Source organism: Petromyzon marinus, chromosome 2 (genome assembly GCF_048934315.1).
Source record: "Petromyzon marinus isolate PM22_M1 ecotype Great Lakes invasive population chromosome 2, UKy_Petmar_22M1.pri1.0, whole genome shotgun sequence".
Taxonomy (NCBI): Eukaryota; Metazoa; Chordata; class Hyperoartia; order Petromyzontiformes; family Petromyzontidae; genus Petromyzon; species Petromyzon marinus.
In genome coordinates this window covers 23,720,992-23,793,080 of record NC_133668.1, presented here as the reverse complement: position 1 = coordinate 23,793,080, position 72,089 = coordinate 23,720,992, and the positions used below count along the sequence as shown (strand labels likewise).

Genomic DNA, 72,089 nt, shown 5'->3' with positions numbered 1-72,089 from the left:
ACATTACATAGCATGTTTTTCATAACATGTCTAATCCATGGATCATACTATTAAACCACTGATTCATTGTAATTGAATACAATGCAGGCACCTATCAGTAAGCAGCAGCACAGCTTTAGTGTCGCAAATGCGACCACATGCTAACCAATACCATTATATATTTTAACATTATTGATTCCGAGAATAAAGCCTTTACATTTTGTTCTAGGCTCCTGCAGATCTTGGTTGTGGGCGGCTGAAGGTAATCCAGATAATGCACTGTGCTACGCTTACATGTCTATGCATCCGACCTTTATCATCCTTCAATGACCAGCATGGTGAAGTATCTTCCAATAATCCTTGTGAGCTGCATGGTGTGGGGTGGCCCTCGTTCAGCAGTGAATTTACACAACGGTTGTGCGTGTTGTTAAGTGCTTAGGCATACTGAATTTAGCAAAATTATCGTAAGAAACAGGCACGGAACATTACTCATGCTTCTGTCTGATCCCCGCAGACCACTCTCCATCACTGGTGACTTTTGTTGTGATGTCATCTTGTGGTACAATGGTCAATGGCCAAAGAAGATGAAATATATAACATTCAGTATTGAAATGACAATGACTTTGAAAGTAAAAAGTGCCATCGGTCTAAAACTTCCTCATGAATTGAAAAACTAATATGGATTGTATTTATGAATAACAATTCTGATTATATAAAACATTACATTGTTTAAAATAGTTTATCTTAGCATATTTTTCATAACATATCTAATTCATGGATCATACTATTAAACCACTGATTCCTTTCATTATTCTAAAAAAATACATTTTAAAGAATAACATTTGTATCATTCCTCATGTTTAGGAAGAACATGATCAATAGCGCAAAATGGTTTACAATATGTCCTTTGAGTCTAAAATATAATCATAAAGAACATGTTTGGTGTGGAATCTGCTCTACATGAATGCACATCTAGTTAGGTGTTGGGGTGCCAATTGCTTTGCAAGTTGTGGGTGTCCGAAGAGATAGAATCTGCATAGCTCACCCCCCACTTTAGAGTTCTAATTCAATCATATTACAATCTACGCAACTACAGACAAATTACTGTAGTAAGCTTAATGTTTCTACACTATTGTCTATTAAAGGTTCCGCCATTAGCATTTTAAACATTTATTTCACAATATTGAAGAGAAAAATAAACGCAGACTAAAAATGTTTCCAGATTTTTTGTCAAAAATGGTGTAGGTTGCCTCAACCATATACGAGGCACAGCCATGAACAGTCACTAACAATGGCTGTACTCCCAATAAGATAAATTATAGTGTAGATTACACATTTAAATGCAAATAATTTTTCAAAGAAAAAGGAGAAGCAGACTGGATCAAGGATGGAACCTTGAGAATCACCGTAGCAAATTATTCTAAGAGGATGAAGACTTGCAGGGAACAGGATGGCAATAGTGGAACCAGGAGAGAAGTGGACAGATTCGCCAACAGTCATGCAGGCATTCAAGAAGGATAATTGGCGTCAAACGTGGCAATGAGATGTATTTCTTTTTCTGTTATGATGGGATTTCTCATCATTTACAGATTTGATTAGTGTGATTCAATAAAACCAGGATGGATAGAGACAGAAGACCATTGACTACTCACAGAAGGGTTTACATTTACAGTACTGGTATCCAAATGCCAGCTAATGATGATTTTGTGCACCAATTATCCATTACGACATGCACCACAAATACTTCCAGACAATTGAGTCGCACTTTATATTGACCTTACCTGCATCGTTATTATTCACATTAATAATTTTAAAATTGTGCTTTGTAATACCAAGAGCTTCAAAGCCTATAATTACATTTGTAATATTAATACATTTGTTAAGGAATATGTCCTGTTCCTTATGGAATATTTAGCCGAATTTGCGTGATAAATCTGTTTTACATCTTTCCCCCTTAAGTCCCATAGATCCCGTACCTTCGATGAGCACGGTTGATTACGTCCAGTGCGAAAGAAGTTCATACACAAATCAGTGGCATCATTCTTGCCAATATAAATGATTATTCCCAGTAGAATATTTTTACAACAAATATGTTTATTCTACCCCGAAAGATCTACCGAAAGACATTTTTATTTCTTTACTCCTGTGGGGGTGTTCTCTTAGACATGATAAAGCATGATGTGTAATTTTGATTTAAAGCTTTCGTGACTGCAGGGATTCATATTCTTGGTTCTTTCGGTAAAGTCACGTAGAAGGGAAACAATAAAATAATAAAAATATAAAACAATAAAATTCTCACGACGTTTCGACTGCAACACAAGCAATCATCACCAGGTGTTTTCAACACAAGCAATCATCATGTGTTTTCACACCTGATGATGATTGCTTGTGTTGCAGTCGAAACGTCATGATAATTGTATTGTTTTATATTTTTATTATTTTATTGTTTCCCTTCTATGTGACTTTACCGAAAGAACCAAGAACATGATGTGTAATGTTTAAATTGCATTCAAGCAAGTTTGCATTCACAAAAAAAGGCCAGATTAGAGTAGTGCAAAATACATTTTGTTTTTAGATGCAGTGAGAAAGTCTTTAACTGGATTAAGTTAAAGTATTACAAAAAGGGAATAAGATACTCTTGCATCAGGTTTCTGTTCTGAATTTGTACTAATTACTATAGTTCAAAATTCCGCATTTGAGGCTCACAATTTACAGAAGTGCTGCCTGTAGAAGTGTATTTAATCTTAAATATGTTGCCTCTATAAATATAGAGGACTATGTATTTGAAGAAATATACATCTAGAATGTATTTGTTTTCATATAAATCCCACGTGTTATTTGACCACTTCATTTGATCCATCCTAATCAACACATTTTGTACTCAATGCGTTGTTCATGTTTCCCTTACAAATGTGGAATTGTTTTTTAAAAGTAATGGAGCATGAGAGGCATGTGTTAGTAATGCTCACCTCAAGACCAACTTCCAGTTTTTATTTACGCATAAACCCCATTCCAGGGAATTCCCTGAATTTACGGGTGAAAAGACAATGACGGAAAATCCTTAATTCCACTGCAGACCATCACAGAGACTTTTCTGAAATGCTACGTTTCATTTATGCTACATTTAAATATGTATGTTGAACTTGTTTGGCACCGGACATAGACAGCCGTGTTAATTGGAGGTGCAGGGGAAGGACAATAAACTAAACACAAAAAGCAGTAGTAGTAGTAATAGGTTTTTACCATTTTATCTGGCACCAAAACTGACACCTTTATACAAGGGATCATGTTTGCAATAACCACAACACAAGCAGTCAAAATGCAAACAAAAAGAGACAACTCTGATAATGGTATGCACTGTCCTTGAAATTGATTGATCCACACCCGAGACGGCTTTTCTAGTCTCTGCTGGTGTTGGACCAGATGACGTCAAAAGGCGTACAAAAAGCAGTTTCAAAGAGATGTGTTTCCAATCTTGATATAAGAGTGCATAGCTCCAGTGACTTCCGAATATCGGAAGAGCGTTCCAGACGGTCGCAGAAGAACATCCAAATGTGCCCTTGCTAGTAATTCCCTGAAATGTTAAGGGGCCTCACTGTTTATTAGCACACACATATCAATGGTGGATCCTACCAAGCTGATGTAGACTTCAGATACTAATGACCAAGCATTTATTACTGCTCTTAAATTCTCAAAAATTGCATAGGTACACTGTTATCCTCTTGTAATCACAATGTTTGTGAAATATTCACCAAAAAATCCATATAAATAGTATCCTCACATTATCTTCACAATGCATAATTTCTGTAATAGAATAAAAAAACGTTTAACGTTACCTCGCACGTTTTACAAAACCCGATTGTTAAAAATACGATATCATCATTTGCCTTTTTGAGCCTTAATAATGGTGGCTTCTAGAATATCCTCAATGTCCCAAATTATGATTTATGGTTAAAAATTCCTCTTGACTTACACTTTAAACTTGCCATTGTTACTTATTTGAAGGTACAATTTTTATCAGAGGGAAATCCCCTAAAAGTAAATACACCACCGCAATCTTATGAACAATCAAGTTTAAATGAGACTTTGTAAACAGCTACTGCTGAGAATTACCCGTGGAACAAAGAACTAAACCCCCGTAGTAATGAGCACACAGCATTATTAGATCATCAGACCATCACACTTTCCACCAGATTATGGCTGGCACTGCTTATGTATTGGGTGGCACACTTTCAGGGTTCACAGCACGTGGTTGCGACTTATGGAAAGAACGCTTTGCTGCTGGCCCGCTATCGCTGCCGTTGTTGGCAAGCGTGCACTGGGTTGCCCCACACACTGGAGCTGTCGAGGGGCGGGCTGGTGGGTTCCGTAAATAGAATGGGCAAGTCACATGGAGGCTGCCCGCCGCCACTTCCTCTTGTTGGGAAATGCCAGGGAGCGGGCAGCCCGATGGATTGAGGGGAAAAGTTGACAAACGCAGTCCGCCCCCCTCTTCCACGTTAAGCGGGCCCTACAGGAGTTCCCGCAACACTGGAAAATCTGTATCAAGGAATTCTGTAAATAGCAGTGGCAGTAAAGCTCATTATTTAGGGGCCGTTGCTTTGACATTTATTTTGTACTTGTATTTCATTTAACTGTGTCCCTTTGAAGATCAGCCTTGAGAGTGTTTTCATAATCATACATGGCTGTATCCAATGAGGCCTAAAAGGCAGCTCCTGGATTACGTTTTTAAACAAGTGTTTGTGTTCATATGATACCCTATGTGTCTTTAAAATACGGGTTTTGACTTGTTTGCCTAAGCGTGTATAATACATCCTTTAAAAAGTTACATGCGAAGATGTTTCAATATACAAATTGACTTTGTTCTAGTCATCTAACCTACAGTATGTGGGTGTGACTTAAGTAAAGATGGTAAAGTTAATGAGGAATGACCCTGGTACTCATGAAGTTATTTTTTTATTCTCCAGTTTCTGCCTCTATATGGCAGACATATCACGTGATCAAAGATGGCGGTAACCTTGCCCAACTGAGCATGAGAAGAACAGTGAGCTGTTATTTTTCTCCTCTGCGGGTATACAGGCTAGTGAAATGTACTGATGAATTAAACTGAAATATGTTGAAAATTATATTATTCATTCAAATGGGTAAAATGGCAGTAGTCAGGAAATGACCATCTTTGTAGTTAGGGGCCGTCCATAAATGACGTCACGCGATTTTTGACGATTTTTGACCCCCCCCCCCACCCCCTCATCACACGGCGTCACAAAAAGTCAGACCCCCCCTCAAATATGACGTGAGAAAGCTCTGCCCCCCCCCAAAAAAAAAACTTGCTTCAAATCGCTTGAAACTATTGTCAATGTAGTGCGTATTTAATGTGGCGCTGCACTCTGATGTTGTAGGATAAAACATTTATTAAAACGTCTATTTAATTAAGTAGAACGTGTTGTCTATATATATTTAAAGTTGCGCATTTTGATGTGACGTCACATTTCTCGTCACACGTCACAAGTGTCTGACCCCCCCCCCCCTAGCTGCGTGACGTCATTTATGGACAGGCCCTCATGACATACGTGGTAGTGCAGTTGATACTTTAACTCCAACCAGCATCACTAATGTTCAGAGGTGTATTTGGATGATAGGCAAGTGTGAATTTTGCACATATTAATGGTTGCAGAAATATTTCTGGATGTAAGCATAAATAAATAGGAATGTTATTTAATAAAGTAGTATTCGTCAGATCAAGATGTGATGGCAATGCGTTTTGTCCTAAAGCAGCCGCGCACACTCATCTGTAAATGTTACAATGATTTATACGGTTGTCGGCATGTTGCAGCTTCACGTTTTGAATCTTTTCAATTGTCTTTACACTCTAAGAGGGCAAAACTCGCTGATCTTTTAATGTGCGGTAGTGCTAGTGCTGCCATATTTGATCACATAATACAACTGCCATCTATTGAGACAATCTCGAAAGAATATTGTGCATCTTCTTGGTTCTTTCGGTAAAGTAACGTAGAAGGTAAATAATAAAATAATGAAAATAAAACATAATAAAATAAAAAAGTGAGAATTGTATTTTATTGTTTTATTTTATTATTTTATTATTTCCCTTCTACGTGACTTTACCGAAACAACCAAGAAGATGAATCCCTGCAGTCACGAAAGCTTTAAATCGAAATATTGTGCATGATTACCAGGATTCATTCACTTTGGAAAGGTAAGGTTAACGATGCAGCTCTGATTACTTGCTCGCACCAATGCTGGTGGAAGGCCCTCCACTTGAAGGAACTCTGCAGACCCTCTTTAGAGGATGTCACGTTGCCTATCCACGGAGGGCTAACGGTTGGGGTGTATCACGTCGAGCTGGTGTTAGACCACTCAGAGACCTGGCTGTTAGGGACGTCAGCTTTTATTTCTACCCGAGCCGACACCGACCACTCCAAGCAGAGGAGTTATACCCTGGGAGCAGGCTACGACAAAGAACATAAAACGAATAAGAATCAACACGAGATCACCCACACACATCCAATAACACCTAATGTCCCTACCGCTTTCCCGAGACTCACACAGAAGCTTTGGGGGAAGGGGGGGATGGTCATTCACCTCCCCTATGCAACTCTGATACACAGCGTGCCCGTGTTCCTCCTCCGGGGTTTCCACCCCTCGCCTGTTAACCCCTCTTCAGACAGTGGGAGATGTCAGCCAAGCAGCCAACCTGGTAACCAGATGGCTACAGACTTCATTCTTGGCCAGTGCCTGGCTGCAGCCAGCTTGGTACCCCGCTCCTGCCGCTCCTGGCATGCTTTTGTGGTCCCAGACGTCCCACTGGCCCTGGTTCAATCCCCAGGTAGGCCGCTGGAAACAGTGAAGATCCCCTGGTCCTCACTCATGTCGCTGCTTGAGGGTGGGAGCTCGCCCAGCCACTGCTGCTGCCGATTCGGACACCTCTTTTATAGTGCTGCTCAGTCTATTGTTTCATCCCTGGGCCAATCACGTGAGAAATCCGTGTATAAATAGTCTGAGATTCTCTACAACTGGTTGGCGTAGTCTCCTCAAAACCTGTTCCCACACTGGTCTGACCATGCTGTGGTGGTTCGTGGCTCCACACAAAGGACCGGGCCCAAAACCACGAGTTTCTTTCTCTCCAGCTTACGGGGAATGTTTCACGCACTACGCCACAGAGGATATTTGGTCTGCTCTTCCATGTTGGCCAGATATACATGTATTGGAAGGGGTTGAAATAACGACTCTTTATCATTACACGTAAAATTGCTGATCTATTAAATGTGATGTACCCATATCAACTGTTGGGTGGACATAGGCCAAGGGATTAAATAAACATTGTCACTGTTTCAACTATTGGACATCTGTGAAAAAGAGCTTCTTAGCTCATCGTATTCTTCCAGTATAAATAATGGTCACTGTCTTGCAGAACACTTTTATTTCACCCGGGTAAGATAATAGCATTTCATCCGTGGCAACCTGCGGTACTCGTAAATGAAAAAGTACACGATTGTGGAAAATCTGGCATTTGAACATATTTTATAATGTTAAATATTGCTCTCATGCTACCTCAAATGTTAATGGAAAGCTGCAACCATCAGACAATTGCATAACATGCTGGAATTCAAAGGGAAAAAATACATATCCATGAATTGAAGGGTGTTAACATGCAATAATTCACATTTTGGGGCTCGCACATACAGGTATAGCATTTTGGAATCATGTTCAAAAGCAATGGTCACACGTTTTAAGTAAATTGAAATAACTTCCAATATTTTGATTTAAAGCTTTCGTGACTGCAGGGATTCATATTCTTGGTTCTTTCAGTAAAGTCACGTAGAAGGAAAGAATAAAATAATAAAAAATAATATTGTTTCCCTTCTACGTGACTTTACCGAAAGAACCAATAATATAACTTCCAATATATTATGTATATCTGTATGGCACCTCGGGCACCATATTCTTTTATATGCTCTACAAATGGAAATATTGTTATGATCATAACATGAACATTGATACGCACAAACTCCATACCACCTCCAAGTAGAACCATGGGGTGAGACAACCAACTTTATCTTGTCTTGCCAGTACCACTGGCTTCATCTTGATATGAGGCCACATTCCAGGAAAGACCTGCTATCACGGACAGGAACGGCCTCCATGGTCTGTGCCTCTTTCCTCCTCAGCACCGTGGGGGACACAGCATATTACCAAATCTTCCGCTTGCCTCGACCAATGTGGACCCAAGGCCCGCAGTGAAGCCAAGAAAGGAAGTGGCTGTCTCTTTCTCTCACTTTCTCACAAAAAAGTGCTAATGCTTGCAATTGAATTTTGCCGTGGAAATGTGTTTTAACTGGCTGCGAGAAACCAATTTTGTTCATATTTGAATATAATTGTAAGATTTCATTAATGAGCAGAATATATCTTAGGTAGCCTTAAAATGCAGTGCTAAAATGTGATACAAGGCCTGTTGACATGAACATATTATTTTTGAAAACGCGATTTGCTCAAATGACTTTAGCACAGAATGTGCTCTTTTCTCCAAAAGTTAGGTCTTTTTTGTAAGTCTGAATTCAGACAATAATTTTTTTTCTCAGATGACTTCTTTGAAAATCTTATGTGCACGCCAATAAGCACAATATGATCATTATAACATATGCGAAGGGCCCTCTTGGCATATTCACAATTTTGTCAGAAATATTTTCACTTATGGAATGTGATAAGCTTTTGGTGGAGCTATACCCTTTCCACACATGGAAAACCTCTGATAATAATGCTTTGCAGTCTTGTATTGTGAAGGATATACTGCACTTTAAAAACATTACATTTACAGACGTCCTTGACAACTGAAAATTCAATAATTTATAAACTGTATTGTAGAAATACACAGTGCTATATGTTCAACATCATCTTCATCAGCAGTAGGAGATGCAGCAACAACTCAATAGCCATAATTTTCATTGTCATTATCTTTGTTGTTTTAGTAGCATAACTGTTTTCACTGTGAAACAAATGTAATCCTTGACCTCACTATCCTCAGTTGGTTTGGTCATGTTATCAACTATTATGATAAAACATGCTTAGGTAAATAATTGCCAATGCAAATGCATTCACATTCATTCGTTGATAACCTCTTTGTGGAAACAGAGTTTTTGCTTTATGCACTATCTTATAGATATTTTCCTATTTTATAGTCACCCAAAAATTTCCATTGACACATCACATGCAGTGTTCCATGATTTAATGTTTTCCACATCTGACATTCAATTTGGCTGGTCCCCTGAAAATTGTTATATTGAAATTTAATGTGCTAAACTGCATTAAAAAAATGGGCTGAGTAAATTATTTGGCACAAATATAATATTGCTTTATCTATTGCAACATAACGTACGTTTGTACTATGAAATTATAACAACACCATATGCTTGGGAATTATATCGCAATAACTTGTCAAGACAACGCTACCTGAATCACGGTTGCCCCACAAACGTATTGAAAATCAAACTTTCAGTTTCGTGGAAATTTATTTTCAGGCGCTTGATAACTGTTAGACTCTCTCGACCTGGTTTCATCAATCATGAAATGTCTATTTATCTTCAGGAAATCAACAATGTGTAGATATAAAACCTTCGTAACTGCAAATAGTATTGAATTAAAATAACAAACTCAAGGTCATTGTTGTCTATAAACGAATAATCAGAAACATTACATTTGTAGAGGAGAGAAATACGTGGTGTGCACAGTTAAGCGGGTGCAACGGAGGGCAAACAGGTGTGCGCGTTGCAACATGAGGTTTGCACCGACAAACCGACAGTAGTTAAGGGGAGAAGTGGGTGCAACTGAGGACGAACAGATGTGCGTGTTACAACATTAGGTGAGCACAGACAAACCGCCAGTAGTTAAGCAGGTGCAACTGAGGTCAAACAGGTGCTACGCTGTGACCGGAGGTTGGCGCCTAGGAGATGGGAGATGGGAGGTGATGATAAGGGATTAATCGGACAACTAGCGCCGGCCTGGCAGCAGCTTAAGTGGAAGCGCGTGAGGACTCGGGATGAGCAGGGGGATATAAGCGGGAGTGTGTGTTGTTGTATATACCGGGCATTGAAAATGTAATGAAAATAATAAAAAATAAATGAAATTTGAAAATTTCCGTAATTATTCGAAGTTATGTTAATCGATGTACTTATGCGCATAGATTATGCTAATGTATATGTAGTCTTATTAATTTATGCAAATGTGTGTAATTATGGTAATGTACGCAGTTATGATAATTATGCTCAACCTCGTTGTCGAGGGTAGTATTATCAATCGGGAAAAGACAATTAATTGTATGAAGTTATGCAGGTGTGATGTAAGTATGCTAGATTAAGCTCGGCTTCGTTGTCTAGGGTTATATTACCAATTGGTATAATACAATTATTCTCGCTTTAACATTTACTGATTATGTCTTAGTGTGTTTATATCAGGTCCCCAAATTCAAATCTCACTGCAGGATACAGTTCTTATAAGTAAGATTATTATGCATGAACTTAGGAAGGCACCACTCAGACACTTCTGTGTTATATTCTTGGTTCTTTCGGTAAAGTCACGTAGAAGGGAAAAAAATAAAAATAATAAAAATATAAAACAATTTAAATTTCTAAACAAACCTTAACACTTTAATATGCGAACTCTTATGCTTGGAATTGTCAACACAGTACTCCTGGAGATGTTCCCCTCATTGATCCATACGTTTAACCCTCAATGGTCGCATTTGTTAACTGGGTAACAGTACAATCGATTATTCCTCAGAGTACGCGAGCATACACGACGAGAGGAAAAGTTCTTAAAATTCATGCAACAATATTCATACGAAGGGCAATACAGAAACATGTCCCGAAGGCAAGAGTAGTTATCAATTAATTAATTGGTAAGATGCAATTAAAAAGAAAAAAAAAGAACGACTAAAATACTTCTAAATGACCGTATCCACGTAACTCAATGGGCAGCAATGTTCTTCACGATCAGTTGATATTTAATGCACCACCTTGGAATGGCAACCCTTCTTGAAACACAAAGATAACTTTTTGGAACAATCTTATTTGTCCCGATATGCGTGTTGTTTGTCTTCTTTGCCACTTGTTCAATACTTTGCGTAAAGCAGACCCCGGGCGATGCATCGTGAGGGTGTGAGTGTGGGGGAGGGTCGTACAAACGCCTTCGTTCTCTCTCTCTTGCTCGGGGGCGGCCACAGTATCGGTCCACAGCTGGCTGGAAAAGTCGGCACGACGCTCGCCGTCGGTGATCCGTCGTCAGATAGCGCCCGCAGCTCGTCCGCTGGCTGCAGTTCCTCACCCTTGTCTTGGTTCCCAGCCGGTGCCGGTCGGTGTGAGTGTGGGTCGAACCCACGGCGCGCTCGCTGGCGCTGACACCCTCGCTCACGGGAGGCTGGTCAGGCTCATTCCCCTGCTGGATGAGCCGAGTCGGCACAACGCTTGTCCGCTGGCAGCTGTCACGCTTGCTTGGTGGCGCTGGTGGCGCTGCTGCGCGCTCTCTATTGCTCCGTCTCTCTCTCTCTCTGGTGGTGCTCGCTTGCACGTACAGCTCGTTCGCTGGTGGCAGACACCCTTGCTCGGTGGAGCTGGTTCTCCGTGATGCTGGCTTGGTCGATGCTTGGCACTTTCTGCCCTTTCTCCAGGTTGATTGCTTGTCGTCGCTCGGCACTCTCTCATTTCTCTTGCTCTCTCCTTGATCGTGCAGCTGCCAGCTTCACACGGGACACCCGCCCTTACTTCAGGGCTGAGCTTTGTCGTTGCTCAACTTTCGTGCTCTTCACCCTTCTTCCAGGAGGGCTCTTGCTGTGAGCTGCTCGTCGCTGGCTGGATCACTCACTCTCAAAACTTGAAAATTGTATTTGCACACCTTTTACACAACTCTGATAGCTTAGTACGATACAGCTTATCGCAATCCTCGATTCTGCAAGCGACTCAAAACATCATGGATGAATGTAGAATAAACTTTCAGCGATACTCTGTCGGTCCATGCCGAACTCAGCACCTAACATCACCTCGCCCCTCTTCTCTGTGAGACACAGCACCCATTGCTAATGTCTCGAGGCCATGCCCCGGAGCTGGCTTGCTGTCCTCTTCCGAGCTGCTGTGTCGAGCTGTCCCTTGCCGAGCTTAAAATTGCGTGTCGTGTTGCTGTTTTTATCTGAAAATGTTTCCCCTCTGTGTGTCTCTTGCGAGAAAAAAAACAGATGCTTACTCTGTCATGCTCTCCCCCCGCGGCCGCACCTGATTGCCCCCCGCCTCTTCCCTTGGTGATGTTTGCACTCCCAACCCCTCTCTTCGTGGTATCTGCTAAGGGAGGGGACGCACCTTCCATACGTATTTATGGCTACCATGTGTTTGTGTCAAATTGTTGGAAGACAAAGGTGGCCGGGGAGGCTCTGATTTCATGGAATACATTTATCTGGTCTTGTGTGTTTGACCTATTTTCTTGTACCTCTAATGAGTTACCCCAGGTCTAATCTCTTGTGATTATTATTTGGTTTATGTTTAACCAAGATTTGTAATGTACCATTAGATGTTACCTCTGGTATTTCACGGGTTTATTACTTTTTGCTCCCTGTCTGCATCCAGGGATCCGTGCTTTTTATTCTCGAGGTTAGAGATATAGCTTAGTTTGGACTAAGTTTTCGTGATTGCAGGAACTCATGTACTTTGGTTGTCTTGGTAAAGTCACATAGATAGAAAGATACAATAAGAAATACTATAAGGAATACTGCAGTCTATAATGTCGACTTATTCTTACAGCCAAGATTCAACTTTTTCCATACAAAACAAAATATATATCAGTTATAATGTCCGTTTACCCTGTGCTCTGTGTCCGTGCCTGTCATTCTGGATATTTGTTTGTGAACTGTCCAAAGCACCAAGCAAGTCATGGCATGCGGTCCTTTGGCAATCTGGAGATTTTGCAGATCGTCGTTAACCTCCCTTTGCCCCGGAGTTTATTATTTAATGGCCTTTTACGACCTCCAGATGGGTTTGAGGGTATTTATTTATTATATCGATTATAAAGAAAATGGCAGAATTAGTTTCAATATGAATGTTTTTGGGAAAAAGGCCTATATATACAACACTGTGAGCGAGGGTTGTTGTTGCCGGGTCCCAAGAGTGACGACATCTCGCCGCTGCCGCTCCAGCCATCAATGGGACCTCAACTCTCACGCCGTCGCCGGGCAAGTGTTGGTTGAACCCCCCGCCTGGGACAGGGACTGAGGGAGCATAGGTGAGGGCAGTGGTGGAGATGCGAAGTTGCTGTGTGCAGAGTCGCTGAGTACGGCGCTGCTGTGTGTAGAGTCGCTGAGTGTGAAGATGTTGAGTGCGAAGATGCTAGGTGCAGAGTCGCTTTGTGCAGAGTAACTGAGTGTGGAGACGCTGTGTGCAGAGTCCCTGAGCGCGAAGACCCTGTGTGCGGAGTCGCTGAGAGCAGAGCTGCTGAGTGCAGGATAAGTGAGGTGCAGAATAGATAAGAGCGGGGAGAAGTAAAGTAAATGTGACCATACAGATGGTTATAGGAGTGCCTATAACTGGCGCAAAAACAAAGTGTAAGCAGGTGACTTGTTACAACATGTCGGTGTAAGTAATTTTTGAAGACACTACACATTTGTAATTGGCCAATTTTTCATTTCTTTGCATGTTGTGTTCATTGCCACGAATGTCATATGAATAAGACTATGATCATTGATTTCTTCACGTGGCCAATTGATGTTGAGATATAGATGCTAAAAATACGAATTAACTATGCAAGAGAATATGACTAATTGGGTCTAAGTCAAGAACATAGCACTGTCATAATTATTGTGACACGTTGCGGTACATGCATGCATTCCACATTTGGTTGGTACAGTTTTCCTGTTTTTGTACTGTTCGCCTGAAGTGTCAGAGGCCAGGGGGTTTGCAGACCATCTGTTCTTTTCTATTCTTCCTCCTCTATCCTCGCCCTCTGGTGCCTCTTTACCACTCACCCCACCCCACTTCACAAATCGGGTTTCTGTCATTTGAGACGCATGTACTAGGACCCCCACAAATAAAGCCTAATTTACGGATATATTGTGGAAGGGTGAAAAAAATAAGCATCACGCCACTGTAGAAGTGTGGCATATATCAGGCGAACAAACATGAGCTATGTTCATGGAATTTCAAATTATTTCTAAAATATGTATGATCCCCTGATTGTGAGATTATTTTGGTTGTTCTTCCCACGCTCCTCCGAATTATCATGCTTGGCTACGTACGGTGCGAAAGAAGTTCAACATACATACAGATATCTAAAATAAATACATTTCTATGATTGCATTCCAAAACAGCCACCACTCTCCATTAAAAAATGCTGTAATGGCCTGTTGTGAGGTATAAGGTTCAAATTACAGGTATGAACTTTACTATTTAAGATATTAGATTTATTTTGCTTTCCTTCACACTCTCCTGGAAATTATTGCATACTTTTACAAAAATAAATTGCAATCGCTCATGTGTTATGCTAAATTAAAACAAATAATTTTACCAGGTAGGGGATACTGTGCTATATAGCTATTTTTCAGACATGACCTGGCCACAAATGAAGTGCGTTATCACATGGAAATTTATAGCAGCCAAATACTCTAAACTCATGTTTCTAAATGTGGAGGGAAAAACAAAAGGATAGGGACAAAAATCCACGTAACCACGGGCAGAATGCGCAAACTCCAAATATCCAGGCGTCAGGATCAGGATCGAACCCACGACCTCTTGTATACCAGGTGAGGCAGTTAACCATAATCTTCAGGGCTCATGAGTTAGACAATATAGACATTTTTTTAAGCTGGTAGAACCCGGTGAGCTCTGAATATGTTTCACAGGTGTCCGGCCCAACCTGGGGTCGACAATGGTAAAAATAACCATAGAAGTTTACAGATTCAATTGCAGAGTGAAATAAATTACTAAAATACGTTTAAAAAAAAATGTATACATGGTGTGTAGCTTTGTAATGATCCACATTGTGTGCAAACATGTGTTGAGTACATGTCACAAATCCTGCTCATCCTAGGGTTAATAAGTACATACATTATTAACCTTTTAATTACCTGTGATATGCACATATATGCTACAATTATTAATTTAAATGCAGATTCAAAAATGCTAGCCATTATGTACTATCACATTAATTTTTTTACTTTTGAACTACAGTATATTGACAATTTTAGTTGCGTTAAAATATAAATGAATTAACACAATATTTTCCAAATACCCAACTATTTTAACATCAACCTTAGTTCATCTGTTTGCCATTGACCATCAACAATGAAGTTCCAAATTTTACCACCAAAAGAAAGATTACTCCAGTTGGCACTCCCATTTTATATATTTAAGAAACCCAGTACAATAGAAGAAAATAAAATGATATGGACGTGTGGTGATCGTGCCTTTCTTATAGCGCTAGGCTATCACAAAGACGCTGTCTTTAACATATGTTTATAGCCTGCAGTGGTTTCATGGGCGATGTTCCTCCGTGGTTTTACCCAATTAAGTCCTTCGTGAATCATTTTCAAATTTCGCCCGTAACACCGGCACACATTTTTCAAATGATATTTTGGTGAATATGACTGCAGTATTAACCGGGGCGGCCGCTTGACACGAACCGTGAAGCAATAGGTATGGGACAATCGCATTTTCATTGCAATACACATTGCTGTCATAAAACATAAATCACAAACGTGTCGAGGTACTTTTATTGACGTTTTAACTGTCCGTTGAATGTTATGTAATATATATTATATATTTTCTCCTTAAATAAAATTATTTAAGTTCTATATCACAATTGCCACATCTGGTAACAAAACAAAGAGCGTGTTACTTGCATATCATCAGAATGGTATTACAGGGTACGATGACGAGTATGTGTCCTCATAAGAACAATTCCTGGTTATGAAAAGTTGCAGAGTTTGTCTGCTTAGCAAAAAATTGCATTTAAATTAAGCTTAACTATCACCTTACACCCAATCACAATCCTGCTAATTTCCATGCCCATTTTCCATCTCACCAGCAACAAGTTGACAAGCAGGTTCTGACTTGATTTGGAACTTTCGTGACTGCAGGAATTACTCTTTGGTTCTTTTGGTAAAGACACGTAGAAAGAAAAATAAATTAAATAATAGCATGCGACGTTTCGATTGCAACACAAGCAATCATAATCATTAGGTACAAATTAAAGAGAAAAAAAAACTAGTAAACTTAGAAATATAATGCAATACAACACAGAGAGTCGGCTAACATAACAGTCAACACCCTACCTGGTTGATTACGTTCTTCCAAAGATTGCTAAATTTGAGAGAGACAAAACACAGACTCTCTCAAAATATCACACTTAACTTCTAATTTAGCAATCTTTGGAAGAACGTAATCAACCAGGCTATGCGTTAATTGTGTGTTGACCGACTCTATGTGTTGCATTGCATTACATTTCCAAATTTTACGAAGTTTGTTTAATTGTGTTCTCTCTCTCTGTGTGTCCTCGTGTTGTCACTCTAGTATTTCCTGCAGTCACGAAAGCTCTAAATCTCTCATTGACATGCTAATTTCTCTATCCCTCCCTCTCTCTCTGGCTCAACGCCTCACACCAGCAGGGCTGCGGACAGTCTTCCACCTCTTGCAGGCCCACCAGCCCAAGTGGAAGACTGCAGCTGAGATCGCCAACACTGCAGGGCTCCGCTCCGTGCTCCCTGGGGAGAAGCTGCTGCGGGACGTCGCTCCATGCCATGAAGGAGCTGCGCCTGAAGCTGGAGGCACCGGGGGAGTTGTGCTTCTCCTGCGTGGAGCCCCCCGGCCACAGCGACTCTGGCAAGCTACTGAAGCTCCGAGGCTGCAGGAACATGCCCCTGAAGAGCGCCCCAAACACAGCGCTCTACACGTGCTGCGTAAAAGCGCTGCATTCCCGGGACCTGGCCGACCTACCGGGCACAAAATGGAGAGACCATTTCTCTCCCCTCATTGCGGCCGCCCCTCAGTGGAAACAAATGTTCAAGTCTCCCGTAGCCAAACGCTGCGGTGAACTCCAGTGGAGGTCGTCACACTGCACGTTGCCATCGACCGTGTGGCTCAGTCGAATCTCGCCAGGGGTTACAGACTTGTGCATTTCCTGCGGTGCCAGGGAGGATCTGCCCCACGAGTACTTACACTGCCAGCGGCCCAAACCAATGTTCCGCCTTTTGGAGGACATCTTCAGGAAACTGGGGGTACCCTTCTACAACAGCAGCTTCGTATATGGGGTGCCTTACCTGGCTAACAAACGCCATGACCTCGCCAACTTCGCCTGTGCTCAGGCGAAGATGGCGGTGTACAGAACGAGAAAAATATGCTGGAAGGTGACACTGACGGCTGCTCTGTCGTGCTTCCAGTGTTCAGAGACCTGTTTAAGGCGCGGCTCCGGCTGGAGCACGCATACCACACACATGCCAGTGATGTGCGCGTCTTCTTCGAACACTGGGGAGCCGTAAAAGCCCTCTGTACCAGCGTGGGCGGCACCCTCATGTTCACCTTCTGAAGCGCTCGCTCGTCAACGTGGCGTGCGCGATGACCACCACAACCACGTGACTTTTCTTTCGTGTTGTGCGCGGTGCTTTTTAGCGCCACAGCGCGTGGATTTGTAGCGTTTATTTTCATTTGTTTTCTGGTGACTGTGTATTTCATATCGAAATCGCCTCCAGTGCTTTTGCTGCTGGCGGCAATAAAAGTTGTTTAAAAGTCAAAAGTCTATTTAATACCTCGACACAGAGGCGTTGTTTCTCTGTATGCCTATGTGTGTGTCTCTCTGTGTGTGTCTCTAGTCTGGCAAAACAACCCCCTACCTCCTCGAGGTGCCGGACGGGCAACTCTGTCGTGGACAGTGCTGTGGGGGAAGGTCCAATTTTGATTGGCTCCTCCCCTCATGGCATATGTGTCCACCACAGGGGCTAAACGGGGGCTCTGGACGGGTGCGAGGGGCTGGTAACCCCTCCACCTTCAATCAATTACCACTAAACCACGAGTTAAACTGAAATATGTAACTAATAAGCTTGTGCCGGAGGCCCCGGGGAGCTAGGCGTCTATGACGTCTCCTGGCCAAACCCCAATTGGCGGAGCCAGGAGATTGAATATCTACCCTCGGGGCTCCTCCAGAAACAACGAAAAGCCACTACGGGTGGCCACGTGGAATGTTCGAACGCTGCGCGGAGGAGAGGCTGCCACTCCTCTGTCGGGAGCTGGACCGGTACCGCCTGGATCTATGTGGCATTCAGGAAATCCGGTGGACCGGCTCTGGCTCCTGCCACCATGAGGGGTGGACAGTCCTCTACTCGGGGCAGCAGACTGCCAAACAACAGGGTGTGGCTCTTCTTTTGAACAAAAGAATTAAGGGGGCGTGGGAGCGTGGCGGTGAGGTGTGGGAAGCTGTAAGCCCCAGGCTACTTTGGGCTCGCCTTCCCATCAACCGGAGGTGAGGAATGGTGGTCGTGGTTACTTATGCCCCCACCGAAGATGAACATCCGTGGAGGGATGCAGGCAAAGCCGATGAGTCAGATGCCTTCTATGACCTCCTGTCACAGGTGCTGGCTAAAGTGGCCCCTCGGGATAGAGTCATCAAGTTGGGTGACTTCAATGCCCGAGTTGGTCATGATACTGGCACCTGGTCTGGAGTGATTGGAGTGCATGGGCCAGATCAGCTTAACAACAACGGTAGGAGGCTGCTAGATTTTTGTGCAGCCCATGGGCTTGTAATTACCAACACGCTGTTCCGGCATCGGCGCATCCACACAACATCATAGATGCATGCCGGGTCCAAGCAAGAACATCTGCTGGACTACATAGTGACGGACCAGCGGATGCGAGCCCATGTCCTTGACACCAGGACCTACCGTGGAGCTGATCTGCCCTCTGGCCATCGACTAGTCATCTGTAAGATGCGCCTGCCATTCTTCCACTCCGGTGGTGGGTGTACACCCAGGACCCCATTCCAACCTAAAGTGGCCTGGTCTCAGTTATCTGATGAAAGTTGCAAGCGAGAATTTCATCATCGCTTGCAGCTGGGATTGGCATCGTCCCCGACTCCGCCTGATGTCGAGGGTAAATGGGCGAGGTTTAGGACTGTGACTCATGCAGCTGGAATGGCTGCTTTGGGTACGCGGTCCAGACCTCCCCAGAGACCCTGACTGACAGAGGAGGTGTTCAGGATGGTTGAGAAAAAGCGACAGGCCCACTGTCATCGGCTACAGAATCCCACGTCAGAGAATGAGGAGGCTTACCGCAGCCTTCGCTCAGAGGTTCGGAGAGCCGTGAGGCGCTGCAATGATGGGTGGTGGTCGCGGGTTGCTGAGGAGATGGAGTCTGCCTCAGTGGCCCGTGATCACAAATCTCTATTTAACTCCATCAAAAAAGTAACCTGCAGCGCCACACCGATTACCATCATTAGGAGAAAAAACGGTGATCCAATCTCCGACCCCCAGGAACAGGTTTGCAGATTTGCTGAGCATTTCTGTGAGGTCCTGGGGGAGGGAAAATCCTTCAGCCAGGAAAATATTGTGGCACAAAGTGAGGATGACCCTACTGAGGCTGCGGTGCCTTAAATATTGGAAGAAGTCACCCCCTGTGAGTGGCTGGCTGAGGTGCCATCTGTTGAGGAAGTACTGAAGGCGATCCGGAGTCTGAGACCAGGAAAGGCAGCGGGCAGAGATGATCTCCCAAGCGAAATGCTGAAGGAGGGTGGCGTTTGTGCACAGACAGCCCTATATGACATCATAACAACGGTCTGGACCACTGGATGGGTTCCGCAGGATTGGAAGGATGCCCTGGTGGTCCCCCTTTTTAAGAAGGGGGATCGCACAGACTGTAACAACTACAGGGGCATCTCACTCCTCAGTGTGCCGGGAAAGGTCCTGGCAAGGATTATTCAGCATCGCCTTGCCAGGCACGCTGAGGAGAGGCTTGCGGAGCCCCAATGCGGTTTCAGGAAAGGGCGGTCCTGCACAAATGCCATATTTTCTGTCCGTCTGCTACAGCAGAGGTGTAGGGAATTCCAACAAGACCTACATCTTTGTTTTATTGACCTGGTCAAGGCCTATGATACCATCAGTAGGCCTGGGCTCTGGGTTGTTCTTCGTGCTTTTGGAGTACATGACCCTCTGCTCACGATCATTAAGGACCTTCATGATGGTGAGCGGGCCCGGGCAAAACTACGTGGCCGGGAGTCAGAGCCATTCCCTGTACACCTTGAGGTGTGACAGGGATGTCCTCTGGCTCCCACATTATTTAACATCTATTTTGACCACGTAGTTCGTGAAGCCTTCAATAGCTGTACCGGGGGAATCTCCATATTGTACAGATATAATGGGAGGCTGATCGATGCCCGGGTGCGGTCAAGGGATGGCTCCCTATTGCTCAACCACGTTATGTATGCTGATGATTTGGTAATAGCTGCTCATTCAGAGGAGGAGTTGGAGACGCTGCTGCTGAGACTGGAGCGTGCCACTAAGAGGTGGGGCCTTACCATCAGCCCCACCAAAACTAAGCACCTGCCTGGGTATTTTGTACCATCGGACACTCCACCCCCACAACTCCCAATCGGTGATGGGGCAGTTGTGGAGAGAGTGGAGAGTTTCCCATACCTGGGCAGTGTGCTTATGACTGGCTCCAGTTTAACAGCAGAGGTCTCACTCCGAATCAGTCGAGCGGCAATATCTTTTCATCGCTTGCGTAATGCTGTGTGGAAGCTACCTGGTCTGTCGCTCCGCACTAAGCTTCAGGTCTTCTCGGCCACGGTCATTCCCTCCTTTCTCTACGCTTGCGAAACGTGGACCCTCCTAATGGAACATCTTCGCCGGTTAGAAACATTTAGGCTGGCATGCCTACGATCCATCCTGGGTTTAACCAGACTGGATTGTGTGAGGCGCTCACAAATCCTTGAAAGAACTGGGCAAGGTCCCATCGGTGAGCTCCTCCGGCGGGGAAGGCTGCGATGGCTGGGTCATGTAGCCCGCATGCCCAGCCACCGCATGCCGAAACAGCTTTTGTTCGGCCGGATTGAGGGGGCTAAGCGGGCGCGGCACGGGCTAGAGAAGAGATGGAGTGATGTGGTACAGGAGGACGTGGAGCTGAGTGGACTTGCCGATGACTGGTACCAGCGGTGTCAAGATCGGCCTCTGTGGAGGAGGCTCGTGAAGGACGCTACTGGGCAGTTGGAGGCAGTCGCCCTCCAACAACAACGGAGGGCGGAGGAGCGACGCTCAGAACGAGCGGAGCGCCGGGTGGCCAAATCACAGCAGGTTGGCACAGTAGGGGGCACAGGTGGTGCATCAGCCAGTCATCTCGGTCATCTCAGTCAGTCGACCCGTGGCACCTGGGTCTGCCCCGTGACCTCCTGCCAGCGGGCGTTCGACACTTCACGCGGCCTCAGGGTGCACATAGCCTGGCACAAACGTCGTGGTGACGTCACCGCCACTTAGTGGCGAATGGCGGTTGTTGTTGTCTCTGTGTTATCTCTCTCTGCTTATGTGTCTGTCTGTGTGCCTCCGTGTCTGTGTTTTGTCTCTCTCTCAAATTTATCAATCTTTCGAAGAACGTAATCAACCAGGTAGGGGTACGCTATTATTTAATCTATTTTTCTTTTTACGTGACTTTACCGAAATAACCAAAGAGTAAGCAGGTTTTGCTGTACAATAGAAGCTGACGATCCCCCCACCCCACTTTAAAAGGATTTGTCCACGATAAATGTGTATTCTACAGTAATTCGATTTTTTTCGCAACACCTGCTAGTGACACCGCTATAATATGAAAATAATTACACCACGTGTTTTGTTTGATTTTTTTTATGGTGTGGTTGATATGGTCCCAATCACCAATAGTGCGTTTGGTGATTACGCCATTCTAATAGCGCAAGGCTTTCTGGATGGAAGGGCTCTTTCACAGTCTGCGGTAGTATTTGCAATTGGGGGTGATGACTGTTACGTGTTCTCCAAAACCGAGCAATATACACACTTTTCCACTAAACGCAAGAACAAAAAAAATATTGAATTAAATCATGTTGCCTTGTTGGGAGTCAAATGACACACCCAAACGTTCTGTGAAAACCAGTGTTATCGCTGTTTCAACAATTAAACTGTGGACATGTTTAATCCTCTGGGCACGCTGTTGTGTATGCATAAGAATATCTCTCCTTATTTACAAAATACAACCGTTAAGGCCATGGTGAATACGTCACAGGGCTGCCTCGTACATTCGAGGCAGTCTGATGCTTTTTCCAAGCCGAGCGAAAATTATAGATTAACTCGCCGTACTACCCGGCTTTGCTCGGGGCTTGGATTTACCACGCCCGGCCGCCTTTGTTTCCCCAGTGGCGACGTTGACACATCACAGCATTTACGCGTTTGAAGCTTAGTCGACCTAGGGGAGGCCCAGGATCGGTTAAAATAATCGTCACCGGTGGTGGCTGTGAGCGGGAATCGAACTCAGGTCGCCGGGTTCGTAGCGCGGTGCGCTAACCGCTACACTACAATGCGTTACGCTTCCACATGCGAGGGTCACGTCACAAATTTGACGTCACAGCGCTCACTTGCCGTGCAAAAAATATATGCATTATTGAGCTCCCCTCCCCCACATGGCAAATTTCAAGTTTGTTGCATGTCGGGAAGTACGCTAAACATTTTGAACAGACACACATTCACTACTTTGCCTTTTATTTATATGGAGATATACTGTATTCAAGCTGCTTAATAACATTAATTTCAAACATTTTATAGTGTGTCAATCAGATAGCTCACCTTAGTTAAATATAGTTTCAGTTTATTTTATTTGTTAAAGTAAATGTTCAAGATCACATTTGAGTTTGTTTGGTTTGTTACACGGATTATCCCATTTACAGTGAGGGAAAAAAGTATTTGATCCCCTGCTGATTTTGTACGTTTGCCCACTGACAAAGAAATTATTAGTCCATAATTTTAATGGTAGGTTTATTTGAACAGTGAGAGACAGAATAACAACAACAAAAATCCAGAAAAACGCATTTCAAAAATGTTATAAATTGATATGCATTTTAATGAGGGAAATAAGTAATTGACCCCTCTGCAAAACATGACTTAGTACTTGGTGGCAAAACCCTTGTTGGCAATCACAGAGGTCAGACGTTTCTTGTAGTTGGCCACCAGGTTTGCACACATCTCAGGAGGGATTTTGTCCCACTCCTCTTTGCAGATCTTCTCCAAGTCATTAAGGTTTCGAGGGTGACGTTTGGTAACTCGAACCTTCAGCTCCCTCCACAGATTTTCTATTGGATTAAGGTCTGGAGACTGGCTAGGCCACTCCAGGACCTTGATGTGCTTCTTCTTGAGTCACTCCTTTGTTGCCTTGGCCGTGTGTTTTGGGTCATTTTCATGCTGGAATACCCATCCACGACCCATTTTCAATGCCCTGGCTGAGGGAAGGAGGTTCACACCCAATATTTCACGGTACATGGCCCCGTCCATCGTCCCTTTGATGCGGTGAAGTTGTCCTGTCCCCTTAGCAGAAAAACACCCCCAAAGCATAATGTTTCCACCTCCATGTTTGACGGTGGGGATGGTGCTCTTGGGGTCATAGGCAGCATTCCTCCTCCTCCTCCAAACACAGCGAGTTGAGTTGATGCCAAAGAGCTACATTTTGGTCTCATCTGACCACAACACTTTCACCCAGTTGTCCTCTGAATCATTCAGATGTTCATTGGCAACTTGAGATGGGCATGTATATGTGCTTTCTTGAGCAGGGGGACCTTGCGGGCGCTGCAGGATTTCAGTCCTTCACGGCGTAGTGTGTTATCAATTGTTTTCTTGGTGACTATGGTCCCAGCTGCCTTGAGACCATTGACAAGATCCTCCCGTGTAGTTCTGGGCTGATTCCTCACCGTTCTCATGATCATTGCAACTCCACGAGGTGAGATCTTGCATGGAGCCTCAGGCCGAGGGAGATTGACAGTTCTTTTGTGTTTCTTCCATTTGCGAATAATCGCACCAACTGTTGTCACCTTCTCACCAAGCTGCTTGGCAATGGTCTTGTAGCCCATTCCAGCCTTGTGTAGGTCTACAATCTTGTCCCTGACATCCTTGGAGAGCTCTTTGGTCTTGGCCATGGTGGAGAGTTTGGAATCTGATTAATTGATTGCTTCTGTGGACAGGTGTCTTTTATACAGGTAACAAGCTGAGATTAGGAGCACTTCCTTTAAGAGTGTGCTCCTAATCTCAGCTCGTTACCTGTATAAAAGACACCTGGAAGCCAGAAATTTTCTGATTGAGAGGGGTTCAAATACTTATTTCCCTCATTAAAATGCAAATCAATTTATAACATTTTTGACATGCGTTTTTCTGCAGGAATTCATATTCTTGGACCGAAAGATCCAAGAATATGAATTCCTGCAGTCACGAAAGCTTTAAGTCAAGATTTAAAGACTAAAACATCAATCTTGTAGAGAACGAGAAGAGAGGTCCTTGAGGAATATTTCACAACTAACAAATGAGGTATTTAACGGTCATTAGTGAAACAAATGGGTGAATATAAAAAAAAACTGTGCAAATACAACATGACAGCAAGAGGTGCCAGAAATCGTTCGGTATAGTTCCACGTGATTCTCAATATCTTGTCTAACAGTGACGTAAACACACGCAGCAAAAAAAAAGACAAACCATGTGGGAGCAAGAGATACCATTCGAAAAGTTAGCTACATGTGCTAGTAAGCTCTGCGTTTTGGTTTTAATAGGGGATATGAGCGGCAAAGGTATTCCAGAAGCGCAGAGCAACGATATGGTAAATACTTTTTACCAAACAAGGTTTCGGCAAATTATTTTTTGTAGTCGGAATAACGGCAGGGAGTTGTAGGAACTAAATGGTCCTTTAGGTTATTGTCAGATTTGTTTAAGATCACTTTTAGGATGAAGACAGCCCAACCGCTGGTCTCTTCGGATGTTCATGGGTGGGGGGTGGGGGGTACATTTCAGTGAATGTCCAGAGTGCAATGTTCAGGTTGCAATGATGACTTCTTCAGGGGGCGTCAAGGGTCAAACGGAGAGTGGGAGTGGTGTCATGGAATGAGACGTTTAAGGTAGATTTAGAAGCTAAATTAGAAGACTAAGTTAACACATTTTAATGATGTGTTAATTTATTACACAGAATAAAAAAATACTTGCTAATGTACGTACATGACAATTCATGAAGTGTAAATATAAAATGATTACTTTTGAATGGTATTGCAATGAACTTGAGATGATTATGATACAATTCTCACCTGTAATACGTATAATTGACCAATAATACAAAATGAAATGGATAGAGCTTCACGTGTTAACACATGTAATATAAAGTGTTGAATTAAACCTGCTCTAGCTTCTAATTACGTTCATAATAAAGGTTTTTGGGTTAGATCGCGTTATTTATAAATTACGTGTTGCTATATTGTATTTACCTCTAGGGACCTGTCATTATGAATGATACAGAACATATAAACTTTAAAATAAACACCTCAGTGAAAAAATGTCGTCACCTATTTCATCATGGAAAGCTTAATCATGCAAAACCAGTGACTGCAAATAACGGTGTTGCATGGTGCATACAAACATACTGTTAAATTAAGTTAATAATGTAAAATGGGAGGTTAATATTAAAGATATAATATTGTGCTTATGAGTTATCAATGTATTGTGATGAAGCCATTTTTGGTCTTCGATTTCCATATAAGGTAAGCCAATAACGCATTAAACTCAATAATTTGATAAATTGTGACTAAATTTTGATTTAAAGCTTTCGTGACTGCAGGGATTCATATTCTTGGTTCAAAGTCACGTAGAAGGGAAACAATAACATAATAAAAAAATACAAATATAAAACAATAAAATTATTACGACGTTACGACTGCAACACAAGCAATCATCATCAGGTGTGAAAACCACAACAAGAAAATTTGAAAAAAATGGCGTTTTTTTAACGTTAGCACCACGGATAGCGATTTGACAGTTTGTTCAGATGAACGAGTCCATCTAAGTTGTGACTGTTAATACAAACGTCATATATAAAACACAGTTAGATGAATATTGTTGTATCTATATATACAATACACATTTTAATAAGAGTATGAGGTGATTTTTTTCATGTTCGTGTACAAAAAATGAAATGTATTAAAATATTGAAGACATCATTGCAATCGAATGGAAACATGATAACAACAAAAAGGTCGATGATTGGAAATTACCCCTTGGGAGGAAAGTTGGGAACCTTAACTCACAATACAATCTTAAAATTAGTGGAGGGATTTTCATACAGATCTCTTGCAATGCAATGCACGTAGTTCAAGAATCAGACTGCCTCTGAGATGAAGAGGAGGACGTTGCAGATGTCATACAAGAAGTGAACTCTGCCCCTTACAGTGTAAAAAAGGGGCAAAGTTCCCAGACCAGATATAACTGTGGATATGATCGAGGAGGCTCGACCAACTGCTGGAACAATACGAACGTGTTGGTTCGTGAAATGTTTGAATGGAGAGATGTACCGCAGCCACCGCTTGATGCCTCAATAAACCCGTTATTCAATATGCCATGATAAAACCGACTTGAAGACTAACTAACGTATTATCCGTGTGTATAAATTATTTCTAAAAGTTTCGATTTAAAGCTTTCGTGACTGCAAGGATTCATCTTCTTTGGTTCTTTCGGTAAAGTCACGTAGAATGAGAACAAAATAATACATTGATAAAATAAAATAACACAATAAAATTCTCACGACGCTTCGGCCACAACACAAGCGGCCTTCATCAGGTAAAGGGACGAGACTGTCTGGAGGACAGCGCTAGAGCGAACAAAGCCACGCTCAGATCGCGACCTTTAAGCTGTGTGAGAAGAAACAAAGCGCCTTGACAAAGGAATTAGCATAGAATTTAGCATTGAAATAGCTGAGTCATTAGCTTGTGACTGGTCACAGAAATGTCTATGTTAAAGTCAAAGCATACACATCCACAGAGGCACCCCTTGACAAAGGAATTAGCATAGAATTTAGCATTGAAATAGCTGAGTGATTAGCTTGTGACTGGTCACAGAAATGGCTATGTTAAAGTCAAAGCCTACACATCTGAGCTATTCACAGTAACTGGGTATACACTACACTATATAATGAATACTATATAGTAAACCAATAAAAAAACTAAAATATAAATTACCTCAATGTTATCAATAAACTCTATATATTCTCCAATCAGCTAAGCTACCAACAATACGTCGTTATATATCACAATGCTATATGGCGAAAAAATGGGTGGATTCTTACCCTCAACTTTAGCACCACGAATAGCTACGAGCCCCGTTCAGACGGATGAGTTCATCCGTTCATGCACATCTTGTTTCCAATGGAAAACATATTGCAGTAACCTGTGAGTTGGAAACATGTTGGAAACATGCCATTGGCGTAAAATAAAATATTTTCGCTCCGGATGACGCTGCAAAGTATTATCTGTATTTTAATTTAGTGTGCTGATCTTAAAGGTGCATTTAAAAATTTGATACTCCGACTGATGCTTCTATTGTTGTGGAGTAACTCATGCAGCCAGCTATGGCTCTAGGATTTTGGTGTTACATGTTATTTATGTAGTTTATTGTAAAAAAATCGGTCACAGTCCCTATGATCACTGTTACGTTGCAATTATGGCTTTATTTTTTGGTGATTTCGAAAACGTTTTTTGGTTTGGACATGTTTGTTTTGTTGTAGTACGGAGTTAGACTGATGGCCTTAATCTAAGTTTTCTTGTGGTTGTTGTTTGACTTGCATTCCCACTGGGATTTTTTGCCCACAGCATTGGTGTACGGTGCTTTTTTCAGGAATATTTTGCCATTTTTTCATGGATTTTCTGTTTGCACAGTCACATAGTCACTTTAAGATGTTTTCTTATACTCTTTAGTTCTATTCGGTAAAGTCACGTAGGTAAAAAATAAAACAAAAATCACGACGTTTCGGTCACAACACAAGCGGCCTTCATCAGGTAAAGGGACCAGGCTGTCTCGAGGACAGCGCTGGAGTGAAACACAGCCACGCTCAGACGGCGACCTTTAAGCTGTGTGCGAGGAAACAAGGTGCCTTGACAAAGGAATTAGCATAAAAAATAGCATTTGATTGGCCGACTTAGCATGATGAACGGTGTAGAGGTGGTGTACATGCGGGTGCACATGCCGGTTGGCGCAGGGGGGGAGGGGGAGCTTACCCATTGATGGTGTGAAAAGGGAATCCTTAAGAGCTGTGAAAGTTTGGGGTACCACTACTTGAAAAAATATACTGTACCATTGAAAATTAGTTTAATGTTTGGTTCGATTTAGAGCATCTTTCCAATGGTTGCTTAATTTGAAACCATCTTCTCGGTTGAAATTGTATCTGTGTTTGTAGATCTGAATTGCCTCGTGAACAAATCTCTGATAAAAACCCGTGGGTTTGCAAAGAACCTTGGTATCGGAGAAAATTATATCGTGATCACCCACAGCGTTGTAACAGTGATCAGCCACGGCAGAAGAATTCGTTCTGCCGTGTTTCAAATCTGATTTGTGCTCGCGAATTCGGTCAGAGACATGTCGTTATGGTTGCACCCGATTCAAGAGCCGAATGGCTCACAGGGCTATACCAAAATAAAAAAATAAAACTAAACTGTGTCCCTATGATCACTGTTATGTTGCAATTATGGCTTTATTTTTCGGTGATTTCGAAAACGTTTTTTGGTTTGGACATGTTTGTTTTGTTGTAGTACGGAGTTAGACTGACGGCCTTAATCTAAGTTTTCTTATTCTTAGCTCTTTCGGTAAAGTCACGTTGAAGGGAAACAATAAAATAATATATTTTATTATTTTATTGTTTCCCTTCAATAATATATATTTTATTATTTTATTGTTTCCCTTCAACGTGACTTTACCGAAAGAGCTAAGAATATGAATTACTGCAGTCACGAAAGCTTTAAATCAAAATCTAAGTTTTCTTGTGGTTGTTGTTGTTTGACTTGCATCCCACTGGGATTTTTTGCACACAGCGTTGGTGTACGGTGCTTTTTTCAGGAATATTTTGCTGTTTTTTTCATGGATTTTCTGTTTGCACAGTCACATAGTCACTTTAAGATGTTTTCTTATTTTTTTGTTTTATTGTTTGTTGTGGTTGCACCCGATTCAAGAGCCGAATGGCTCACAGGGCTATACCAAAACAAATAAACTTAAACTGTACCTACATCAACATGTCCAGTTACCATCATTCTTTTAAGTAACCAAATCGAAGTACCGTATATATGACACGTAATTACAAAATACCGCACAACAAATAACTTGTTAGACACATGTTCCAAAATAATTCAATTGTAAACATTTATTTCATTCAATTCATATAGCAACAATATTGGACTCCGAGACAAGTGTTTCCCAAACTGCACGTTTATCAATAAATGTGTCTTAAACGCTCGTGCGTACACACGTGGCTCCCAGGCATCAGATGCACAGCGATAACTCGCCGCCACCACAGCCAGCAGCAGAAAGCTACGGAAGCAGCAACTTCCTTTAACAACCCCCCCCCCCTTAATTTCCTTTTGGAGCATGAATCAAACACCCTTAAAGGACAAGCAGAAATCTGCGTGTATATATATTTTTGTTCCCCATTCAGTGTGTATACAACGGCCTCTCGTATCAAATCTTGTTAAATGAAGATATTTCTGCAGCTTCCGATCGACGGACTCAAATATTAACGGGAGTGAAATCCTATGCAATCTTGCTGCATATAACAGCGAGACGATGTGAACTCCAGACCTTTTCAAACAATGTAGAGCCTATAACTAGTTTCTAGGTCATCCCCATTGAGGCTACTTCAACATTCACTTGTGTAAATATGAATTTGAAAGCACAGGGCACTTGAGACTTTACCACCATTTGTCGGAGCAGAGCATTCTGAAGCAAACATTGCTCTCACACAGTTGATGCACATATTGCTAGAGAACTGCTTTATTCCTGTTTATCGTGATAGTGGTCACCCTTTCACATGAACCATTATGGCAAATCTCCTACACAGATTACATGTAGTCTTAAATATGTAGCTAAAGTTCATTTAAACAGGAAGCCTGCATTTAGTTCATAGAACAGTTTTTTTATATGTAGGGTAAAGCCCCGGAAGATACGTTCATGTTTTTTTATGCGTCACATGATTGTTATTGATCCTTTAAACATAAACTATTAAACTTATTCCAATCATGTTAAAATGAATATTTTTCATGGTCTGATGAAACGTTGTTAATTTTATCTCCTGCTCTAAGAACTGATATATCCAATGTTGCAAGTTTGTTTTATCTAGATATCAATGGTCGTGTGGTAGTTTTTATTTATTTTTTATTAATAATTATTTTCCTATGAATCGTTCCTGTATCTGCAATATCGGCAGACCAACGCAACAAACTGCATATGTGGAACCCTGAAAACGTCATGCAAACATATACTTTTAATGTCCTAGCTTTGAACTGCCTAATCGTTAGTTTACAGACATTGGTTAGGTACAGTGGAAGAAAGTGTGAACGGTGGTTACGCTTTTGGTTTGGCATAGGCATTTGAAGTTATTGAGAAATTGAGGGCTTGGTCTTGGCTATGGTTAAGGGGCAGCTTGTGCTTTATATCAAAATCAGTCATGAATACCGGATGTGCTGCATACAATACACGAAACCACATTTTAGACCACCTTGTAAGAGGCAGCAACACGCTTAAAACGACAGAAGAATTTTGATACAGAAGTGTACATTTCATATGCATTGGCTACAATCTTAGGTTTAACAATAATAATTGTACCAGGGAATTAATGGATGGTCTTTTAGTGATGCCAATGAGAGTTCGCTCATAAGAGAGAAAACAACACATTTGTAAAATTTGGTTACAATTAGGCAAGTCAAAAACTTTAGTAAAAATGTTAGCCCCTAATAACATATCAATACTGAATATGGATATGATGAATAAAGCCAATGTGCATATTCCATGGCTTTATGAAAATACACCTCAGTTTTCATGCTTTATATGTCAACCTGATTCTCATTCTAACTCATAAGTATTTTTTTTATACACACACCAGCATGCCAGTCTTGATAAATGGTCATCACAAGAGGTTTTCAAAACATTAGTTTCACTGTATACATATATAAATACGTACATCCATGTACCTCACTATATATAGTCGTATCATTGCTATACGCTTTGGTTATTTCGTGACTTTACCGAAAGAACCAAAGAGTATGAATTCCTGCAGTCACGAAAACTTCAAATCCAGATAGGATTATTACTGTATTGTATATATACATTTAAATTCGAACAGTTCTGAGCAAGTTATTTAACAAAAAGTTCACTGGTAAAGCAAACTTTATTCCTGTGTTGTCAGCCATAACCAGTTTAAATTATCTCAAAGAAAATGCATGCAACATTGACATCGATAATGGAACACATTTATATTTGGGTCTTTCGGTAAAGCCATGTCGATAGAACAAATAATAACAAGTAATACAATTATTTTATTATTTGCTCTCTCTCTACGTGGCTTTACAGAAAGACCCAAATAATATGAATTCCTGCAGTCACGAAAGCTTTAAGTCAAGATGGAACACATTTACAAAAGTGATAATACAACCGAACAATGAGGACCAAAATATCGCATCTGAGTTCCATGTTCTAACATCAAAAGTATGGAAACAATACAAAGTCATGCAATTACATATTAATGCTCAAACAAAAGCAGTTTCAGAAACCTTAAAAATAGAACAGGCTGTGAAATATAAATGGATCAATGATGGCTCTCTTACTGTTAGGTATCCAGAAAGAAAACGAAATAACTGTCCATTAAATGCAACCCCTATGAATTAATATAATAGTTTAATATGTACACTTAATAAAATTCCTGTTTTAAAATTATGATTACGTGCTATTTTACATTGACAGTTATGCTTATGTGACAAGCAGTGTTATGATCAAATTTGCATGAGAACCGCATACAATATGTTTAACATTACTTTAAAAGGTATGTTTTACCTCGATCCTCATTGCATCGAGAAGAAGATGGGTGTCAAAGATATGATGCAAAATGATCCATAACCACTGTGAAAAGAGTCTTGCGTTGCAACAACCATTGGTCTAATACAAAGGTAATGTACACATTTCCCTACTCATTCACCAGCTGGCTACATAGAGACACACACCTCAAAGGTGGGAAGCACTGCAGGCGTGCACATACAGTATAACCATTCTTGTGCAAAATAATTTGTGCATTGAAAAAAAAAAAGCTTTTTTTCTTCTTCTATAAAACAGAATGCTCCCCTCGCACAATGTGAGAAGAAAACTCATAGCGGTCCTGGCTGTGATAGCCACACATATTACACTCAAATGGGTCTCGAAAGCCGTGACATCCCATGTGAATTGTGTACATGACGTGGTCAAGGAAAAGCACACGGCAGTGCTGACACTTGTAGGCCCGGATTTTCTCCCCGTCACTGTTGACTACGCTGAATGTGTCTTGATCCGCCAGCCCATTTAGCACCCTTCCATCATCCAGGGGCTTTCCGTCTTCACTGCCCTTCTCATCGTCCATTGCCTCCTTGAAGTCTGTTTTGCTGGCTTCCTCCGCGCCCCTCTCACGCGATGCCAACGAGTAGTCTGTCGGGTGTCCTGTCGAGTTGTGTTCCTCTGGAATGCTCTCGGCGTCTGCGCTGTCCTCCAAGCTGTGGCTCGGCGAAGTGGCACGGTCTGGCGCCGGACGTTTTTCTCTGACCTGGAGGCTAGGTGGGCGACCTGCACCCGCATAGCTGTTGAGAGCTCTATCATTGGCGGGGTTCATGTCTGCTGTGGGAAGTGTGTAGAAGTTGGGGTAGACCCCACTGACAGCGTGGGGCAGGTCTGACACCGCACCCACCGGAGGCTGCACAAAGGGGCGCAGGGTCTTGGCGCCGAGGTAAGAAATGGCGTTGTTGATGGCTTGGTCCATGACGCGCGTTTGTATCAGCAGCGAGTCCTTGTCAAAGGCGGCGCTCATGTCGTACTGCAGGTGTGGCATCGAAAGAGGAAGCTGTCTGTCACCTGAAGGTTGGGTCGCAGGTATAGAGAATAATGAGCAAGAGGTTCTTGTGGTTTTCTCTGAGACAATCTAAGGCTCGTAGCAGAGGCATTGCACATGTGAGGGTTCATAGGCGACACAATGCTTTGCCCAGTGCATTCTGTGCACAGTCAATTTAAATGTCGAACTGTCACACTCTGAATTTTATAATTCTACATTTGTTGTAACGTGCAATATAAACCCATTAAAAAAGGTTATACGATGAACGTGAGTAAATAAGCAGGCTTATCACTATAGAGTCATGTCAGTAATACAGCCACTAACACTGGGGTTTCAGCAACATGTGTTTGAAGTGTGCTTTTTGATGCTCGGCAAATTAGGAAATATCACTAACGTATCATCACGCAGAATAAAATGCAACTAAATCATCGATGTAAAAACAGTGGTAAAGCACTTACAAATAATTGTGTTTCAGCTCCTGTGGCTATCATGCAAAAAGAACAAATTGCGCTATTTTTCATATAATTTACACTACAGCGGCACGAACATGATGATTCTTACCGATAAATTTCTGTGGCACGCTGCTCTTTCTCTTGGCAACATTGTACGCCAGCTGGTTTAACAGCACTGACCTGTCCAGGTTCTTATCAGTTGTATACACTGGCTCTTTGATTTCTCCACCGCCTGAGAGAGCTACATGAAAGAAAAAAAAATTAGTATACAGGCATAGCTATATACAATACTGGAGGCATACTTTTCAGCTTAAAATTACTTTCATGTTTAAAATAGATAAGCAGACAATATGTCTCCTTCATATGTCTCTCCACATAATATTCTGTGTGCAACACATGAACCCTACAGCCTTCTGGCAGGGCATAATTTCAGCAGCATTGATTCAGTATTAGCAAACTCTGTTTTTTTATATTCACGGGTCTCACCAGTCAGACTTCCTCAATCAATATTGGCGAACTGTTAGATGTTATAGGCAAGATATGGGTCCTAGTTGGACACAATATTCTATAATACATAAAACACAATCATTATCATCTTTGTTAATATGCATAACAAAATAAATAACAACTGCCATTCACTCAGTGGTGACATCATCACGACGCTTATGCCATGCCAGGTGCACTTTGAGGTCACGTGAAGTATTGAAGACCCACTGGCAGGAGGTCATTGAACAGACCCAGGTGTCGTGGATTGACTGACTGAGATGACTTTCAGATGCAACAACTGTGCTCTCCACTATGCCAGCTTTCTGGGTTTTAGCCGCCTGGCACTCTGCTCATTGTTATGAGCGCCGCTCCTCTGCCCTCCGTTGTTACTGTAGGGCGACTGCCTCCGACTCCCCAATAGCATTATTCACGAATCTCTTTCACAGAGGCCAATCTTGACAATGCTAGTACCAGTTATCGGCAAGTCCAACCAACTCCACATCAGTCAATCTCTTCACTTGCCAGTGCCACGCCTGTTTAGCCCCATCTATTTGGCCTAACAGAGGCTGCGTGGGCATGTGGTGGCTGGACATGGGGACTACATGACTCAGCCAAAGCAGCCTTGCTTGCCGGAGGAGCTTTGTAATGGGACTGTGTCCAGATCTTTCAAGGATCTGTGAGTTCCTCACACAATCCAGTCTGGTTAAACTCTGGATGTTTCAAACCAGCGCATAGAAGGGAGAGCATAACTATGGTTGAGAACCCCGGAGTTTCGTATGGAGTGATAGACCATGTAGCTTCCACACAGCGTTATCGTAGGTGATGAAAATATAATGCCGCTTGACTGATTCGGAGTGAGACATTGGTTGCCAAATATATAAGTAGACAATGTTTCCTTCGTATATCTGTCTCTCCAAGCAAGGCCGTAGCCATGGAGTCAACATTGGGGGGGACCAAATCTTCCAGGGGGTCTGGGCCCCCCCCCCCAGAAAAAAAATCTAAATTTTAAAACTCATTTCCTGCCATTTCCTGCCTAAAATATAAAAAAATTCACTAACACATAGGATGGACTTTTTATTTATTTTTTACAATAATGTCTAATAGTGTATTGTATTACATTGCTCTGTTTTTTTCTTTTTTACCTTTTCTTGTTTCATTGTATGTAATGGCAAAGATTAGGGATTAATAAAATACAACCATAACCACAATCATATAAAGAGAAATCTATTTTATAGCAATATATTGGGGGGGACATTTTGAGCATATTTGAATATTGGGAGGGATGTGTCCCCCCAAATATATATTATAATTATGGCCTTGTCTCCAAGTAAAACATATTATTTTTAATGAGTGCATAACTTCAGCAGCAATTACTCTGTCTACAGCTGAGATCCAGAAAGCCATGTTAGAACCACGGCACAAATGCTGCATGACACAACTAGACTACCGGCTTCCATCATTCACGAAATAAATGGGCAGTGCTAAACTAGATCCACACAAACCACGGAAGGTGCGGATACCTAATAGACTCGTAGAATATTAAAGACTCTCTCCTGTGTGCGACTCCAGCTGCGAACTCCAAACCACAGACCATGTAACTTTTCACTGCCCAAAACATAAACTTAAATGCAGTATCCTGTGTCTGAAATTAAGGAACTCTCCAGCAAAGCAACTGAATGGCTAAATCACTTCTAACTGAATCTCTAAAAGTTGATCTTCATAGGCCATACTACATAAGACAGTAGCTCTAGAGAAGCTCTTCTAAGTAGGCATCTGCCTATTTGTCCACCACGCTGGGCAGACGCGGAAAGGGATGGGAGTGCCCACACTTTACCCCACCACACGTGACCTGCTGATCGACCAACTATGATTGTACCCTATTGTTCTGCTGTGTGGACAGAGGTGAGGGTTAAATAAATATGGCCATTGGTTCATCCTCCGCGGGGGGGAGATTGAATCGAGTCGGTACACTGTGCTTTGCAAGTTCAGTGCGCTGACCACGATACCATGGCAGCATGTTAAAGGTAGAATGTCTTAAGTCACATTGTAGATGTAATTTCTCTCCTTTTGTCACAGCAGCTTTTGGCTCTGGAATTTCACGCTGGATTTAACGTGGGCAAATTACTTTGCCAAGTTAGTGATATGACCTGAAATTACAAGGCACATGTAATGTACACAAAAGATTACTGCTCATGTGCATAATAACACTCAACTTACTTATTTTCACGTGCATTGATCTCATTACATATATTTAAACTATAGGGTTTTATTCCATATTCACGTATTGCCAAAAGTACGCAATAACAGTTTTACAGTCGCCTCTGGAAACAGCTAAGGACTTTAATTATTCTTCATTGTATTCATAGTTACATTTTAAATCAAATTTCCATATTATATATGACTTGCAGATACAGTGAAAGGTGCAACATATTGTCACATGGAAAAATAATTTGTAATTAGCAATTTTACAAAGATATGCAGTGTTTCATAAATTAACTCAGATTTACATATGAACTGTTTGCAGCCACCAAGCTTCTGATGTGCAGCATCGCGTCAAAATTCTTGAATTGACAGTAGCTCCACGCAGCAAGCAACAATGTGTGAAACGTTGGGTTCAGCCATTCTCGTGGCCATTAGTTTACAGGATTCAGGGGCGCCGGATGAAGGTGTGTGCATAGTCCACCAATTACTATGAAATAGAGTGCGTGTAATAATTCATTATACTTATTTTATTTTAGTGAGAGTCTGATCAGATGGATTACCTTCTCAAGTAAAAAAGCAGGGTCATCATATTTGCAGCAGAGTATAAATAATTATGCAAGTTTTATAATTCAGGTTGATTTCAGCTACGGGGCACCAGCACACAATAGCGTAATATTGAAAATAATGTTTAACACGTAGGCTTTCGCGACCAATATCATCCATGATAGAGGTTTTTAAATAAATAAAAAACCCTCTAATATTGATGAAAATAATGTCATAAAGAATTTACGGTCAGTTAAATCAAAATAACCTTCATATGTTTCATTTCAAAAGCTTACAACTTAATTTTTTTCTTATGTATTATGGTAAGTATATATTTGGTTTTATACTGGAAAATATTTAGAGGGGTTAAAAGTGAAATTGTATTTGGCCAAGATATGGTATACAATGTGATGTGTTTTCATTACGAATTTTAATATAATAAAAACACTTTAAACGGTTAAAAAAGCTGACGCTGTTTTCTGTTTGCAGGTTCTTTATTGCGAGTATGTATGTTGAATTTCTTTCGCACCGTATGTAGCCAACCATGCCATTTGGAGATGCGGGGGAAGGACAACAAACTTAACACAAAAAGCAGTTACAAAAAAATGAGTTTTAAATCTAGATTGAAAAGTGCATAGCTCTAGTAGCTTCCTAATATCGGAAGGTAAGAGCGTTCCAGATGGGTGCAGAAGCACATCTGAAAGCGCGCGATGCAGTGACCGTCTTTGTTCGATGGCTGGTGATTTATGCTCCTTGACGAGATCAGCAAGGTATTGGGGTTTAATTGTGGCAATCGCAAGCACGAGTCACTAAGTTAGTGCCTGTTTTATTTTTACTGCTTTTCTGTTTCTTTAAAAATTAAGAGGTGGATGTATAAAAAAAGTCAGATTTTCAGATAACCATCTTTATAAACATTAACTTTATGAGTAAGGGGATGTCTTCAGCTGAGGATTTGGTATACAGGCTTAACTATTTAAATAAGGACTCAAGAATACATGTGAACATCTATGTTATCAGAAAAGCTGCAGGTGCCTGGAGACTCACAAACACAAAGTGTCCATGTGTGACATTTAATTATTTTTCCACTATTCTTTTCGATCGCATTATGTAGAGGAAGACAGCATTTGTTTTATATATTTACGCATTATTGTGAGGACAATGCATTGTGCCTACTGACACAGTCTCATCGTAAATAACAATAATTTACAGTAAAACTAAGCACATAAGTAGCACTATAATTCACATCTGAGCCAGTCATGGACCTCCACCAGATGAATAATCTAAAATGGGTGACTTACATCGCACGTGAACACGAGTAATTGTGAGAGAAGATGGCTGGAAAATCGTATTACTTTCCTATCCCTCCACACAGACCCGCGTGTCAAAACAGGAGCTTACTCCTTGGTTCTTTCGGTAAAGTCACGTAGGTATAACATAAAATAAATTAAATCACGACGTTTCGGGCGCAACACAAGCGTCTGTCATCACAGGAGCTTACTAACTGAATTATCATCAAGAGTGTAATGATGAAAACAACAAAGTGAATCATTGTTTATATGTGTGTATACATATAGGTAGTGGTGAATTTTTGCCCAGATTAGCAGGAACAAGGTGCATATGAGATGAGAGAACATCACCCCAATACTTCAATCCCTCGACTGGCTTCGAAACCAATATCAGATAGATTTCCAGATAGCAAAAAGTCATAGACTTGGCCTTTGCCTACCTCTCCCCTCTCATCTCACTCTACTCCTCTACACATTATCTCTGCTCCCACAGTCAAGGCTTTCTGTTGGAGCCCTCAGTCAACCATCAACTCAGTGGGATGTTGCCCATTCCTTCTCTGCCATTCTCACCATCTGCAACTCCCTTCCCCAGTCAGCCGTGCCACCAACTCCCTGCCCCTATTCAAAACCTTATTTTCTTTGCCGTCTCCCTATGTCTCTTTCTCTCTGTGAAATAAATATGTATGCCCAATGTTCTTTGGAGTATCTTTAAATGTGGTTTCATTCAGAAGATATGTACAATACACGCACATTGTATTGTATGGGAGGAAAGAAAGGTATGCTGTTTTTTCACATTAACAAACTGCCATTAAGGCGAGATATCTAACTGAATTAATAGTGGAAAAAATCCTCTACTTGGGGAACATTTGTGACTAAGGCTATGCGTTTATATTTACCAGGGCACTGGATTGTGTGATGGTGTGTGGTATTTCTATGTGTGCATAGAATAGTGCTTTGGTACAATTTCACGTGGTGCATATGTATTTTGCATCAGACTGTGTGGGTGTATATGTAGGTGTATTCATGAAAGATTCCCATTGTCTGAAATTGCATTGGTATTTTCAGTCGGGAATTTCCGACAATGTACAGTTTGTGAAATGCTGAAGAGCATGGTTGATGTTTTAGAGGCACATTAATGTTTATTACATTTTATTGCATATTTTAAACAAGCTTCTGTCAATATTCTATTGTCAGCATATAGTATAAAATAGTGCCAGCCAAAGCTTAAGATTGCATGCTCATGACCTAGGCCAAATTATAAGATTAGGATTTAGTGGATATATTAACAAGAGCATTAACTAATTAAACATCGTTTAAACTCTGTTGCCAATAGTTTGTGAAATACATGCAGAGTAAAATCAACAATGTCGTGACTAATTATATACAAACACAGCATTAAAGAACGATACTCATCAAGGGCACTAATTTAAAAATGCTGTATTCACTGCTTAATAGTGAAGAGTGGATTGATAGATATTAAGATGATGAATAATAAACATTAACCTAAACAAGACATGTACGAAATGTTTTGCATATGTTTATAATGCAACAGTCCTCGTTTTTAATCTGTAAATAATGAGAAAACACATAACATAAATAAACAGGAAATATTAGTCTCTCTGTCTCCCTGCTGTCAGTCGGTCATGTTTTCTCAAATTTATTTTGATAGTGACCTTAGACAAGAGGACCACAATGCAGTTCTTCAGGAACTGATATTGGATTTTGCACAATGCACAAAAGCTGAGTGCATATTGAACACAAGTTTTCCTGTATGTTTAAGCTGAGTGCTAGTTTCTCTTGCAATGCAGGTGCATGAATGACAGATCATTCAATTATCCATAGGTTTTATTTTATCCATGTCCCTTGCAACCACGATGTCCAGTGATGACCCTGCACAGTTCCCTGTCAGTAATTAGCAATTATTGGGGGGGGGGGGTCACCTTCTCTACCTTGTCTACCATGGCAATTACAACCGAGAGAAGGATGTGGCTCTTCTTCCTCTCGTGCAAATGAATGTGTGCCGTGTATACATGCGCGAACGAGCGTGACAGCCCATGCCTGGGAAGTGGCCGGCCTGCAGGCCCTGTAGGTACGAGTGGCAGCGCTCCTTGTGCTCCTCCAGTGAGCTCCTCTGCTTGTAGCTCCGCCCACAGTAGCAGCACTTGTGTGGCTTCCCAACTGTGGTATGCACACGTACGGCACACACAATCGATACATAAGCTTTGGGGTTTTTTTATGGGCAGTTTAACCAGTAAACACTCATGTCTCTATTACCTTGGAATGCAAGCTGGCCAGACGTCTTGGAAGTAGTAAGCGTATTGTATCCTCACCTTACTACATGCGACCTGCAGATGGACTGTGATGCACTTATTTATACTTCTGGGTGGACAGAGGCATTTTATAAACTTGCTCAATGTTTCATCTGACACAATGACAGATTGAACAGGCAAACTGTGGATTGCACCAGCAACCTCTCGATTGCAAGTCCAGGCTGCTAACCATTACTACATTACAATGTACCCTTTGCAAACAACACGCCCCTGGACAAATGGTACTCACAGTGAAGAACATACGTGTCTCCACAACTGAAACTATTCTATAATGCAACAGGATAATAATGCAACATTGTAGGGCAGCATGAGAAATAAATGCGTATCGCAATAATTCGTACACAGGGGAAGCTTTATTGTCCAAATCAACAAGAAATTCGATACCTTAATATTTTTGCAATTTAATTCTTATTAAAGGCTGACCTAAATAACATTGAACTGTCGTAACTGAATTTGGAGGAGTGCTATGTTAATTGGGTAATAAAAGTACTGCATATGTTTCCTATCTCTTCATATATACGCAAAATAAAATCACATTCAACGCAACATTTTAAGATGTTGATATACGTATGTTAAACACAATGTTAATTATACACCTTTGAGAGTTTAAAATCGTTAGTGTTCCCAAAAAAATGTGGTGTTAGAAATTTTCAAAGAGTCTCACAAAAGTGGGCCATGGTCATATTAGTCCATCCATGTCGACAGTGCAACGTGACATTCACATGCTCAATTCTGCAAACTTAGCATTCTTAAGAGTCGGTTAAAATGCTTGAGGCTTAAATGTCAAATAAATCTTTCAAACTCCACAAGGAATATGAACATGTGACACATGCCAGAAATGACACGGTTAACAAGCACAAGCTTTTTTTTTTAAGGTCGTTCACGGTGGGTTTGGAGAACAGGAGGGCAGACGTCCAATTCGATTGGTACACAGTACCGTTAAATAGTTCTGAAATTTAGCCGATGCTATGGTTACTGTGATACGTCATCACCATCATCAACAGACATGTTCTATCCACTGCTGGGTAGGGAGAGAAAAAACATGGATGTGTTCTTAACTTATTTTTGGCAGGGTGGGGGGGGATGTCTCATAGTGAAGGGATATTTTAGTTTATTTTACTGATTGTGATCTTGAACTACAAGACCGATGTGCTAAGGAGTGAATAGTTGGAGTGCGATATATGTCTACGTACAGTATATTACCCCATCAGATGAACATTTCTGGTAAAATAGTAATAAAGAAAGCACGTTCTCTGTAGGTAGATGAAACAATACATATGCAAAACATTTGTATGTATTTCCAATGCTCGTCCATTGAACATATGATATATCTCGCAGGACAGACCATATATTTTGTTTTACGCTATTCTATAGGACCAAAACATTTAAATATTACAAATGTGAATGTTGTTCCGTTCTAGTCATTCAACGTTGTCAAATCAGCTTCTCGTACTCATATTGTTGTTAGTGTTGGAAAAGAGTCATAGTTTTGTTGAATAAGCAATTGTATAAAAAACTCACTTGATTTTTGGGGAGTAGTGTTCTTTTTAAAGAGGCATTGAAAGCATAACATAATTAAGGGTTGTCTAAAACAAACACATTGCATATTTATGAAACCCAATCAATTCCTTCTTCTCGTGATAACAAATAATAGAGCAACATTATTCCATTGTCCAATTTTAAGTGCGCACAATTGCGCTTCCGAGTATAATCACTCAAATGTAATTATTTTCACGCATTTTGACACGTGGAATATTGCTGTAGCACAAGGTTTACAGGTAAAAAATGGTGATGAAGTGAATATTGTGTGAATATACACACAAGGAGAAAAGGTAAAGGCACAGCCCCGCAATTGGCTTGTTTACACCGCGACTAGTGGAAGGGCATCCACTAAAGAGAGCTCTTAGATGGTGTTTGGCCGACTCAACCATTGCTGGCCATACATCTTGCAAAAGAAGTGGGTGTACCCATTATTTCCCCCACCGTACGTGACTTTCCAATTGACTGTGGTGAATCCATTTAGCTACTGCTCGGTGGGCAGTGTGCGGGGATTTAAGATAACTTGCCCATTGTTTCAACTGCTGCGCCCAGAGATCAAACTGGTGACCTCTGCATTGCACGTCCAGTGTGTTAACTGTTACACCACGGCAGAATCGCCGGCAAATGTTCCCAGTGGAGGTACAAAGTCCTTGCATGTGAGTATACAATGCATGGTATATTTAAAAAACTCATCAGAAATAAGCCAATTATAAGTCTTCCAGCAGCTATGTTTCAGAGGGATATATCATATAATTTTTTTTTATTTGCTGAAACATTTTATATTTGTTATTTGAGCTTTGGTAGAGGACTGCAATGGTTTATGCATGCAGATTTAACATGTTCTTGTTATCAGGTGGCATGGTTTGATGGTTTTCTGCAGTAGTCCTGAGCAGATGTCGTGGAATGTGAACCATAACACCAATAAAAATTGCCTCAATGGCAAGTGTGCGAAACAGTAGCCTACACACGGTATATATGCATATATTATATCTAAGCAGTGTTAAATATATGGTTGAGCACATCTCGCACTTTTTTTTTACTTTGAATAGAACACTTTATTGGAACTGCAAACTTGTTTAAAGATGGGGGGGGGGGGGAAATAAAACTTGATCTATTAAGTGTGATAGCATAGAACATTTAATTATTTTCGTGTTATACTGGTAGTGAGATGCAAAGAAGAAATATTATTTGTTTATTATCAATGATTGCTCTGTCTATAAGCCTACACCAATTACATTTATATATTGATTCTGGTAGTGACATCCACAAAGATAAAATCACGTAATTTAAATGATTTAAAACAAGGATTCCCCGGCCCATACCACGATGAGCCAATTAACCAAATCTAAATTAAGGTAATTGAACACAGTGCAATAACACACAAAGTGGCACTTACATTTCAGATTTACTTCATTTTCTTTAATTCTCATTTTTGTACTCTTTGGTTTTATTCGGTAAAGTCACGTAGATAAAATAAAACAATAAAAGAAAATAATTAAATCACGACGTTTCGGAGGCAACACAAGCTTCCGTCTTCAGGTGGAAAAGTCAACGCAGAATATCTGTGTTAGGAGCCTAACACAGAATATGTGTTAGGAGCCTAACACAGATATTCTGTGTTGACTGCGTTGACTTTTCCACCTGAATACGGAAGCTTGTGTTGCCTCCAAAACGTCGTGATTTAATTATTTTCTTTTATTTTCTTTTATTTTATCTACGTGACTTTACCGAATAAAACCAAAGAGTATGAATCCTTGCAGTCACGAAAGCTTCAAATCTCTCATTTTTGTATTATTTAAAAACATTTTTTTACACAATTTTAAAAAATGTGCACTCTTCCACTTATTTGTTGAAGATAACTATATTTTTTTACATTAAAATTTGTATTTGGAAAAGGCCAAATTTAAAGGCACAAATCTTACACTCACTATTGAGCACCCAGCTCACCACTAAGAAAAGCGCGCGCGCGCGCATACGCACACACCCTTAACAGCATCGGAGAAAGAAGGGTGCGTACACACACACACACCCAATTAACAGCACAAGAAAAATAAAGATGCTCACAAACACACACCCTTAATTTCACCAGAGAGAGAAGGGTGCGCGCACATCCATACACACCTTTAATAGCAACGAAGAAGGGGAAACACAAGCATGGTTATACAATTAGAGGTGATCGGAGCCAATGAAGAGGTCCATGCATTGTACCACAGCCAAGGATTGTGGGGTTACCCAAACAACCCTGAAGATAGCAACAAAAAACTTAGCAGAACTTTCCGAAACTTTATAAACATATTTGGGTAAAATATGCAACCAACCACACTCATCAAATCCAGTATTGCAAGCTCCTGTGTTCTTAATTTTAAGCTTCCATCCTGACATGCATGACATTATTTTGTTGTTTTCGAAACTTTTGTTTATATTCTAATTGTCTTATTACAGGAGATTTCAATTTAACTTAACAATGACCGGTGGAGTGGTCGCACAGTGCTTAGCTCACTGTGCTTTTAACCTGGTGAAGATGTGGCCAACATTAGTGGTCAGTGACAACCTGAGTGTAAAGTACTTCATCGAGCAGTGGATTGGCTTAAGGCTTTAAATAATTTGGATTATTAAAACAAAACAATTACTATATTGTTATTATCAAGGTGGTGATGCAAGGCACTGCACTGTGTAGAGAAACTTAGAGTTTGATTTCCTTATATGGCTAACATGAGTGGTTATTGATATCTGAACCGATCTTGCGTCTCACCCTTTGACAACCCACATTGACCAGTATGAAGTATGCTAACTATGAGTCCATCGGCCTGAGTTTGATTCCCTTACATGGCTAACATCAGTGGTGATTGATATCTGAATCGATCTTGGGTCTACCCCTTCGACAACCCACATTAACCAGTGTGGCGAAATATGGTTAAATAAATTCCATTAATCATGGTATGGAGTGGCCTTTATCCAGAAGTGGCTTCATAAATTGCTCTAAATGTGTGGTTAGGAAAATTCCTGTTTATATCCATCAATAAAACATAAACTTGGTTAAAATCATGTACATTTGTTATCACAAGTGGTCATAGAAGAGTGCTGTATGGAGCATCTTTTTGTATTAACATTCTCTCGTGTTTCTTTTCAAAATCTTAATCTGCCCCCTAACTTTGAATTCCATTAAATTGTTAAGTAACTCATTATACTCTACCGTCGCATTAATTATATCTATTTCTGTATCTTGTCCTCAGTATTCCCCACCATGAATGCAATATTCCCTCCCATTCCCATTTAATAAGAACCCGCCAAGACCTTTCTTACATGATAAATGGCTCCTGCATTGACTACAATTACGAGCGGAGTATCGTATTCCAGAGGACTACTTCAGAAAATAATAACCTTCTAAACCCCCAATTCCATTGTTCCCCTGCAAAATATATAATCACGAACGGCAATTGAGCTGCTTGTATTTAACTCCTGCATACTAGAAGTAGCGAGTAACGTTGCCTTCAGTCGTACATGCATGTGTATGCTTGGCTGTGTGGGGATTGGGAACGAACACAGCGACCCAAGTTCAATTCCCGCTCACGGACAACACCAGTGACGATAATCTGAACCAGTTCTGGGCCTCCCCTAAGGTGATTCAGCCTCAAATTAGTACCCTGGTGTGGTGTATAAACATCGCCACTATGGAGACAAAGCCTGCCAGGCGTGTTACTAGCCACCCACCCTCTCATGTGCCTTGTTGGCCTTCATAGATGCTCGCTAACAGCACTTGCTCCAACAGTCTGTTAAAGGATATATTGGGGGTATTTGTCTTTGTATGCTTGGGTGTGCATATGTGTATATGTATGTTGAACTTGTTTTGCACCGTACATAGCCAAATGTGCGAATTGGAGGTGTTGGAATGGTTGCCATTGATGGCGTGTACGACATTTTTTTAGTTGTATCTTTGTGCGTCAAAGGACAATAAGGGTTTGATTAAAATTTTGGAGTAGGTTTCTTTTTTTCTCATGTTTGGTGAAAACACGTCAATGTGCTTTGTCACTATGTGAATCTGGGCCAAAGTTTTTACAATTATAATTATTTATAATCAAAAGCCACATGTTTGTGCTGTTTGGTGTCAATTGCTGTTGTGTTGCTGCCTGCAGGTTCACGGTGCCTCCTGGTTTTGGTATTTGCCATTTAGAATCGTACAATATAATGGAAATGCATACAAAGCTGCATTTAATTCAGTTTAACACGTAGGCTTTCGCGACCAATATCATCCATGATAGGGGGTTTTTGGGTTACATCGTGTAAATATATAAATGTGTCGTTAAAACCCGCCACCACCCGACACAGCCAACTAGTAAGGGTTGTCATGTAAACAGAACATGCCAATTCGTCACTAGTACAGCACACCGGTGTGTTGGGTGATGGCGGGTTTTAACGACACATTTATATATTTATGCGATCTAACCCAAACAAAAATTATATTATGGATGCATTTAATGAAATTACAAATACTAAGCAATATTGATGCCAGCAAGCGATACAACAAATACCAATTGGTGATTATTAGAGCAGCGAAAGCTGCTGTGTCCATTGGGAAAACTAACTTTAAAAAACGTATATTTAACACATATATATAACTTGGAGCACTATGTTTGATACATATCTAGATTTTGTTTTATGAAGTGCCCAAATGATCTGCTGCAGATCATACATAGGTTAGGAATAAATACTATAAAATAACCTTCAGAACAACATGAGAAGACGTGTTTTTTCTGAATACATGACCACATTTACATTTTTTAAGGCGGAAATATTATAAAATATGAATGTATAATGTAATGAGATATACAGTATAATCAATGTACATATCACTGAAGAGGAATGTAAATTAAAGATATCTGTTAGAGACACAACGGGAAAAAAATGCAGTGGTGTACACATACAAAGGGCAGTTATTTCTGGCAAACTGGGCAAAAATAAATAAATAAAACTATTTACAGGCAGGTGAGAGGTGGTTGGAGTGCTTTTGAAACACGGATCTTTATGAAAATTAATATACCAATGTGCCTAAACAAGAGGGATTTTAATCAGTGTATTTGACCTGCAATGACATAAAAAGTCTCTAAAAAAACATGAAGAAGCACATGCCTAGAACTACACTGAGACAGGAATATTAGGACATGGATTAGAGAACATATGCAATTTTAAGACATGAAGTTGACTTTGAAGCGGATTTGCGTGTGATACGTTGCTATGAAGGATGACGGTCGGTGTTCGAGACGGACAACAGAGTTTCAGTCAAGTGAGGGGATATGTCTGAGAGCACGTCCGGACAGAAGGATGATATCAACTCGTGTGCAGGAACTAGACTGTTCTAAAAGCAGAACCATAATAGATAGTGACATCTTGAGGTGGCCTTCATCCAAAAGTAAATAGAACATGGCTGATGATGATTGCTGAATATAAACACATAATGATATACATTTGAATACATACAAATAAAAAAGACTTGCACTATTACACATAGCCACTCACTTTCATTGACAAATGCATGATTACAAACACACAGTGAGTAGTAGGGGGTTCCTGGGAGCAATGGCACCAGTGTTTGGGCATGGCTTCCATGTGCCTGCCCTTGGCTACCCTTCTACCGACAGTCACTGTGAGCGAGCACAGCTGAAATTTTGTCTGGCAATCTTCATGAAACAGTGGTGCACCACTGCAAACGTTGTCAATGTGATAACTGAATATAATAGGTTCAACTAACATTGCGCCCATTCAAACATCCACCAGACCTGTTCAGAGATTTAACATATTAACATTATAATGATACCAATACACACACACACAAAATACCAGGATTTATAGAATCAGGACGAAGTGTCAAATATTATACCAATTGTAAATTGAATGCAAATGCAAAATTGACAAAGTTCAAGAAAATGAGCCTCTAGGCTAGTCCTTTATTTCCTCCCAATTGGCTAAATATTTAGTAATTAATTGTCTTACAGGGTTGCCTAAGACTCGTATGTCATGCAAGCTTCTAACAGCGAACAGGAGCGATAATCTTTCGTGCACGAGACACGTCGGCGCTGCCATCGGGGGCTAGCGCCGTCCGCCTGCGACTCGATGACGTGTTGTGTAAAACGCATCGGCGCTGTCGTTGGGTCCAGCGCCGTGCGCTCCCGCCGCTGGTTCTGGGGGTTGGGTGGTGGTGTGTGTGTGTATGTGTGTGACGCGCGTGCCTGAGTGGGTGCGGAGGTGACCGGTGAGGGCATCCCTCCGCCGGCATGCATAGCTGCACAGGTGGCACTTGTAAGGCTTCTCTCCCGTGTGCAGCTTGACGTGGCGCAGTAGGTTGCCCTTCTGGGTGAACGACGCTCCGCACTGGTTGCAGTGAAAAGGCCGCTCGCCTGGAGCCGCAGGAAAAACAAAGCAGTGGCGGGCATAGGTAACGCAGTGGAAAGCAATGATTTCGGATTGGCCAACCGAACAGAGCCTCTTTTATTTATACACCAATTAGTTTATCTCAAGCAAAAAAAAACCCGGCATCATTGCAATAACTGGATATTGCACTTCGGTCTTCCGTCCTTCATTTTGCCTCGATAATTGGTGAACGTTTAATAGATTAACACGAGTTTACAAAGCACACGCTTACGTTTCTACATTTCGGATATAACATAATATTACATGAGGACAATTCCACCAGTTTAATACGTAAGTATGCGTGTAAATTAACTTCATAGTTCACGTACATATTTCTCTTTTGTTACACAGTATAACTTTTCCGTAAATACAGTATATCCGCAGTATCTTCTAGCTATGCACTTTGCGCGAGTTGTAATTTGCAGTGTGTATCATACTTACAAGATAAAATAACCTCTTGGATTTTCCAACGTATTTAGCTTGCAAGTTTGACTAATGTAAGACATTATTAGCATTTAATCTACGAGTCAAGCACACGTTTATTTGTTTAATCGGTTGAGAAGTCAAGAGATCAGGATAGTCTCATTTGCAAGAAAGGCCTGGGTCACCAAAATAACTAAAGCAAAACAAAAAAAGTACAGCAATGAAAAATCAAAGCAAAAAAACAACCACGTGACATGATAATTAGACAATATTGCACGCAAATAAATTAACGTTAAACAATCAATTCCCTGTAGTTGAAGTTGGCTCAGCCAGATGTATTATTCAAATGTTACTGTGGTTTAAATGAGCTCTATCAGTAGATGCTGGTACATAAACCTTTCAAAAACAAAGACGTTTGTATCATCTGATTGGAATCATTACATATGCTGGCTTCCTAAAAGTTGATCTCCCCTGTTTTGGCGCAAAGTGGAAGCAAAGTGCTCCTGAAGCCATATCAATAATGTCTCTAAATGAAGAGATGTGTGGCCAGAATGTCACACAATTACGTCCTACAACAGCGTTTGCACCCCACGTGCACATGCGCAAGAGAACGTGCCATTCACGTGCAACAGAGAGCTACATCGCCCAAATCATTCATAACAAATGGTATGTTTTGTGTTCCAGTATTATAGGTTTAGAAAGTACATTTAACATTGATGAAATAACCACTATTTAAGCTACAGTGTTATGTTCACATACATGTTTACATACATTGGTTAAGCTAGATAAGCCATTGTATGCAAACCATTATTGTAGACTTAGCTTCTAACCTTTACAGATATCAACGACAGTGTAGACAAAATGAAATGCTGTGTTTCCGTCGTGGTAATATACATAAGTGCCGTGTCGTCTATAGGGGAGCACAGGGGTATACTATACTTAAGCAGCATTACACCGAAAAATGATTGAACATTACACCGCCACACCACGTGCCATATTGAGGATCATTATGATACATCACCGCCTACAATTTATCATTAATGAATCTTGGTAGCCAGCGCCGTTGCGGGTGACTTACCTGTGTGGCTGCGTTTGTGCACCATGAGGACGTTGGGTCCGATGCAGACCATGCCGCAGATGTCGCACTTCAACTTCCCATTGGGCAGTCGGATCCCCCCAGAGCAGGACATCTCCTCGTCTCTGGCGCAATCGTCCATCTCCGTCGGCGTGCCGAGTGGGCTTCCACCGCGAGCCATCGGCACGGTGGGGAACTCCTCGAAGGGGCTCTCGTCGTCACCGATGCCCACGGAGCCAAGCAAGCCGGGGCAGTCGGCTGGCAGCACACCGCCACCATCGCCTTCCGCCTTGACGGGGCTGGCTGCGGCAGGCAGAGCGCAAACACATGAGCCCTCCTCTCTCAGCTTTGGTTCCCTGAACTTTGTTGCGTGGTTTACATTTTCTTTCGAATGAGAGGTGCGTGTGCTTAAGACCAGAAACCCAAAAAACCTTCATCAACAATATTGGTTGTGAAAGCCTATGTGTAAAACATCATTACGTGCATATTAATTCCTGCCGATGTGGCTGAGGTTTGATGTTGAAGTTATCGTTTGGGCATTACGGTGTAAATAAATATTTCACACAAGTTGTGAAAATTATATTTTTTAGTTAATACGTAGCACTGGTTTGAATTTAATTGGCTTCATTGAGTGATAGTGATGCAAACTTAAAGCAGAAATGTTGTTGCGAAAGTAAGGTTTACACCAGAATATATCACCGTGAGAGTAAGGACAAAATATTAAGTTAAATACAAAAAACAATCTTCATAATCGGTGTGTTGTTTGTGGGTGTATGTGAATAATCTTAGTTTGATATTGCACGTCCCATGAAAAATGTAACATCATAATTGTAAAAAAAAATGTATAAAATAGGTATTGTTCCAAAAAGTGCACAAAATGTCTGTATTTATTGCGTATATAATAACACTTGCGACTACTGATGCCAAGTTCAGTCATTCCTCATTACACTTGTGATAAAAATTGAAAGTGAAATAAATCATATTTACATAAATGAGGCTTTTCATTTTTATAGAAACGTAAACAAGATAGTGTGCCAATAGAACTGTTGAATTGTATTCCAATGCACACTGCAACATTAGTTTTTAATTATAATTTTAACTTATCTTGGAATCTCTGAAGAATATTATTTATCACCCTGCCAGTAATAAATCGTACAAGTTATTCGTAGTAATTGTGTAGAAGGTATTAGACATCATAAATATGCAAGTGATAATTGTGTACACTATAGAGTACTCAGCTATAATTGGATGTACTATAACTATGATGAAGGTATATTCTATGGTTCTTTCGGTAAAGTCACGTAGATAGGAAAGAAAATGGATTAAAAAAAAAAATATCATGACTTTTCAATCGCAACACAAGAGGTCGTCATCAGGAACAGGGCTTTTCAATGATTGCTGAGTTTAAAACCGTCGTCTCGGTTGAAATTTGTATCTGTAAATATGTATTCCTGACATGTAATATCTCGGCGTCTACAAACTAAGCTGTATCTGCGGCAGCAGTTACATTGGGGAAACCAAACGACATGTCTCAGACCGTGTTCGTGAACAAAAGGCAGATCTGAAACACGGCAGGACCAATACTTCTGCCATGGCTGATCATTACTTGAATGCGGCCGGCTCACATGAAATTAATTTCTCTAAGATGATGGTACTTTGCAAGCCGACTGGCTATCAACAAACATTCGTTCACGAAGCCATCCATATATACAGACACAGACACAATTTCAACCGAGACGACGGTTTTAAACTCAGCAATCATTGTAAAGCCCTGTTCCTGATGACGACCGCTTGTGTCGCGATCGAAACGTCATATTTTAAAAAATGTATTCCCTTTATTTTATTATTATTATTTTATTTCCCTATCTACGTGACTTTACCGAAAGAACCATAGGAGCATATGTAAGGTTAATATATTAAATTATATTTAACATTACATTTTAAAGAGCCGAAAATCACATATTAAGGTTGTATTTTGGTATTTTACACCTTCTCTCCTCCAATTAGTGAGCTCAGTCACATAGAAATTAACAACTGTAAAGCATTAAAATAATGCCAGCGCTTCCATGGGTCAAGCACTCTAAACACCAGTTAATCACTCTCAAGTACAATAACATTTCATTCAACTGATAACAACTGACAGCTCAAATGTTAAAATCAATTCAAGCTACCCTTTTTCCATTTTGCCTGGAAATAAATGTATACATTTAGAACACTCAACACAATTGAACATATGGATATTTAATGCACATTGAAACGAGGTGTTTAGAGGGGAAAAGAATCACTTTTATAACTTTTTTTCGTAGTCTATACACACACGTACATACAAAACGTTGAAAATACTGAATTCAACTGCGAACGGCTATTCACACTTCGGAGCAAAGGGCCCCGATGACATTGGGTGTGACGGGCAATGTACAAGAGTGTAAAATGTGATTGAACCAGTTTTGCACCTTCACATTGGTCTTACCTTCGGATGTACTGTAAAATTCCTTAAATTACTGCATATCATATTTCAATGTAGTGAGCTAATGATCAAACTGGCTTGTTTGCTTCTGTCATGTTCCACTGAGCTGGGCAGATACATCTAGAAAATGTGGCGGATGAGGTGAATTTTAAGTTCTGATACAATACTGTAATGATGTTTTGTTAAATTGTTTATATAGACCACTGTAAAGCACCCACACCCCGACATTCCAGTGCTGTGCTCTGCCGTAAATGAAAATTCACAAGGTTAACTTTTTTTACATTATAACTTACCAGCAAAGAACATACAGTATGCCTAACACAATTGAAGTGTAATTGTTACCTTTTCAAAAACCGAAAGCACCGCAACACCACTTGTTAACGCTGCCTTATGCTAAAACAGAACATGTCGGAAAGTAATCGTTTTTGGGAGGCCCTTCTTAAGCGCAATAGAATGACCCTTGCCAGTAATTTTTTTTATCTGTTATGTACTTTGTTACAAGGCAGTCTTCATGATGATAGTTGTGATGTGGGTTTCGTTTGTTTCGTGTGCACTAATGGTAATGCAGATTTGTCTTTTTTACATTTTCCTTTAACAGTGGCTTATGCAACGAGATAAACAAATATACAACACTAAAACATATCACACTCACTCAGTGTTAGGCTATATTAATCATGCGGCCGTCTGGAACACTCTTCCTTCTGATATTAGGAAGCCACTGGAGCTATGCACTTTTAAATCTAGATTTGAAAACTAATTTCTTTTAAACTGCTTTTTTGTGTTTAGTTTGTTGTTCTTTCCCCGCACCCGCACCTCCGATTAGCACCGTTGGCTACGTATGGTGTGAAAGAACTTCAACAGACATACGTTTTCAACAAAATTTAAAGTTGTAATTTGTGCATAGATTTAATGCAGTCCAGTACTATGTTTTCAAAATGTTTTCACTGCCTCATATTTACTGTACTATATAGAGAATTTACACACAAAAGAAAAACTGCAACAATGTCTTAAATGACAGCATACATGTTATTATGAGTGACACTAACGTAAACATTTTCTGGTAAATTTACATAAAAATCGAGTCCATTCAAATTGACATGAAGCCTTAGTATGGTACAGAAAACATATCAGGCAAGAAGTGCTGCAGGACATTTGACATTCCCACATAACTCAATATTGAGGCAGCCTTCTAAGGTCACTCATACAAACACATGAAAAAATACCTTCAAACATATTTGTGATGCACTCAGTTTACGAAGCTATCTTTTTTCATACAAATGCAAACCAAAAATGTATGCTGCTAAGGAATCTGAAAAATATTTACATATCTATCTATATGAATAAAAACCTTCACCTATATGTCTCAAAAACCTATAGGATACTTCCCGACAAGGTAGAAAGCTAACATTTGGTAATTAGGTAGCTTTAATGACGAAAATCTGAAAATCCGAGTTACATTTAAAAGCCCCAAAATCTCAATTTTAAATGCCCCATAAACATGTTTGTGCGTGTCATTCAGACCGTTCATTTGGTAGAGCGTTAAACAGCATATAAAATGTAAGCAAGAACCATTGTTCTATCTATTGTTTTTGAGATATTTCGAATTGGAGTGGTTTTGAACGAAAAAAATATGCATTTTACGGTGTTCAAATCTGAATAATTCGAAAATGGTAATAGATAGGAGCTTCCCCTCTTAAGAATATTAAGTTCATACATTTTTATCTTTTTAATTAAAAAAGAACAGAATCTTTAAATCGAGCGGTTTCCGATGAGTCTGTCTTTAAATATAAGAAGTTGAATCAAGTCGTCAACAATTAATTTTTTTTGGATTAGTTGTTAGTGTCTGATCGTAGATACAAATTGAAAAAAATCATATTAGGTTAATTATTTTATTTATGGAAAATCTTTGCCTGGCGAAGAAAGACTTTATGAACTAGTAGGACTAAAATATGCTGTATCTGAGTACAACGATGTAAAAAAACAGGTAATTTCAGACAATGCCACAATCAAATGATTTGAATTGTACCAGATGCTCCCAGGAGGTTGACACTCTCAAAATATGATTTTTTACAAGCATCCAAAGTCCTACATTTTCACCTAATTAGTATGTTTTATAAGTGCAGTAATTATGTTTGGTCTGTCAATGTAATTTAAATGGACGATAACAGAGACACTTAACCTGACACATTGTGTGACATATCTAGTCCCTTTGAATGTTTTTTTCACGAATTTTAACACCATTAATTTAATGCAATGTGTGTTATGGTCATTAGCCTCACTTTGATATTCTAAGAAAAACTATTTTTAATTAAGATAAACAGTAACAAAATAACTGTTCATAACTTTTTCAAAATAAGTGCACTTCCAAATTCCGAATAGAACTCGGAAGTAACAAAATGCCAGCACATTTACAATCCTATGAAATAAGATAGCATTATTCTACAACATATTGTAATGCCATTATTAAGACGACATGCATATCTCACAAAATGGCGAGACATTAACGTACGGTATTTGTTTTTCATAATTGCTCAATTTCCCTCCAAATGCAAACCGCCAATGGCCAGCTTCTGAATATCCCACTAAAAAAGCTTCCCACACAGTAAGCTCGCGCACACACACACACTTTTGCCACGACATTTACCAAGAAGAGTCGGTGACTCACGTGGGACTCCCTGAAACGTACCGGTCACAGCTGCCCCCGGGGGCTGCCCCCCTCACCCAAGCGATTGGGCACAGGGCCTCTTGGCGGCGGTGCCGGCGTGCGTCAGACCACATGGCAGGCGGCTACGGCGTGGAGGCTTGAGCCTTCTTAAAGCAAATGTTTACGAGTTTCAGTCCTGAGGAGCTATGTTACTTACTGATATTGCATACTACTGCCACCGTTGCTGCTGCACTACTACCGGTGCAGACCATTGGGAAAGTAACCGTGAGAGTTTTGAATATCGTTTCCTGAAGCGTGCACTTGATTGTGACAGCGCTATGAGGAAACATAACAAACACAACTTATATTTTCCGATCGTCAACACAAGTTAAAAGGCAGCTATGTGTTAAAAATATGTTAGCATTAATGCATTTCGGAGCATCATTAAGGTGTGCAGAAAATATCAAAGTTATGTTATCATACAAAACACCAATAAAAAAAACAGCTAAGTAAAGACAAATTATTTCCGTATTGGTATGAGCCTTTGCCATATCAATACTGTACTTACAAAAACCACCAAGTATTTATATTATTTCTTATAACCAATGTTATGATGACAGTTCAGTACTAACGTAAAACATGATGAATTGTACTTTTCCTGAGCACAATTATATTAAACATGTACCGTATGTTTGGACATAGGTCAAAACGACCTGAAAAACATCAAAAAATGCTATTTGACATACTGCGTTCCTTTAATATACGTTCAGCGATCTTTCTCACTTCACTCATGTTACCGCCATGGGACACTTAAACGTCCCATTATAACCATTTCTTAGAACCATACACCATATCCCACTCCATTCAAAGAGACATGCAATATTTGTACAGTCTCATCTGAACGTATAACTATGAATTTAACGTAATTCGTTACCTTCGTTCGACATCAATTCAAATGTAGATTTCTCACTTTAAAATAAATCCTTCTTTTGACTGTAATGCACTTCAACAGATGAAAAGAAAACAGCTCAGCAGTTGATACCTGTTAGTGTTATGCAGCATGGCAGTTTTAACATACCTTCTCAAAATCTGGATGTCAAATAAAACTTGTCAAGTTGGTCAAATTCAAGCCTTCTAAGATGACACGTGAAATAGATCACACACATTGTCTTGCGGTCTAGTGATGCCTAAATCGTGTTTTCATTTTACACTTTAGCTAGCCCTTAGGAAAAGTACATTGAATTATTCTCGAATCTGAGGTTGTGTTGGCACTGAGTAACAAATCACTCCCATCTAAAGCTCTAAACTCACCTGAGTTGCGCATATGGTCAAGGGAGCCCTCTGCGTCCATCTCCATCCAGGGTTCTGCAAGAAATCCCCAGGTAAACAGCATCACTCTTAGGCGTGGGGGCCAGACTGCGTGGGGTAGCGGGCTGGCTGGGATCTCTATCTGCACGGAACCACTGTGTGCGTCTCTTGCATGTTCCTAACACACCACCCGCCTGCCATTGAGCTGACAGCCAAGCATTCACAGGAAGCGCGCAGTCATTTCCAGAAATTTAATTACCGCCACGGGTATGCAAAGTTTAAAACGCTTTGTAAAAATCTTGCCGCCATAATGACCGCGCGAAGGCAAACAAAGGGCGAGAAAAATTAAATGGAAAATTAAATGGCCCCGGGGTCGCCGTGTAAAATTAAAATTATGCCATTTCGCTCGCTCCTTAATCTGCAGTTATGTAGCGTGTAATTTCCAGAACAAGCAGGCGAGAGGCGAGGAGTCAGCCGCCTGCCAGTTGTACAATCAGCGGGGCCCGAATGAAGCTAGGCGCAACAGAGGGCCCATCGCCTCAATTTACATCGTTCACCATTAACTCCTGTCATTGTCTGCCAGCAGGAATGTCAGAGATACAGCCCGGCAGAACGAGGCTTCAGAAAAAAAAGCAATTTATTACATATGCAACTCGCCCCAGCATTAAACCCTGCCTGCTGAACCGCATTTGCACTTTGGACCTGGCTGCAAAAAAATCTTGTAGCTCATAATCGGGCAACAGTAATGGGGAAATTTTTTTTTTAATATTTAAACTAAATTTAGTTTTTATCATTTGCAACATGTTGAAGACTTTATAATATTCAGATACTGATTCAACTTTACCCACTGTCACAGCTTGGCAAGCAAGTTTTAACCACACTGTAGAAGCAATGTATGTTTAGGCACATTGCGATACTATTGAAATATTCTGTTACACATTTTTTTAATAACACCATGGTGTTATTGAGTTATTTTAAACTTTTTTTCACGACTTTAATCTGTATTTTTTTTACTAAAAATACAAATGGCCAATTGGCCATTAGTAAAATATACATGAAAAATATGTTATATTAGTTTGGGAGTAGTGGCATAGTGGCTAGTGCCTTACACTATGAACCCGGTTCACCTCGGTTCGATTTCAAACAAAAATAAAATTGGAAGCGAGTGATGTCTCAACCCGGTCCTGGGCACCATCCCCTCCCCCCAATGTTCACCAACCTGCACTGATCAGTTGGGTGCAGTATGGTCAAACAACCACATGACTGACAAGGGCATAGGGGAGGCCTTCATCTAGCAGTGGATTGACACGGAGGACAATACATTCTGAAAAATATTATGTAAGTATTGAAGTGTATGGCGCTTTCATGTGCTTCCTTTCAGTCATCAGCTACGCCTAAAACAGTGAAACAATAGTTAAATATAGCACTATGTTAATTCACCATAGTTTATCAAGTGGGTGCAATTAGTAAAAAGGTAGGTTACATTTTTCCGACAATACTCGTGAGTGTCAAATGACGGTGCTTCGTAATTTCTGAAATAATGGCCAATGCGTTTAGTTTTTACTTCTTGCTTTCACTTCTTTAGCCATGGAAACAACGAGACGAATACTCGTGTTGATGTAGGCACCTAATCGAGCCACTTTTCACGTGCAAATGTTTTTCAAAAAGGTCACACGAGAAAATTAAATGCGCATATTTTAGGAGAGAGAGAAAGAAAATACATGTAGCTACCTTTTGAAATTTAATTAACTCACATTTGACGGGGGGAGGGCGGGAGGGAAAAGTCTATGTATGTACAACAAAGACACTGCTGTAATCCCTTTTTTTTGCCACGAAAAAAAAATTCGTGCATTTGCGTTCTATTTGCCTTACAACCCCGGAAGCAAGTAACCCGACCATTGTTTTCCTATTTTGCTCCCCCCGTGTCTTATTTGCATTAATTTATACCCATCGACGCATCTCAGTTGCATAATAAACCACCTTGCTATCTACACTACCACGGTTTCTTTGGGGGGGGGGGCGATTTAGTTGTCCCACAGCCCCCTTTCATTTCACGTAATCTCTATTGACGGGGCACTCACTCACAAAAGCTACAGCACCATCAAAGAAAACAAATTATCACACTCCGCCACTGGGGACGTGGGTTTGAAGAGCTTAACAAAATATTCTCGAGAAAACAATGCGTTTTTGCAAAATATGAGCAATTACTCGCGTAAACGTATGCACAGTGCAACTAGCCCCCAAATCAAGACATTATTCCATTAAATTGCAATTCGTAATTATTATTCAGCGTTTTCTAAGCGTTGACCATTTTGTCAAGTTAAGTTTGGCCCATGCTCTCGAGGTATTTGGGCATTGTAATCCGGTATAATACGGCGAGAAGAACTGGAGACACGTTAAACGCAGCGCATTATTTGTCCAAACCACCACGATTGTTTTCCGATAACGCAACCTTCACTTACCCACAAGAATACCGCACATAGAAGTAACGCAAACCACACGGGACCATGTATATTTAATCGATCACAATTGTTTAGCTATTTCGGGAGGACAAACAAAGTCGAGGTTATTTTTGTCGCTCCCAAGTGATGGGGGGGGGGGGGATGGGGGCCCCGATATGCTGAGCAGCACCGCCACGAAGCCAAGTGGCGTTACACATGGCTCCATTCACTTTTGTAAGTTCTTTGGAAAGAGCGTGTAAGCAGGGAATGTGCATTAATTCGCAGTGAAAGCGTTTCTCGTTAACAGTTTGTGCAGCTTTGCGAAACACGTGCGCGTGCGCCTTTTGACGTTACTGTGGCTTTAGCGGAACACATTTTGACGATTCCTTTTCGAATAGAGGGTCAGTCCTCTACTTACGATGGAGATGCGTTACGACGACCCCGTCGTAAGTCAAAAAAATATCGTAAGTCGAAGATGGCCCTAGCCTACCCAGGAGTCTTAAAGAACGGTGATAATTTAGCAAAACAGAGCAATTTACAGTACCGTACTGTATCAACTATATACTGTATGTATTTATTAATTACAATACTGTATTGCACAGTAAAATGTAAAGTAATAAAAAAAAACAAGGTAAATCCTTAGCCTACCTATATGAACTGCAATTTAATATAACGTTTTTTTTCAAGAAACAATCCGATCTGCTATAAAACAAAAAAAACAACGTACAGTATCGCACCTCGTACGCTGCTGCGTTTGCCTGCCGCGCGAAATTTTTAATATTTTTCAATTTTTGTCGTATCGTAAGATCGAAATATCGTAAGTCGGACCGTCGTAAGTCGGGGACTGTCTGTATTCAGCACTACGCTGGCGTATTTACGGCAGTACACTTGTTGCAGTCCAGCCGACACAAGTTGTCATATGCCTGAAGACTACTACACGGTACTGTGTATGCTCTCCAATAATTGTACCCTTAGTAAATATACAATATGACCGCAACCACTGTTAGAGTACATTGCACTTATTTGTGCATTTAAACGTGTACAGAATGTGACACGCAGTGCATTGAAGGATAATGTAAAGCAACTTTATATTCGCCATATCTGACATTTCTACCTAACTTCCAAGCATACGGTGTATTGTGTATATATGTGCGTACGGTATTGCGCATACCGTACATCTTACACGGAGCTGCCCATGTGTACACACTGCAGGGCAGCATATTGTGCGTGTTAACACTAACCAGTACGTGTACATTTTTTTTTACACTACGCATGCACGAACGCACTTGGTAATTCGGGCCAGGAATCTCAATGCAGGATCCTCTTCGCTAAAAGTCTTTAACAAACAAAAAAACAACAACGACAACAATCTTCCACGAGTCACTACAACAACAGCGTGAAGGAGTCGTCTGCTTTGAGGACTCCACATCAACAGCGTTACACCATGCAATGCCGTATGACCCCCCTTCCCCCTTCCTCCTCCTCCTCCCTGCTACGTCGCAATCGTTAGGAGCCGTAGCGCAGGGCCTTGTCTACCTGTGCTGCACCACCTCTCTCCGGCGCTCACCTGTACGCGTTTGGGGGGGGGAGGGGGTGCGAAGGGCGTATCGAAGTGTGGCACCAGGCGATTGCCTTCTTAGTGTAGAACACCTGCGACTTTGGGGAGGAGGGGGCGGTCAGAGGTGGGGACAGCTGGAGGGCTTAATAGACGCCAGGTGTCACGGGGACCCCCGGTTAGTCCACCTGCATTGCCACGAAAACCACTACCACCTCCCCCACCACCCCCCACATCGGTGCAGCGCTCGACGCCGGGAAGACGTTCTCATCTTTAACTCCCCGCCGGTCCCGTAGACGCTTGGCCAGTGTTCACGCGTTAAGTCGCATCCGTGCCGCGCCTCGCCCCCACGCTTAGCAAAGTACATCGTAACCAAATGCCTCCACGACAATACACGGCACAGGGCCACGCGCGCAGACGGGAGCGGTGGTGAGAGTGTGTGTTGTGTTGTACTCACACAACAACAGCGTGTGCCGAGAGGTCGCGGTGGATCTCCCGGAGTGTCTGGCAGGCCGCGTCACAGGCTACATGTTTGGCACGCATGGCCTGACGGCAGCAGCCATAGCAGCAGGAGCTGCAGGCGGAGTTTGCGAGCGGAACGACCGATCCCTGATCCCCAGGAGTAGCGACTCAGCCCCTAGGGCAGCCCCCGGCGCCCGCAGGGCGGCCCCAACCCCCCCCAGCCACGTGGGGCGGGACGATTTCGAATTCCCCCTTCCACGGGGTTTGCCCTTTTAGAGGAAACCACACGGAAAAAAAATGTTAATCGCTATCGAAACTATTTTGCCGTTATGACGCATGCATTGACAGGGTGTAGTGTTGCGAACAGTAAACTGCAGTTTTGTTTTATATAGATTTGTTCTTAATATCGAGCCGGAATTCTCAATGAAAGGAGTGAGAAAGATCGGTTGCTGAAGCTACTGCACGAAACTTACTGTAAGATCTCCGGACCGTTTCAGCGACACGGGTCACTCATTTATACTGAAACAATTGTATTAAGACTGCCACTGGATTTTAACTGAAATGTTAAATTAAGCTAACGTTTCGGGCAAGTACAATTTGATTAGATGTCAAAAAATGTGGGATGAGGACCTTGATTTGTCGTGTGCACTGGTTCCGTTTTAGTTTTAAGTCCAAAATCGTGCTTTAATTGTGTGTTTCCTCTATCGTAACGAGTCGCCTTTTTGGTCAAATATTGATCTTTTTATAAACGTTTTCTAAAACTGTTACCCATTCTCCACAAAGACCCAAATGAGCATTATTGTAGGAGTGTCTATTATCTGTAAAGTGTTGGGCTAGCTTTATGGAGTAAGGATATTTAGTAGCCGTATGTTTCCAAGGACTGCACGTTAATGCATGGTTACTTTAATCACTGTGCCTTTTACCCCCAGTAACAGCTCATAAGGTATTTTTTTACTTCGAATAAAGTTAAAGGTGTACCGCAGCTGACCTGCACTTGTTCTATAATTGATATCTTGACTTATGCGCCCTCTACTGGACTTGTCCACCCTAAACTAAAAACTAAACTTTTTATTTTATTTTACCAGGTAAGGCCAACTGACATATAAAGCTCTTTTTAGAAGCAACCTGGCCACAAATGATAGCCCAATGAAGTGGTTTATCATGTGGCAATATATTGCAGCCAAATACGCTAAACGCACGTTGATTCTAAATTGGAGGGAAAAACAGCAGCCGTCAGGGTCGGGATCGAACCCACGACTCTCTGTATACCAAGAGAGATAATTCACATCTTGCCACCGCGGTGCCTGAACAACGACTAAATCTGACTCCTTTGCGTTGCTGCATTGGCACTCGACCGTGACCCATCTTAAATGTGCCCATGGTGATGCGGCGGTATTCGTGTATGCATTTCAACATAACATCACATCCCAGTATAGAACAATAAAGGCTGGGTTTGCTATACTAATATACATACTGAGCGCCATGGGCAATCAACTGCTGGATGATGGTCTTAATCCAACGCCTTGTCGATCAGTGCTTCACAGCGCGGGTGAGTGCGGGTTGCCGGGTGAATAGTACCAGTGCGTGAATCACTGTCCCACCGCTCCTCCTCGGGGCTTGATGTAATGAGGCTTAACTACCGTGTGCATTCAATGTTAGCGTCATGTACCCCGCACTCGGCCTTGTGCTCCCACGTGGATATGGGGGTTTTGAGGAGGGGGAGTTGGTGGTGATGTATTTGTGTTTTCCAGCCCCGGGAGTTGCAGACTACGAGATTTACCCATGAGATGCTCTTTAACTGGCGGCGAGTAGCTGCCACGGGCAGTGTGTCACCACTTGGAACGCTTTCAAAGGAGTGACTTCCTGGGGTAACCCAGTGTATGAATTTTAAATAAACTTACGGGAAATATATGGTATGGCATTTCTTAACATCTATATATAATACATATATAGATGTTATAGAAATGCCCCGTATTTGCATAACAATTGACGTCGCATATCTGGTAAAGTAGATTCCTCCCACTTAAACCATCAATTAGACCTCAACACATTCGTCAATAGCACTGCCACAAAAAGGATATACGTCGGTCGGCATGGTATTCTCGAGGTTAAAAGAAAGTAAGACCCCCCCCCCACACACCGTGTGTCTCGTGTCAAGTCACAAATCTGGTCACACACACAATGGATTATTATTAGACGCCCACCCAACATTTCAACCTTATGGTGGGACCCCGGGGTCCCATAAGCCCCCGGCTCGCGCATAAACATATTGATATGTAAACAAAAACTTTGCTCTTTTTCACCAATGGGTTTGAAGGATGGTGACATGGGTTGTCTTGTTAAACTATGCCTTTATAACTGAAAACTACTTACCTGCAGTACCTCTATTTAAATACGCTGTCGAACAAAAATCTTAACACCCCTCTGTCAATCGTGTTTCTCAGTGTGGATTTGTGACCACACTTTGTAAAACAGTACATAAAATAGTACGCGTTTTCAACGCGCTGTTCATATTGTAACAAGCGTTTATACCAATGTTACTCTACAGAGTAGTGGGTCTGCCGCTCCTCTTATCCGCATTAATACGAGCGGTATGTGGGGACTATGGCTTAACCGCAAAAAACCCTATCTGCACAGATGCATATGGACAAGAGAAGTACTATCAAACAGGTAATAGGATTGTCATCGATTGAGCCTGGCTGCAGACATTCGTAGGTCACAAATAATAATGAAGGTAAGAGAGCAGTTTCACTGTATTATTCATATCGTTATGACAAATAAAGGACTTAAGTCGTGGAGGCAGTTTGAGCAGCTTTGGATAAGACTTGTGATCCTGCCCATACCCGAGCGTGGAGTGCATTCGCTTGTTCAGCGCTTCTGCGCATTCGTCCTCACTGCTGCGCTTGGACGACAATGACAACAGAATGATCTGTGCCAGGTGGGTCGCGGCGTTTACGTGTGCGGTGGGACGGAGTCGGCAAAATAATTCATTAATCACGATTTTGACTTCCGTTTATTCGGGACACCAGGGTCCCGCCATAAGGTTAATTTGCTGTAAAATACAGGGGGCGGGGAAAGGGAGTATAGTGTATCTTATAATCCAAATAATACTGTAATTGGCAACTTTTGTGGAAATGGTCCTTCATTGCACTACTGCTATGAATTTCCCAAAAAGTGCCTGTTATTATTACATATGCAGTAATGTTTTATCTTTCCCCTGAAGGCAAAGTTATTGATGAATGTGTTGCGTTTTTTTAATTTGTGCGTATGCACCACTGCTTACCGAGAACTATCACGTTTGGGTTTTTAAATATCAGTGTTGGACAAAAAGGATTTACCCGTTTTGTAACAGGTTTACATTTTGATTTAAAGCTTTCGTGACTGCAGGGATTAATATTCTTGGTTCTTTCGGTAAAGTCACGTAGAAGGGAAACAATACAATAATACAAATATAAAACATCATCAGGTGTGGTTTTCACCTGACAACACAAGCAATCATCATCAGGTGTGGTTTTCACCTGATGATGATTGCTTGTGTTGCAGTCGAAACGTCGTGAGAATTGTATTGTTTTATATTTTTATTATTTTATTGTTTCCCTTCTACGTGACTTTACCGAAAGAACCAAGAATAGGTTTACATTTGTTGTTATCATTATTAAAGCACTCCGTTCATCATATGAACACCTTTATTATATGTGTAGTGTTCGATTTCACTCGGACAACTTCTGTCTTTCTCCGAACACCGCTCTATTTACAACTCTCAGCATGTCCTCCACATTCCACAGTATCCACGTCACCACGGCTCGCTCGCCGTGCTTCACTCGACTCGCTCGCCACCTTTGTCTCTCCACTCCCCACGATTACTTCGCTTACTCTGCCGCTAATTTCTTCGTCTCCGCTCTCCGCTATCACCGTCGCTATGCTCTCTCCACTGGTAACTTCTTCGTCTCCGCTCTCCGCTATCACCGTCGCTGCGTTCTCTCCACTGCTCACTACTTCATCTTTGTTCACCACTATCACTGTCACTATGCTCACTCCACTGCTATCTGCTTCATCTCTGTTCACCGCTATCACCGTCACTGTGCTCACTCCACTGCTGGCTGTTCTCGTCTTCAGCTCCGCTATCGCTACGCTCTCTCCAAGCTCTCCACTCTTCAATTCCCCGCTGTTGACTCCAACTTCAATTCCCCCGCTGTTCACTCCAAGCTCCCCAACTGCAACCACCTCCGTCTCCAAGCTCTCCAAACTCTAACTCTCCCGCTCCAATTGCCGACCCCCCAATTTATCCCCACTCTTATTACGCCTCAATTAATTAGTCCGCGTTCCAACGGAACTCCACGTGACCGTACACCTGTTTCTCCTCCAGACCTTTAGGCGCCACTCTAGCCTTGGCAACAGCTCCAACCAATCACAGCCGTCCACGGCTCTCCCAACTTAATTGCCCTAACATAACCTGCACTGTATTCGCCTTCACTACAGGCTGATCCAAGATAACCCGGACTGACTGTGTGATCATGTAATCATGCTGTTTGTACTATGCACCTTCCTACTCCACTACATCACCCCCCCGCCCCCATGATAAAAAAATCTAGCCGTCCCGGCTACGATGACATTCGACCTCTGGGTAGTGGAGTACCTTGGACATAACAATGAACACAACATAACAACTTTGTACAAGAACCGCAACACGCAGAGTCAATGGAAGATCCGTCCTCAGGAGCGAGTTCCAGCTGCCGGCCCATTTCCCCTATACGGGACACCGTGGGGCAAGGGCGGGCCACGCTCCTCCGTTAAGTGAGGGCTGCGTCTGGTCCTCGACGCACACCCGTCCCTGTCCCAGCGACTATCTGCCGGCGGGACCGTCCCTCATCCCTGCGCGGGCCGGACAGTATCTCAAGGTTGCGGCCGGTCAACCGGCGTCCGGCCAGCAAACCTGCCAGAACCCCCTCGTCGAGTCAATAGGGATGGTCCTGCAGGCACACGGGAGGCAGATTTCTGAGGCGCGTACACATGCGACCTCCTCACAGGCTCGTCGGACACATCCAATACAGGCTGCTCTGGGATGGGAGATGACACGTCATACGGCAATACAAACTTCTTAAGGCGCGACGGGTGAACATACCATATTTGACGACCAAATCGAATCCGTACACTTTGGTCCCAGAGAACCTCAACGACTTCAACGGGCCCCTGCCAGGGCCGATGGAACTTTGGAGACGTTCCCACCGGTACCATGGGGCAATGCAACCACGCTTTGTCCCCAGCACACCACGGCTCCCGAGGCTGCTGCGTACCATGCAACCATTTGTTGGCGGCTTGTCGTCGCGCCGTGTTACCCAACGAGGCCTCCCGAGCCTCTCTCAGACGGTCCAATGCCACCTGCATAGGAACAGGCACCATCGATGACTTCCCCTGTTTGTGTACACCCAATTTGACCAAGGCCAGCGCTTCTGGTTCGCGCCCATACATCAAATAAAACGGCGAGTACCCCGTCGAGGCATGCGGGGCCAGTCTATAAGCGGCCAGCGTCGCCGCAACATGCAGGTCCCAATCGTCCTGTGAAGCATTAACCTGGTGGCAAAGCATAGACGTCAGCGTCCTATGCAGGCGCTCGACCATCCCGTCGGTTTGCGGGTGGTACGGGGACGTTCGAATCTTTTTGGTCCCTAATGAATCACACACCTCCTTAAGCAATCGTGACGAAAAATTTCTACCCTGATCAGTGAGCAAGTGCTCCGGGGCGCCCTTATCGAAAACATATCCCTGCAAGAAAGCCTCTGCGATCGACGCCGCAGATTGGTCCACCAGTGGCCATGCCATAGGCCAGTGAGTAAGGTACTCCACCCCGACGAGCAGATACTTATGCCCCCGGGGGGTGACGGGAAACGGACCCAATATATCTAGGGCAACAATTTCGTTGACACGCGAAACCCGTATCGATTGCAATGGTACGCGATAGGGTCGCGCCGGCGCCTTCCGCCGCGCACATTCATGGCATGCTTTTACGACTCGCTGAACATCGTTATACATCCCCGGCCAGTAGAAACCTTTCCCCAAGGTCAGCGCGGTCTTTTTCTCCCCCAAATGCATCAATTTGTCATAGGTGTCACTAATGAGTTTCCCGCGCAACACAATCGGAACAACAATACAGAACTTTTGTGCTTCAACATCCCAGTGAATGAGGAGACCATCGACGAGTTTTAGAAAGGGGCAATCTTCCGATCCCCTTGAGCGAGAGGCACGAAGCCTCATCCTGGTCAGGGAGGAGTCATCCACCTGTAAGCATTTCCACTGACCCAACGTCAACCCCAACAACCCCGATCCCACAGCGGGAATCGCTTCAGGCCGAATTGAATCCGCTGCAGTGACCATTGCCGGAACGTCCTGCAGCAGCGGACCGCAACACAGCGAGCCCTCCGCACACCGACACGAGCCAGTCGGTTGCGTCAATCTTGACAAGGCATCAGCGTTGACATGACGCGTCCCCTTCCTATGCTGGATCGTGAAAGAGTACTCCTGGAGGGTGTCGAGCCAACGGGCCATCTGTCCCGACGGCTGGTCAACTCGCAACGAGTACTGTAGTGCCGCGTGATCAGTGCGGATCAAAAAATCTCTGTCATACAAATACGGTCGGTACAGTCGAACAAAGTGCACGATGGCCAGCAGCTCCCTGCGCATTACACAATACTTCTGTTCAGCCGGGGACAACTCCCGCTTCCTTTGCTGAAATCTACGTTTGGTGACCGACCGAGGCTCGTACACCTTATTCATTGCCGCGAATGCCCCGTCCAGCATTGACCTGACGGCGGCAGGGAAACCATTAAATGTCGCCAAAGAATCATCATCGAGGGCCGTCGGCAGTGCCCGCAGCGCGGCACCCTCAGTCCACTCCAGAGATTGATAAGCCTCTCAGAACCATCATGTAAATGCCGTCCAATCACCAACTTTGGCCTCGAACCGCTGCACATGAAGTCGCCGTGCTGTTCCCGACGGCTGCGTTTCATCGTCGTCGCATTTCTCCAATCGCTCCGACCCCGGGGCAACATCTGCTGGTTGACTTGACACCGTCGGTTGTACGTGGTCCGATGTCACGAAGCGGTTGAACGGCTCCGTCAATGTCGCCATCCTGGCTTCCCACTGGGCCATGAGGACTCTCCAATCACCCGACGGTCCCGGGGTCTCGGCCCCGCTCGAACCGCCGTCTCGTTCTGTAAATTCTCGTTCGACCAGGACCTCCGGAGGAGTATCGGCCACTTGGCCGGACACGGGCAGCACGTCCTCGTCGCTGCTGTCGTCGGACGAGTCCACCGGCACGTTCTTATTCTTGGGCGCCTTCTTCGACATCTTGGCGTGGTTCGTAGTCACTCTGACACCAAATGTAGTGTTTGATTTTACTCGGACAACTTCTGTCTTTCTATGAACACCGCTTTATTTACAACTCTCAGCATGTCCTCCACATTCCACAGTATCCTGGTCGCCACGGCTCGCTCGCCGTGCTTCACTCGACTCGCTCGCCACCTTTGTTTCTCCACTCCCCACGATTACTTCGCTTACTCCGCCGCTAACTTCTTCGTCTCCGCTCTCCGCTATCACCATCGCTGTGTTCTCTCCACTGCTAACTTCTTCGTCTCCACTCTCCGCTATCACCGTCGCTGTGTTCTCTCCACTGCTAACTACTTCGTCTTTGTTCACCGCTATCACCGTCACAATGCTCATTCCACTGCTAACTGTTTCATCTCTGTTCACCGCTATCACCGTCACTATGCTCACTCCACTGCTGGCTGTTCTCGTCTTCAGCTCCGCTATCGCTATGCTCTCTCCACTGCTGGATATTCTCGTCTTCAGCTCCGTTATCGCTACGCTCTCTCTACTGCGGGCTATTCTCGTCTTCAGCTCCGCTATCGCTACGCTCTCTCCACTGCTGGCTATTCTCGTCTTCAGCTCCACTATCGCTACGCTCTCTCCAAGCTCTCCACTCTTCAATTCCCCGCTGTTGACTCTAACTTCAATTTTCCCGCTGTTCACTCCAAGCTCCCCAACTTCAACCACCTCCGTCTCCAAGCTCTCCAAACTCCAACTCTCCCGCTCCAATTGCCGACCCCCCAATTTATCCCCGCTCTCATTACGCCCCAATTAATTAGTCCGTGTCCCAACGGAACTCCGCGTGACCGTACACCTGTTTCTCCTCCAGACCTTTAGGCGCCACTCTAGCCTTGGCAACAGCTCCAACCAATCACAGCCGTCCATGGCTCTCCCAGCTTAATTGCCCTAACATAACCTGCACTGTATTCGCCTTCACTACAGGCTGACCCAAGATAACCCGTACTGTCTGTGTGATCATGTAATCACGCTGTTTGTACTACGCACCTTCCTAATCCACTACATATGTAGCACATTTTAGTTAGGGTATGTGGTTAATCCAACAGTGGGAATTTAATCAATGCATAGGGCTTCAATCTGTAATCTGCTTTGGTAGACTATGTAAAACATTAACTGCTTATGTAGGACTGTTTTCGTCTACATTGTCTGCCAGCTGGATCTTCAAGTGCAAAAAATAGTTATTTTCTGCAGTTACTGATTTACACTGTTGGTAAATGAAACATTCATACAACCATAATGAAGTGAAAAGTGACAAACAAGCAAGCTTGGGATTACATTGAGGCAGAAAGAGTAACACATGGGTTAGATAATATATTTGATTTAATGACATTGTTCAAACTGATAAGAAAATTGGGCTTGGACCGGACATATAACTAGAAAGGGTTGTGGGCAATGGTCAATAATAATAATAGCGTGGCAGACTAGGACTTGAATATGTCCAAGAGCACGTCCACTGAGGAAATGGAGCAATGAAATCAGTTTGTATGCAGATGGTAGGTGGATTTTTAAATTTTGTAGTGTTACATCCTGAAAGGTGGAGGTGGATTGGCCATGCGGATGATGATGATTAATTATAATTAAGGCCTTTGCACCCAGGCACACCTAGGGTATGGTTTCTGTAGCTGTCGATTCATTTTGACTTTTGTAAGCACGCATGGCATGACACTGACACACATACACAGTAATGTTTAGTTTCCATTGGCCAATTAGTTGTTCCCCTAAGCTACTGTAACATTAATTTTCCTTGTGCCCTACAGTATAATACTTTGTAAATTGAGGGTAGATCGCCACTTATTGTGTGAGTCATATATGTTTCTGAATTCCAAATTTGTGCGTTGCAAAGCTATGCAAGCATTCGCACCTCAGATTAGCGTGGTTAAGGATAGGTACGGTGCAGAAGAAGTTTAACATACATTTAAACATAGTACTGTACCACTATAAAAAAAGGCTTCACCCTTTCTGGCAAAATACCGGTGTTACGATATTAAAACTACCAAATAGACACATTACATGGCATCAAATCTGTGGTAAAGCATGCAAACATATATGCTTCAATAATGTATATGTTTGTCCTTGAAACTGATTGTTTGAATGCCTACACCAGAGACAGTCTCCTTTACGGCTTTGTCTCATTAGTGTTGTAGACCAAAGGCCGTCAAAAGGTGAACAGCACAAGGACGATGCAAACGCCGAAACATTAATAGCGCGAGCTGAGCAGTTATATCTATGAAAGAGTAAAGCTTTTTTTAACATCTTAATACTGGCAAAAGCGTCCCATATATATCACCATCACTTAGATCCAGCAACGATTTGATTAACACAATTCCATCCATTCTACTACGAATAGAGTATAATCCTATGGAAAAACCTCCTGCAGTCACGGCCTGAATGCCAGTTAATACAACAGATGGAAACAGCAATAATGGAAACCACAAAACAGTAATAACATAATTATTGAGCACATGAAACCAACTAAGATCACATGGGTGCATCGTGTGATCACTGATGTTTCACCAAAGATAAACCTGGGTTCTGGGAATTCGGCCACCTTATAGCACGATCACATGCAACAATGGTATGTGTCTTGGTCACGTCGATTTTTGTAATCCAATGAAACACGTCATCTTTTTATGAGGCTGTATTAAACTTAATTGCAGTATGAGAATACACTTTCTTATAACAGTCTGGATTTTCGGTAAAATCATCAAAAGTTCAGTTGTGATATGCATCCATTCCCTCCTCTGCAGCAACTAATCTAATGTGTAATAGGGTGGAACTGTCCTCAGAACCGGATAGATGCTAATATGTTCCAATCTTTGCTTCAATTTCGACACCCATATGGATGAGCAAAAATTTTACACATACCCACCTTAACATGTAACGTAGTACCCGGCTTTACAAGTTATTTATGCTCAATAACAATTCCTGCTACTTTTCGTGCAGTGTGAACTGCACCTCAATGTTTTTAGGAAAAATATATTTGTATATATAATATTTAGCAGCAATTGCAGAGTACATGCCACATAACGACAGCAATGAATCAATGTATTCACCTTGTCAGGGAAGATAACGTAAAATGAGCATGCTCTGTTGGATGTGTGGGTATACAATTATGTATTGTTTAAGTACACGTTGGCACACTGTTTGTAGTTTAATTGTGAAGGCTCATAAAGATCAAGGATTTAGACGTAGCTTAAAATATCAACACATTAATCAACTCAATCTGTTAAAATTTCATCAGCTTTATAAATTATACTAATCAGACATCAGTCAAAATTATGGGCTCGTTGCAAAAGTATCTTTAATCGCATATAGGCTTTTGTTTAACGAACAATTAGCATGCCCTAAAAATAGGTGATTGCAGTGAGGTTATATGGAAATATATTTTATTTAGTTTTATTAAAGCGAATAATTAAAGCATTAGTTTTGAAGCTGATTTAACACTGGCTGCACACTGTGTTATGAAGGGAAGGTGTGGCATTTTAATTGACATTGAGAACAAAATATTTCATGATTTTAAGTGAACCTTTTACAGGTCAAAAGAGAATCAGTTTACTATTTTGGCTTTTGCGACCAATATCATCCATAATACAGTTTTTTTTTGTTAGATCGTGTAAATTTGTGTCGTTAAACCCGTCACCACCTGACACAGCCAATTAGTAAGTTTCGACACATAAACAGAACATGCCAATTCATTACTAGTGTAATGACAGGGTGACACCTGCCGGCCTGTAAGGGTACAGTTTACAAAATGCCTTATTATGAAGGGGCGTATCTGGGGTAAGGTCAAGGGTAGAGTCAGTCGAGAAGCTCCGGGAACCATCCCGAAGGGTCTAGAAGGTTCTAGAAAGGGGGTGTGGCCAGAGGTGGAGCTTGGCCATGCCAGGCAGATATAAGGAGCACCGAACCAAAGCTTCTGGGCTGTTAGTGTGGGATCTGGATCCTGGTTGTGTTGCTGCCGCTGTCATCTCTTTGTCTTTGACCACGTGGCTGTTCTTCTGAAAGACCAGCTCCGTCGCT

General features: G+C 42.0%; 1 protein-coding gene across 2 annotated transcripts; it reads right to left on the bottom strand.

Moving 5' to 3' along the window:
* Positions 1 to 29,353: 29,353 nt before the first annotated feature.
* LOC116944830 (zinc finger protein Helios) lies at positions 29,354 to 60,923 on the bottom strand. 2 transcript variants are annotated; one of them, XM_076071646.1, is made up of 7 exons: positions 60,685 to 60,923; positions 56,235 to 56,288; positions 49,816 to 50,115; positions 48,139 to 48,301; positions 40,099 to 40,223; positions 33,633 to 33,764; positions 29,354 to 33,094 (listed from the first exon to the last, which is right to left on the bottom strand). In XM_076071646.1, exons 2-7 carry the CDS (start codon positions 56,278 to 56,280, stop codon positions 32,319 to 32,321), a joined length of 1,542 nt encoding a protein of 513 aa, XP_075927761.1. In that variant the 5' UTR covers positions 56,281 to 56,288; positions 60,685 to 60,923; the 3' UTR covers positions 29,354 to 32,318. The 2 variants fall into 2 exon arrangements, with proteins under 2 accessions (XP_075927761.1, XP_075927757.1); XM_076071642.1 differs by lacking the exon at positions 60,685 to 60,923 and having other exon boundaries at positions 56,235 to 60,678.
* Positions 60,924 to 72,089: the final 11,166 nt, after the last annotated feature.

Bases quoted from the DNA above. Each gene is read 5' to 3' on its own strand.
- LOC116944830 (XM_076071642.1), bottom strand. From the start codon at position 56,316: ATGCTGTTTACCTGGGGATTTCTTGCAGAACCCTGGATGGAGATGGAC. The intron at 40,224-48,138 runs CTCAGGCACGCG...ACGTGTGCATAC, and splicing joins ACCGGTCACCTCCGCACCCA to CACAGTTGGGAAGCCACACA. The intron at 33,095-33,632 runs GTAAGAATCATC...CCCAACCTTCAG, and splicing joins CGTGCCACAGAAATTTATCG to GTGACAGACAGCTTCCTCTT.